Genomic DNA, 70,665 nt, shown 5'->3' on the forward strand with positions numbered 1-70,665 from the left:
CCCCATCCGTTGGCACATGGAGCACAGAAGTAGAGGTGGCACGTACTCTTAAACTTTTTCAGCCTGGGACCCAAATTAGAAATGTTTTTCCTGGGACCCAAGCTTAGGAAAATACGCAACTATATGTACACTACTGTTCAAACGTTTGGGGCCACTTAGAAATGTCCTTGTTTTTGAAAGAAAAGCAAAAAAAATTGTCCATTAAAATAAAAATGGCACTTTAAGTTAGCTAATCCAAGTTTATAATTTTAAAATGCTAATTGATCATTAGAAAACCCTTTTGCAATTATGTTAGCACAGCTGAATAGTGTTGTCCTGATTAAAGAAGCAATACAACTGGCCTTCTTTAGACTAGTTGATTATCTGGAGCATCAGCATTTGTGGTTTCGATTACAGGCTCAAAATGGCCAGAAACAAAGAACTTCCTTCTGAAACTCATCAGTCTATTCTTGTTCTGAGAAATGAAGGCTATTCCATGCGAGAAATTGCCAAGAAAACAAAGATCTCGTACAACGCTGTGTACTACTCCCTTCACAGAACAGCACAAACTGGCCCTAACTAGAATAGAAAGAGGCATGGGAGGCCCCGGTGCACAACTGAGCAAGAGGACAAGTACATTAGAGTGTCTAGTTTGAGAAACAGACACCTCACAAGTCCTCAACTGGCAGCTTCATTAAATAGTACCCACAAAACACCAGCCTCAACGTCAACAGTGAAGAGGCGACTCCGGGATGCTGGCCTTAGTTAGTATGATAAAAATGTGAAAAGTTAACCTAGGGTCCATACAAATAATATAGTTTACCACCATCTTCACTGGTCTGACAAAATACAGGTGGGGAAAAAAACAATTAAGAAGAGAATGTATTTTTACTTTAATCTGGTTTTAGATCTGCAAAGGTGTAGGGAAGAAATAAACAGATTAAGTCTAAATTAGATATTAATAAACAAATGAAACAACTGACTATGAAAACATAATTTAATAAGTATTCCAAGTACAGGAAAGAACATGACAGGTATGTGTTTAAAAATGTTTTTTAAAAATGTAACTATTGAAAGAGGTGTGCATGTGCGTGTAAAAATACAAAAATGTATGTGTAGCCTGTAATCTGTAAGAGAACAACAAGAGCATGTATTTTTGGCACAACTGCAGACAGATACAGGGACTTCTCATAAAGCCTATGAGGGGAACTTCAGACATGGCCATAAAGAGAGAGGGCAGGGCACTGGAGATCTGAGGTACAGAGAGGAGTGGAGGAGAGGTGTGTGTGTCTGAAAAAAGTGAATGTGTAGCCACATTACAAGTTAACAGACATTTCACCTTAAGTCTTGTAAAAGAACAAGAGCATCTGAATTCTCCGGTGTGTCAGTTTCAATTCAGTCAATTTTCATGCAATCTATGTACAACTAATAATGAATGCTATCCTAAGTATTGAGAAACGATTTACTTTATGAATTCCATTAATTGTATACTAAAAAAGCCTACAAACAAGGACATAGTAAGTGGAATAAGCACAGTTGGAAAATCTCAATTGAGGACAGTTGGAAAACCTCAGTTGCATTTCCTTGATTCCTTGCGTCCCCTCTCCTCACCTCCCACTCAAAACCCATTGGAGGAGAAGGTCAAGCAGACAACTCTCCTCTTCCTGTCCTTCCTGTGAGCTGGTCGGCTAAATTGACTCCATCTCGGGAAGGGAAAAGAAAAACAACACATACAAGCATTACATAATATAACACCATAAAAGCTGAGATTTATGTTAACTACATACTGCTTGTATGGTGTAGTTGGTGGCATAAATATTGGAACAGTGCAGTAAAGTTGGTCATTCTTGCTGTTTATTCATGGAATTTGTATTTCAGATCAAAAGATGAATATGACAGGCAAATATTTAGACAGCAAACTATTGTTTTAGTATATTTTCTAACCCAGAAACAACAGCTATACATTTCCCTCATATGAATACTTTGATCTGAAATACCAATTAGCCTACATGAGTATACTGTAAAAATGACCTACTTTACTTCCCTGTCGCAATACTTATGGCACTACCTGTGTTGTGGAGAAAAAAAACGTACCATTGAACTGCATCGAAAAGCAGCTGATGAATTTTAACCTTGACTGCTGCTTGTCTTTGCTGAGGCAGCCTCTTCAGGGTTGGCACCAGGCTCATGCCAAAGAGGGTCTCCTCATCCTCCTTCCTGTGAGCATCAGGTTGGGCTGCATCCCTCTCGACGGCTTGGAGGAGCCTGCTGAAATGAGTTGAGTGGATCTGGGGGCTGGTACCTCCGATGACGCCTGGTGTGACGTTGTTCCTCTTCATTTCTCCATGTTTCTCTCCCCGTTTGTCTCCACGGCCACATCCTGTTCAAGGTCCTCAGTGGTCACTTCCTTGAGGGTCATAATAATCTCAAGTAGTCCTAGATCTAGAGGTTCTTCCTCCATTTCATCATCTTCCATGGCTGCACCGGTGGTGGTCATACTTGTGGACGTTGTAGAGGATCTCGCTGCACCGGTTTGGGGTGGTGGTCTCACTTGTAAATGACGTAGAGGGTCTTGATGCACCGGTGGCGCCCACACTTGTGGATGAAGTAAAGGGTCTGGCTGTAAAATTGCCACCCGTTGCCCTAGGCACAATAAAAAGATCCAGAAAAGAAAGAATGTGAAGCTGCTGACCCTGACCTCTTCTTCTCTTTCTCTGCCCTTCTCTCTCTCTGATACCTGTCCCCGAGTCCTCTCCACTTCCTCCTACAGTCTTCTTCTACATAGACATAAACATGATAAGCCAAACCATCACCTTGCATTACTAGTTATTAGATAGCTATCATGGACATGTCACCTACTGTACAGACAGACACACACACACAGTTATCTGACCAAATTATCAGGGGTTGTATCTACCATCATTTCTATTACTATTTATCTGACATACACACCCACACACTTTCAAACATGATTATTTGGGCAAGTTATCAGGGGTAGTAACTAGCATAATTATATTACTATTTCTTTCACACACACCTCATTGGTTAGGTTAGCAAGCTAGGTTAGCTAGCTAGCTAACTAGCTACATCTAGCAAAAGCTCACTACTTAACTGACCTGGCAATCCTACTATCGTGGACACCTGTCTCCAAGCAGCATTTTTTGTGTTTATGTCCCTGTAGCTGTCAGCAGTTGTGTCAAAAAGACACGGTTTTGAGGATACTGCGAAAATGATTCTCTCCTCCATGTGTCCATCCGCATGCGACCGTCTGCAAAAGATACATGCATCAGTTTAGTTGTCTAGCTAAGCAAAATGTTATGCAGTGTTGATGCAACGCTGCATAACTTGGCCAAATCCATTCCAGTAATTAATTAAATAATTATACATTTACTCTGACACGTCGCGACCCATACTGTTGGCTGCTTTAGCTAACCGGATAACTGAGTAGTGATCCTAGCTGCACCCTATTCGGCAGGTTCCCCTCAATGTGTAACAGTACAGTTGTAGTGTCCACTTGACCGCCACTTTTTTTGCTTTTCATCCTTTTCGTTTAAATAACTTTTCCTCCTTTCAGGGAAGCCTTAACTTCTTCCATGGTCATTTCCACTGGCATCCCAGCAATTACTCCTCTCAGTTTAGACATAACATCATGAATGTGACATTTCACCCGACCCCAATATAGTGAGTATATATATTGTTTAACTATTTGCAATGATCAGGACCTTCCCATAACCCAGTGGTTTGGCATCCCTAATCACCCCAATCTTTTTCCTAATTGATTTTGTGAAATGCAACGGATGAAAGTACTTACTTGCTGGTTCTGGGAACACTACCATAACTTTATAACGTTCTACTCCAACCTCTTTGTCTAGAGTGGTCCTTTACAGGTCTACTCTCAACACTAGTCGTTGTTTCCCCAGCAGTATTCATCCCTCCATCACCCTCATTTGTAAATGGCTGATCACTACTGGTTTTATCATCATTATCATCATCAATTGCCCTAACGCTACCATCTGAACTATACGAAATGCCTACCTCAGTCACAGTACAGTTGTTCCAAATCCGCCAAAAACAAAGATACAGCTTGTTGCCGATGTCGTCCGAAAGACCATCCAGGCGTCGCTTACGGAGCGCTCTCCGACGTTATTTGTTTAATTTAGGGCAAGGAAATTGGCTTGTTCCAGTAGTAATGAGTAGAGTTGTAGTGACTTTTTGGGACTTTGAGATGCAGTATCTCTATGGCTTTGAATGCTTCAAAGTAAAAAAATAAGACAAAAATTATTTAATATATTGTTTAAATCAATAATTTCAAAAAAAGTAGAGTTGTAGTTGGGGGCAGGTAGGCTACTTGTTTCAAAAGTTAGAGAGGGCTGTGAGTTATTGTTCAGGAGAGGGACTGTAAGGGTTTTCTACAAGGACCTTGAGCATTCCCGTCAGTGGCAAACTATTGTTGGGGGAGGGGTCTATAAATGTGTCATAAATGTGAGGATTATTCCATTGACATTTTGTGTGTCTCAATCCTAAATGTCATGAGGTGTTACTCAATTTAAATGAAGGGAAGTTACATTGTGAGAAACATGATTAATCATATCACCTTTGTACATTATTTTAAAGGGTTAATGACCTTAGGTTTGAGCATCTGTGGTCTCCATTTCAGAAAATCCAAATTGACCTAAAATGTATCATTGGTGTTACTACTCTGACAAGTGGCACAATATTATCATAATGGTAAAACCTATTTAAAGTATTTAAGCTGCCATAGTAGTTGATTTAGAATGAGAAGAAGTACACAAATGCATTTCAGTAAATACAAATAGAGAAAATGGAAGTACATGTTTTCCAAACTCAATGGATTACTTTACAATAATGGATTAATTCAGTAACCAAACATTTCATTAAGTCATTCATGGTTACAGGTTCCTGTAAATCCATATATCAAGGTAGTCTATGCCCCGCCCATACATGTGCAGGTAATGTCAGGTAAAAAGGGTGAGAACAGGCAAGTCTCCTTTGACAATCGTGTGGTTGAAGAAGGATATGCTAGCACTGCTGCTGCTGCTGCACTAAAGTCATCTGGAACGGCTTTGACAGAAATCTTGGGATTATTGTTGATTTGAATATTAGATTGGCTAGATTAAATTAAGGATATAGACAAGGTGAACATTTTCAACCATGAACAGATTTCGAAAGTGGTTTCACAAACCTAAGGTAAGTGTCTTTTTATTTTATTTAACCATGCAAGTCAGTTTAGAACAAATTCTTATTTACAATGACAGCCTACAGTGGAACAGTGGGTTATCTGCCTTGTTCAGGGGCAGAACAACAGATTTTTACCTTCTCAGCTCAGGGATTCAATCCAGCAACCTTTTGGTTACTGGTCCAATGCTCTAACTACTAGGCTACCTGCCACCCATCACAATCTTTTGGCCCTATCAAATGTCTTACTCTTTTTTGGAAGATTTTATTCAAATCTAATCATTCATAACCCTTTATTATTTGAGGTATTTTAAGAAAAAAATATATTCTTGCATTTCCTAGCAGTTTCTTTGTCTTTTTTGTGAGAAACATGTTTCCCATTATTTAAAAAAATGGAGCAACAATAATCTTATAAACATTAGCATTACTATTCCATGTAGAATATCCTGTATTTGAGTCAGACATGCTAGCAGTATTTTTTTAAACTTCAAACCAGTGGGATGTCCATGTTTCCTCTGTAAACACGGGCATATAAGCTGCTGCGCAGCTAATTACAGTAAGGGCTCCTTTGTTGGTGGCTGCTGTGGCTTTGTAATAGAGACACAGCTTATCACCTCGTTCAATAGCTCTGCTTCTTGGCTTTTTTCAGCTAGCCACAAGTCATACCCCAGGGGCATTGTTCTCTCTCATTTGTTGAGCTCCTTTTGTTTGTCCAAAGTGTAGAGTCTTACAGAAAAAATATGTACTGTTACTCCCTCCTCAGTCCTTTTACCGTAAAAAATGTGATTAGTCTATTCAGTCTTTAATTTCTTAATGTTACACTATTTGTTTGCCTGAAGAAATCGGACCAACAATTGCTTGCCCAGTTCTACTGTGCTGATGAAGAGCTGAGCAAAGTGGCTGCCAAGCTCAACAGCCTGAATGGCAAGAACGAACCCCAACGCTGTGCCCTGCTGGTCAGCCAGTTCCGCTCATGCCAGGTAAAGAAAGGTTGTTTCCCAAATGGAACCCTATTCCCTATTTGGTGCACTACTTTTGACCAGAGCCCTAAAGGCCCTGGTCAAATGTAGTGCACTACTAAGGGAATAGGGTGCCATTTTGGACACTGACAAGTGAATCATCATCACTTCCTCTTATTGTAATGATAAAAGCATCAGTAGTGACCTTTAAGATAATGATTCACAAACTGTAAAATAGTATGTGCTATCTTCAATGGGATTTCAATTCCTCTTCTTGGATTTACAACAGGACAATGTGCTGAGCATCCTCAACCAGATCATGAATGAGTGTATCCCAGGCGAGAGAGCCAACCGAGACTTCTATGTCAAGTTCCCAGAGGAGATCCAACAAGAGAACCTGGAAGGCCAGCTGTGGTTTGGAGCTGAGGTACCTGCTAGCACAATCTTATCTTGACACTTCAGAAGTTCATGTTTCGGCGACAGCATAATAGAACAATTGCTGGTCATAGCGATTTTAGCTATCATCTTTGAAAAGCTGACTATGTAGAATAACACATTTATGTTATCTCCCTAGTGTTTGGCTGCTGGCTCCATCATCATGAACCAGGAGGCTGAGAGCGAGGCAATGCGTCCCCTAGCAAAGGAACTGACTCGCTGCATAGATGAAGTACGGAACATCGCCCGTGACCAGGCTCTTCGCAATCGGAACATCTATACAGAGCTACTGTGCCAGGCCTTGAGAAAATTTGACAACCTGTTTGCAGGTTTCGAGTTCAGGTGAGACGGTGAAAATTATATTTTACTCCCACAGGAAAAGTGGGTTTCATAGCGTAACACACTCACTCTATTTTTCCTTCTGTACCTCAGCTATGTTTCAGCCATGGTACCAGTCAAGTCCTTTAAACAGTATGACATCCAACAGGATGTCACTGTGCTGTTCTGTGAGACAGTGTCCAGGTGAGAATGTATACATAGTTCTCACCTATATATGCTTCCTATCAGATAATTGTTTTATTAATCTACTAATAAATGTTACTAAGTCACTTTTCCCCTCATGGATTCTGTTAGGGCACTAAAACGGGGATATATCACTCAAGACATGATCGATGACTATGAGCCTGCACTCATGTTTACAATCCCACGATTAGCTATAGTGTGGTGAGTGTTCTGAAAAAACTCTCCAATAAATACCTTTTCAATTGTCATTTTTATTGTACAGTATTTGAACAATCTACGTCACTACAAATTCTCAAACCAAATGCCATATGTCTGTCTAGTGGTCTAATGGTGTTTCCTGATGGCCCCATGAAGCTGGATGGTGAGTTGGAGGACATGTCTGAGTTATTCAGGCCCTTCCACTCTTTACTGAAGAAAATTAGGTACAGTACCTCCATTTCAAAGCCCAGTTTTAACAATAGCGTTAGTCTTGATGAGGTATTTCCAAAAATCAACATTTTGGTATATGAACAGGAATCTCCTGCGCACGCTCAAGGAAGAAGAGCTTCATTCGTTGGAACGCAACCTCTGTGTCACTCATGAAGAGGGTTTGGTTGCCCGCCGCTGTTCTTCAGCCATACCACATTCAGCCATCACTCTGGCCCAGCAACTGGAGCATACCATGCATGGGAAGCAGGGGGCAAAGTCCCAGTCAAATGTTCCTCCTCAGGCATGTGTTGTGATGGAGGAGGACAAGGAGGACAACCCTTCCCTCCTGCAAGCTGAACCTGGCCGTTTAGAGTGGGACCCAGAGATTGAGCTGTCATCCTCCATGCAGGCTGACATCACAGAGATGGAGCTGCTCAGCATGATGTTCTACCAGGCGGGAGATGAGATGTCCAGCTTTCTGTCCCCAACATCTAGCCAGACTTCATCTCCTTACCCCCAGAGGAGGGGGGCTGCCAGCCTCACCCCCAGCCCCATGGCCTCTCCTCTCAGGCTCCGCAGGGCTGGGAGCAGAGTGTCGTCTGGTGGTTGGTCATCTGGTGGGTCAAGTGTAGACAAAGAGGAGAGTGTCTTCTACATGGATGACTTGGACGGGACACAGAAGCAAGGCTATTCCCTTCCTAACTCCCCATATCTGAATATGAGGCGGAACATGTCTTGCCCTTCTTCACAGTGGACCAGCTTGTCCAGGAAGTGTGCGGAGGCAGCCCTCCAGCGCAGCAAGAACTGGCCCAGCAGTAGCAGGCTCTCGAACCCAGACCCTGGGGCTCTCTCTGTCCCCCCCATCTACCTGAATGGGGAGGGGTTGAGCCAGAATGTGAGCCAGGATGTTTTAGAGATGGCAGAGCTGATTGTACTGAGGATGAAGGGGATGAAACTCTCTGCAACTGTGATCAATCCCCCATCTCCCAACCTGTCTACCTGGACTGAAAAGGTGAAAGAGGAAAAAGATGACGATGAAGATGACGACGAAGAGGATTCACAGCTGCAGTCTCTGAATGAAGGGGCCACATACTGCCAGATCAGCCCCTGTATCTGCCTCCAGTGCCCCAGTCTGCATATATTCCCACCAGACCATGACACCTATGGCTGCCTGACTCCCCAAACCCAAGGTCCCCCCTTATCTGCTGTTAGAAGCCCAGCTCTGAGCCCCAGGGGACAGGGGAATGAGAGGAGCCATGTGCTGGGCCCACGGTTCTCTTCACTACGGGCCAAGGGTCAACAGAGAGATGGTGTTCCAGCATCTGTTGCCTGCCCCAGCCTGACCCAGTGGAGAACCAATGGAGATGGGAAGGCTGAACAGAGAGTGGTAGAGGCAGAGCCAGAGGAATACACCCTGTCTCAGTTCAGGTAAGTGCTAACCTCATACTTGCTCTAGTTTGAATGACGTAACCCAAAAGTTGATAAATTATACTACTATTACACTACTATAAACCAGCAGATTATACTATTTTCTCTAGTGGCACTTTATAAATGACTGAATTTTTATAATACATGACAATAACAGTTTTAGCCTAGTTTTCAATCACTGAGCAGAACCTAATGTTCCCTATGTCCCTTACTTCTCTCAGCTATCAACCCAGCAGTAATAACACAGAGGGGTTTGAGCATCCTGACATCCAGTTGGCCTGCCACAATATCCGATCCCGTTTCAATAGCAGCGGTGACCTCCTTCACCGTCTGTTTGTGTGCATCTCAGGTACAGTAGGTCCTCATTGTCTTTCGCTTTGTCAATATTGTAAAACATTTGCTATTTTTTTCTCCTTTAGATCCTCGTTATTAGCCACAAATGTTTTATTTTTCACAAAAAAAAACAAGTTTGACAGGCCCACTACGCAAAAAATTAGCGATGAGCTATTAGTGCTTTTTGAGGTCGTTTTGGTTTCGGTTCAATAATTTAAAAAATTATCACGGTTTTCAATGCACAATGCATTATGTGGGTTGAATGCTGTAACAACACTGAATAAAACAATTAATAAAAGTCCCATGATGGTAGTGACTGTCCATTTATTAACCATAATGTATTCACATTACTTTACTTTCATAAAATATTTCAGTTGTTGTGTATATTACATTTATTTTATTTGATGACTTTATTATTTCATTCCAAGTCATCATCTTTATAGAGCTTCTACCTATGCTGTCTAACAACTCCCTACTACATCGCACAGTTTGGGCTTGATCTGATTTATCTCTAGAGAAACTGCGCATCGGGCAGAAAAAAACTGAACGAAATGGCATTCAAATAATTTAACCAATATTTCGGTTAATCGCTCAGCACTACTAAAAATGGACCAGCCCATCTGTCAATTGCCCGAAATGCCAGATGGCCAGTCTGCCCCTGTATTATGTCATACAGTATCTGGATATGCCTATCCCTCTGTTTGACATAGCTCTTACATCATAAGACTGAGGGGACAAGTGATCTTAGTCTCTGATAATGTATCAACTCTAACCAGGTGTTGCAGACCAGCTACAAAGCAACTACTCTAGTGACCTAAGAACCATATTGAAGACACTCTTCCAGATAATGACGACTAAGACAGTTCTTGCAGAAGAAGACAAGCAAAGGAAAGGTACTACAGTGCTTGGGCATATAATGTGACATAACCATGACACGAGAGATTCTACACTGCAAAAAGTTCAATCTAAGCATGCTTAAATATCTTATATTGAGTGATAACTCACTTTAAAAAAAAATCTTACCAAGCTAAATTATCTAACATCATTGGCAGAAATGTTTTCTTATTTTAATCTAAAAGGGCTTTTCTCTTATTTTAAGAAATGTTACCTTAATCATATTATTTGCAGTGTCCGTAGACCACAGGTTGGTGAAACATATGTTGTGGACAGGCTCGTGGTAATGGCTGGAGCAGAATAGGTGGAATGGTATCAAATACATCCAACAGATAGGTTCCATGTGTTTAATGTCATTCCATTTGCGCCGTTCCAGCCATTATTATGAGCTGTCCTCCCCTCAGCAGCCTTCTGTGACGTAGATGCATCCAAAATCTCTCGACTCCCAGTTCAATATGGTCTGTGTCCTGTCTCACCAGCATCCTTAGGCCTGAGTAACAAGGCTCTGGAAGACTGTGCCTTGTGTATGGAGTGGCTGTCCTCCTCCCCATCGATGGAGCAAGATGTCCAATGTGAAGGTGATGTCTCCTTTTGGTCTTGTCATTTTAACTGTCCCTATTATAATTTTCTAACCATACATCAACAACCTCAATCACATGTAGCGCTCCCAAACTGGGTTCCTGATGAGGCCTGTAGTGTCTGCACAGCATGTAACGCCCCCTTCACCTTAATACGCAAGAAGCACCACTGCAGGAGCTGTGGCAAGGTACCTGTAAATACCCAGACAAGGGTACCATATAATCACCACTCAACAGTCACTTCCAGCCATACAAACATAGTCACACACAGACTTGTGAATAATTTTGAAATGTATGTCGTCTCAGATCTTCTGTTCTCGCTGCTCTGCCCGCTCAGCGCCTCTACCGCGGTACGGCCAGGTCAAGGCTGTGAGGGTATGCACCCACTGCTACATGTTTCACGTCACGCCATTCTGCCCCTGGAACAGCAACTGACTCAACCCTGGCCCTTATTATTCTATCAATCCAACTGTTTAAGGTAGTTTACTAGCTTATCAATTAAATAGGCATTCACAATGTGGTACCTGTTTGTGTCTTTTAGATGTTGAAACATTTTGATACTCTTACTATTACACATGTGGAGGACCTTCAATCATTTGTATTGAATAATATTTTATATTGAGTGTTTTTCTTTCTACATCATCACAATTGGGCACTGATATGAGTGAAACCTCTCAGAATGTTTATTACTTTAAGACGAGACAGATATTTTATTCTGCTTCAATCCTTGAGTTGTAGCCACACCATCTGATTTCACACACATATACAAGAACAAGGGTGCTTTCTCACACTACTTAGGAGTGGTTGACAATGTCAAACTGAGTGAGAGGGATCATTAGATAACAATACCATTTCATTCAGCGAGCAGTGCTTTCTTTAACCACAAGTTCACGAAGATACAATATAACTGTTGTGTTGCACAATATCCACTATTTTGAATTGTTAGGCAGCTGGGCACATACAGCTTAACTTTCTTCCGTCCTACTTTTACATTGTCAGCAACCTGGTTGGACAATTCATTGTACTCAAAAAACACATCAAGCATCTCCACTAGAAGATCCATCAGACAGAATTACCATTAAAAGTAACAGTGAGCAATTAGCCCTCTCAGATTAATTTTCTTCCCCCAAAAACAACTATTTCAATCATGAATAACATCTGAAAGTTAAGAGCTGTAAAAAAAGAAAAAGCACATTCAAAGACTTCCAAGCATTTCAAACAGAACTGATTTTGTCAACTCAAGCAGGACAGAACAAGCCCTCCCCCCAGTGTCCCCAATGTAAAGGTTCAGACAGTCAAGGGAGACTTGACACAGAACGGCTGACTGAAAAAACAACCACCCCATTACAAAAGCCCTTGGTACAACAGCAGTGCAAACCATTAGCTTTCTTTAACTAAACCACTTATAGGACTACCCTCGAGGACACAAGACACATCACAGTAGCCTCTTAAAATAACATATTTCAAATTTGCTCACAAAATATCTGTATTGTATACGAGAGGATCTTGTCATCCAAGCCAGCTAGTGGCATGCTTATTTTTTGTTTAGATCGAGGACACAGGAGCGTTTCCCAAGGCAGAGGAAGTGTGGTCAGTGGCAGGGACATCCAGCCTGGCCTCACAGCAAGCTGTTTGCAGACCAAGCCTTCATTACTCCACAATGCAGTCCCACTGACCTGAGCAACTGCTTCAGAGACCTGGGATGGAAAAACAGAGCAGGCTGTTAACGAACACTTGCCCCAGACTCCATGTCTAAGATAACACAAAGAACAATAAGATACATCGACATGCTTCAGTCTGTGGATGGCAGATGCATTTCATTACCTACTAATCTTCTTAAACGTCAGCACTACAGAGATGGAAAGGAGATCTTGTCAACTTGATTCATCTTAATGTGATTATCAAGGATTTGGAAGATCTCCTGAATGTTGGGTACGTATCCTGACTGCAGCTTGGACCAGATTGGTACATCTAAAAGGGAGTGTAGAAAAGATAGGAGACAAAGATGTTTACATATAATTTAACTGAATTTCATCATCACTGAATTAGTTGTGTACATCCATGCAAAGTGAAGACAGTGTTTTCAGTGACCCCATTCAACTCACCATTTAGTGTGATTTCAAATGCACCGGTGGACAAGAAGTGGGTCTCCAACATGTTACTGAGGAAGAATGTCATCAGGCACGAGAATATCTGGAAGACAAACAAGTGTGTTTAGTCAAAATCTATTGAAGTTGAAACCGTAAAACCTCACCTTATTTTCTTGAGTCCACGTCCATGCTCTGGGAGTCTCCAGTCCAAGCATAGCAAAGGGATTTTGTCCACTGACAACCAGGGCAATGGCAAGAAGTTTGAAGTAGGAAAATACATTTCCGAGATATCTGGTGGAGGGCAAAAACAGTGGTGATCAGAACACCAAATAAACACCAAAATAAATATGTTGGCTACATGGCAATGACGTGCCATCTTACTTGTTGATGGTTGTGGGAGGGTAATTTTCCCCTTCTATGCGGATGTCCGGGTACAACTGGCTGATAGACCGGGAGTACTCCTGGAACACCTTGTTATACCCTCAGGAGATGCTGTAACACAGAAACTGGTTAGAAATTTGTGTATTTGACATAAATTAGGTACCTTTGACGTTATATTTAGGGGCTCCCGAGTGGTGCAGCGGTCTAAGGCACTGCATCTCAGCGCTTGAGGCATCAATACAGACAACCTGGTTCGATTCCAGGCTGTATCACAACCGGCCGTGTTTGGGAGGCCCAGGGCAGTGCACAATTGGCCCAGGTTTGGCCGGTGTAGGCCGTCATTGTAAATAACAATGTTCTTAACTGATTTGCCTAGTTAAATAAAGGTTACATTAAACAAATAAAAATAATACTGTGCCACCAAATTCCAGACTACCAGCCTGCATATAGTTAGTTCAGGTAATATGGCTGTTCTTTCATTCTATATTAAGAGCCAAAAAGGCTGTATATAGCGAGGAGGATTAGCGAGCAAGCTCAGCTAAGAACTTACTAGCTAACTAGCTAGTAGCTAGCATCAAACAATGTCCCCAAACGATCAAATGGCTAGTTAGCGTAAGTTAGTTAACATTGACTAGCTAACTGCACCTGCTACCTAACGTTAGCTAGAAAAATAGCGACATAAGAGAAAAAACGAGAATCTTACCAAAACTGGAATTTCAGCACTGGCCCAGTGTAGAGGGCCTGCTTGCTGAGCCTCTGTGGGTCGGCATCCCGCAAACGATCAGCCCCCATATTCAGGCTGTCAGAGGCCTGCGCTGGGTGTTGAGTCATCATGGACCTCCCGACGTAAATGTCTTTTACAGTGACAACTGTGAACAGCAGAAGCGCCGTCAAAATACCCGTTTGGCTATATTCTGCCATTTGAAACGGGGTTTAGGGGACCAACGCCCCGCTTTACAGCCAAGTCTATCGACTGGCAAACTACTGTACACCTGACAGTTTTCTTCTGACTCGTTTCCACTGGCAAGCGGCTACAAACTGGCTAGCTCGATTAGCAGCAGCTTCACCCTCTTCCTGTAGTCTGTGCACCACATCTCTGATATGCTGCCCCCTGCCGGAGTGGATGCAGCAATATTTGTATGAATACGTTATACTGTATCTCTAATTTTATGGATACACTACAGTGCCTTCAGAAAGTATTCATACCCCTTGACTTATTCCAAATGTTGTTGTGTTACAGCCTGAATTCGACATGGATTAAATCGTATTTGTTTCTCAACCATTCGCACACAATACCCCATAATGTCTAAGTGAAAACATGCTTTTAGAAAAGTTAGCAAATGTATTGAAAATGAAATACAAAAATATATAATTTACATAAGTATTCACACCCCTGATGTTAGAATCACTTATGGCAGCGATTACAACTGTGCGTCTTTCTGGGTAAGTCTCTTAAGAGTTATGTACACCTGGATGTACAATATTTGCCCATTATTATTTTCAAAATTCTTCAAGCTCTGTCAAATTGGTTGTTGATCATTGCTTGACAACCATTTTCAAGTCTTGCTATAGATTTTTGAGCAGATTTAAGTCAAAACTGTAACTCGGCCACTGAGGAACATTCACTGTCTTCTTGGTAAGAAAGATCCAGCATAGATTTGGCCTTGTGTTTTAGGTTATTGTCCTGCTGAAAGGTGAATTCATCTCCCAGTGTCTGTTGGAAAGCAGACTGAACCATGTTTTCCTCTGTTTATTTTTTATCCTGAAAAACTCCCCAGTCCTTAACGATTCCAAGCATATCCATAAAATGATGCAGCCACCACTATGCTTGAAAATATATAGAGTGGTACTCAGTAATGTGTTGTATTGGATTTGCCCCAAACATAACACGTTATATTCAGGACAAGAAATTAATTGCTTTACCAAAAATAATTCTGTATTACTTTAGTGCCTTAGTGCCTTGTTGCAAACAGGATGCATGTTTTGTAATATTTTTTATTCTGTACAGGCTTACTTCTTGTCACACTGTCAATTAGGTTAGTATAGTGGAGTAACTACAATGTTGTTGATCCGTCCTCAGTTTTTTCCAATCCCACCCATTAAACTCTGTAAATGTTTTAAAGTCACCATTGGCCTCATTGTGAAATCCCTGAGCGTTGTCCTTCCTCTCCAGCAAACAGAGTTAGGAAGGACACCTGTATCTTTGTAGTGACTGGGTGTATTGATACACCATCCAAAGTGTAATTAATAACTTCACCATGCTCAAAGGGATATTCAATGTCTGCTTTTTTATTTGTACCATCTAGGTGCCCTTCTATGTGAGGCATTGGAAAACCTCCCTGGTCTTTGTGGATGCATCTGTATTTAAAATTCACTGCTCGACTGAGGGACCTTACAGATAATTGTATGTGTGGGGTACAGAGATGAGGTAGTCATTCAAGAATCATGTTAAACACTAGTATTGCACACAGAGTGAGTCCATGTAACTTATTATGTGACTTGTTAAGCACATTTTTTCTCCTGAACTAATTTAAGCTTGGCATAACAAAGGGGGATGAATACTTATTGACTCAACATATTTAAGCTTTTCAATTTTAATTAATTTGTAAAAAATTTACTTTGGCATTATGGGGTATTGTGTCTAGGCCAGTGACAAACAAATCTGAATTTAATTAATTTTAAATTCAGTCTGTAACACAACAGAAGGTGGAAAAAGTAAAGGGGTGTGAACACTTTCTGAAGGCACTGTAGCTTTGTATGCAGCTATCATCACTGATGATGTTGGGGAGGTACTTTTGGAAGGTGCTGAATCTCAGTATGCAGCTATCATCATTGATGATGGGTGGGGTTATATCTTGCCTGTTTGGCCCTGTTCGGGGATATCGTCGGACAGTGTCTCCCGACCCCTCTTGTCTCAGCCTCCAGTATTTATGCTGCAATAGTTTATGTGTTGGGGGGCTAGGGTCAGTCTGTTATATCTAGAGTATTTCTCCTGTCTTATCCGGTGTCCTGTGTGAATTTAAGTATGCTCCCTCTAATTTTCTCTTTCTCTCTTTCTCTTTCTCGCTCTCTTTCCCTAGGACCATGCCTCAGGACTACCTGACCTGATGACTCCTTGCTGTCCCCAGTCCACCTGGTCGTGCTGCTGCTCCAGTTTCAACTGTTCTGCCTGTGGCTATGGAACCCTGATCTGTTCACCGGACGTGTTACCTTGTCCCGGACCTGCTATTTTGGACTCTCTCTCTACCATACCTGCTGTCTCTAACTCTGAATGATCGGCTATGAAAAGCCAACTGACATTTACTTCTGAGGTGCTGACCTGTTGCACCCTCTACAACCACTGTGATTATTATTGTCTGACCCTGCTGGTTATCTATGAACGTTTGAACATCTTGGCCATGTACTGTTATAATCTTCACCCGGCACAGGCAGAAGAGGACTGGCCACCTCTCAGAGCCTGGTTCCTCTCTAGGTTTCTTCCTAGGTTCTGGCCTTTTCTAGGGAGTTTTTCCTAGCCATCGTGCTTCTACATCTGCATTGCTTGCTGTTTGTGGGTTTAGGCTGGGTTTCTGTACAGCACTTTGTGACATCGGCTGATGTAAAAAGGGCTTTATAAATACATTTGATTGATGATGTTGGGAAGATACTTTCGGAAGGTGCTGTAGCTCAGTATGCAGCTATCATCATTGATGATGTTGGGGAGATACTTTTGGAAGGTGCTGTAGCTCTGTATGCAGCTATCATCATTGATGATGTTGGGGAGATACTTTTGGAAGGTGCTGTAGCTCTGTATGCAGCTATCATCATTGATGATGTTGGGGCGATACTTTTGGAAGGTGCTGTATCTCTGTATGCAGCTATCATCATTGATGATGTTGGGAGATACTTTTCAAACAAACAGTAAGTAGGAAAATTGAACATGTCATTATTTTAATAAAGTAAATAAAGTAAATTCTTACTGAAGGTTTCACATAATATCAAATCAAATCTTATTTGTCACATGCGCCGAATACAACAGTTGTACCGTGAAATGCTTACTTACGAGCCCTTTCCCAACATCACAGAGTTAAAAAGTAAGAACATTTGCACAAAAAAAAGAAGGAAATAGTAACACAATAAAATAACAATAACGAGGCGATATACAAGGAGTACCGGTACTGGGTCTATTTGTAGGGGTATGAGGTAGTTGGGGTGATTGAGGTAATATGTACAGTTGAAGTCGTAAATTTATATACACTTAGGCTGGAGTCATTAAAACTCGTTTTTCAACCACTCCACAAATGTCTTGTTAACAAACTATAGTTTTGGCAAGTCGGTTAAGACATCTACTTTGTGCATGCCACAAGTAATTTTTCCAACAATTGTTTACAGACAGATTATTTCACTTATAATTCACTGTATCACAATTCCAGTGGGTCAGAAGTTTACATACACTAAGTTGACCCTGCCTTTAAACAGCTTGGAAAATTCCAGAAAATGATGTCATGGCTTTAGAAGCTTCTGATAGCCTAATTGACATAATTTGAGTAAATTGGAGGTGTACCTGTGGATGTATTTCAAGGCTTACCTTCAAACTCAAGGCCTCTTTGCTTTAAATATTGGGAAAATCAAAAGAAATCAGGAAGGAGACGCGTTCTGTCTCCTAGAGATGAATGTACTTTGGTGCAAAAAGTGCAAATCAATCCCAGAACAACAGCAAAGGACCTTGGGAAGATGCTGGAGGAAACAGGTGCAAAAGTAACTATATCCACAGTAAAACGAGTCCTATATCGACATAACCTGAAAGGCCGCTCAGCAAGGAAGAAGCCACTGCTCCAAAACCTCCATTAAAAAGCCAGACTACGGTTTGCAACTGCACATAGGGACAAAGATTGTACTTTTTGGAGAAATGTCCTCTGGTCTGATGAAACAAAAATAGAACTGTTTGGCCATAATGACCATCGTTATGTTTGGAGGAAAAAGGGGGACGCTTGCAACCCGAAGAACACCATCCCAACTGTGAAGCATGTTGGTGGCAGCATCATGTTGTGGGTGTGCTTTGCTGGGAGGGACTGGTGCACTTCACAAAATAGACGACATCATGAGGAATGAAAATTATGTGGATATATTGAAGCAACATCTCAAGACATCAGTCAGGAAGTTAAAGCTTACACAGTTACACCAGCTCTGTCAGGAGGAATGAGCCAAAATTTACCCGACTTATTGTGGGAAGCTTGTGGAAGGCTACCTGAAACGTTTGACCCAAGTTAAACAGTTTAAAGGCAATGCCACTAAATACTAATTGAGTATATGAAAAATTCAGACCCACTGGGAATGTGATGAAAGAAATAAAAGCTGAAATAAATCCTTCTCTCAACTATTATTCTGACATTTCCTATTCTTAAAATAAAGTGTTGATCCTAACTGACCTCAGACAGGGAATTTTTACTAGGATTAAATGTCGGGAATTGTGAAAAACTGAGTTTAATTGTATTTAGCTAAGGTGTATGTAAACTTCTGACTTCAACTGTACATGTAGGTTGGGGTAAAAGTGACTAGGCAATCAGGATAGATAATAAACAGTAGCAGCAGCATATGTGAAGAGTGTGAAAGAGTGTGATAGTGTGTGTGAGTGTGTGTTTGGCGTCAATATGCATGCATGTGTGTGTGTTTTGTGTGTGTGTGTGTGTGTATGTGGTGTGTATTGGAGTGTCAGTGTAGTGTGTGTGAGTGTGGGGGTAGAGTCCAGTGAGTGTGCAAGAGAGTCAGTTCAAAAATATTCTGAGTAGCCATTTGATTAATTGTTCAGCAGTCTTATGGCTTGGGGATAGAAGCTGATCAGAAGCCTTTTGGACCTAGACTTGGCGCTCCGGTATTGCTTGCCGTGCGGTAGCAGAGAGAACAGTCTATGACTTGGGTGGCTAGAGTCATGTACAATCTTCAGGGCCTTCCTCTGACACTGCTTGGTATAGAGGTCCTGGATGGCAGGGAGCTCGGCCCCAGTGACGTACTTGGCTGTATGCACTACCATTTGTAGCGCCTTGGACTCGGATGCCAAGCAGTTACCATAAGAAGCGGTGATGCAGCCATTCAAGATGCTCTCAATGGTGCAGATGTAGAACATTTTGAGGGTCCATGCCAAATATTTTCAGTCTCCTGAGGGGGAAGAGGCATTGTCGTGCCCTCTTCATGACTGTGTTGGTGTGTTTGGACCATAATAGGTCTTTAGTGATGTGAACACAGAGGAACTTGAACCTCTCAACCCGCTCCACTTCAGCCCCGTCAATGTGAATGGGGGCGTGCTCGGCCCTCCGTTTCCTGTAGTCTACAATCAGCTCCTTTATCTTGCTGACATTGAGGGAGAGGTTGTTGTCTTATCACTTGTCTTGTTTCATCGTCGTCGGTGATCGGGCCTACCACCGTTGTGTTGTCAGCAAACTTAATGACGGTGTTGGAGTCGTGCGCGACCACGCAGTCGTGGGTGAACAGAGACTACAGTAGGGGACTAATATGGAGCACTGAGATACTTAAAACAGGCTTAGTGTCTCACTGTCTTATGAGCAGATCCAATAAATATCACAAAACATCCAATAAACAATTGAGATATTATGAAGTGTGTCAAATTTGACTCTTCGGCTAAGTAATATGAAATGTTATTTTCATGAAAGTCAGACTGCGACTACCAATTTCTGCAACATCTAGTGGAGAATCTTTGCACTACATTTTTTTAATAACCTTGAAAATTGTGTCAAGTGAAAGATCCTCACCTCAAAATGTTATCTTTAGTAGTATGTGCTTTGTGATCACCAGCTGCAAAATGCAATAAAGGACACATGATATTTGTTGAATATTTAATTTTGAGGCAAAGACAGGAAACGGTCACAAATTGCATGTTTTGATGACGATCAGAAATATGATGATGATCAATGGAGAGAAAACAGAAAGCAGAAATAGCAGACCTGATGCCAGAGAAACCCCTGGTGGGGTGGGGGGGGGGTATTGGGCTAACTAGCATCGTTGCCTGTCCATCCTCTGCATTATGGTTATGACAATTCAATGTGAAGGATTATTAGCGGATATTTCTTAAAATATAGTTAAAAAACACAAACAATATACTGAACAAACGTAAAACGATTTCAGCACATATACAGTACGTCAGTGTGAAGCCCAAATAGTCTTCATGAAAGTCCCTTTGTGAGATTGTGACAATCATGTTACACACAAGTATATTGCATGAAACAATAATACTGACAGCAGACATGTACAGACATGTACAACTCAAATACAAAATAAATAAACATACTTTACAAACACCACTGGATGATCTCTCTTGACTTAAGGCCATTATTACAGAATGTGATAATGATAACATATCAAAGAAAGAGAGTAAAACAAGAGAGGGTCAGACAGACAGACAGCAAAACACTATTATCATTTTTAAGAAGAAATTGAAATAACTGCAGGCACATTCTTTCAAGAAATGTTAACATTAGAACAGTATCTTTGCCTTACATTGTTTATGTTAAATTGTTCAATTCAAGTCACAGCAGTATTAAAAGGAGATAAGGAATAATTGCAGAGTGGAGGAGCCTCAACAAGGGCAGTTACTCTTATTAACATCTGTCTCTTGTGAGAGCCTAACCCTTCCATCCTCCCTCTCAACATCCCTGTACAGCAGGGACTTCTGGGCTTTCAGCCGACATGCCAGGCACATGAAAATGGAGTCCACATTTTGGCTCTCCTTGGGGTCCTTCGCCGAGGTCTCAAACAGTAGCATGTTGTGGGCGTCTGCAAACTTGAGGGCAGTGTTGGAGGGTACTTGGATATGACTAACCAGGTCACACTTGTTACCCACCAGTACCCGAGGCACAGTGGGTGAGACACGGTGCCCGTTGCACTCTTGGATCCACGTCTTCAGGTTCTGGAATGAGGCCATCTTGGTGACGTCGTAAACGAAAACGACAGCATGCACATTGCGGTAGTAGTGTTCTACCATGCTCTTCCTGAAGCGCTCCTGTCCTGCAGTGTCCCACACCTGCACCTGTTGAGGAGTAATAACACATCCAGTGGTCAGAGAGGAATCGTGTGTATTGGTCAGAGAGAAATGGGAAAACATCTCTAGATAATGCATCACAGTAAACACGCACACCTTTGGCTGACGTATCGAATTGCATAGGGAATATGTAGTTGGTAGAGTGTTTGCACATTGGGAAGATGTCGCCAAGACATCAGAATATAATGTTGACGCCTGGCCAACATATAAAAGATGTAGAACTGTAGAATTTAGAATGTAGGTATTCTACACACATCTGAAAGACATCTTGCCAATGAGCAAACAATGTCTAAACACCATCTTCCTGATGTATCCTGTATATATCGTGCCTATGATGGACAGACATATGTGTGTTATCTGGGATTACGAGGGTTGAGACATAATCAGAATAAATACTACACTGGAAAATACTACCTAGGAAAATGCGCATTATGTTTGGAGGACCATTGCGTTGTTTGGAGGACCATCGCGTTATGTTTGGAGGACCATCGCGTTATGTTTGGAGGACCATCGTGTTATGTTTGGAGGACCATTGCGTTATGTTTGGAGGACCATCGCGTTATGTTTGGAGGACCATCGCGTTATGTTTGGAGGACCATTGCGTTATGTTTGGAGGACCATTGCGTTATGTTTGGAGGACCATTGCGTCATGTTTGGAGGACCATTGCGTTATGTTTGGAGGACCATTGCGTTATGTTTGGAGGACCATCGCATTATGTTTGGAGGACCATCGCGTTATGTTTGGAGGACCATTGCATTAAGTTTAGAGGACCATTGTGTTATGTTTGGAGGACCATTGCATTAAGTTTAGAGGACCATCGCATTATGTTTGGAGGACCATCGCGTTATGTTTGGAGGACCATTGCATTAAGTTTAGAGGACCATTGTGTTATGTTTGGAGGACCATTGCATTAAGTTTAGAGGACCATTGCATTAAGTTTAGAGGACCATTGTGTTATGTTTGGAGGACCATTGCATTAAGTTTAGAGGACCATTGTGTTATGTTTGGAGGACCATTGCATTAAGTTTAGAGGACCATTGCGTTATGTTTGGAGGACCATTGCATTATTGTTACGTTCCCCAGTGTCAGTGTTGTTGTGGGTTTGTATGTGTTTGTTTCAGGATGGCTTCCTGGATTACAAGCAGCTGATTGGTCGGCCCCATTGCAGATCTGACCCTGCCCTCTCATCAGGGGATACAGCTGTCTGCAATTACCGACTCCTTCTGCAGCTTTAAAAGCCAGTGTTCCTTTGTTAAGAGGGAGAGCTTCTTTGTATGTGCTGTGTTGGTTGTTGGTCTGGTAAATTTGTTGTAAAGTATTTTGTAGCAGGTCCTGCAGAGGTATGTGTTTGCTATAGTACCTAGTGTTTTTGGTTTATTCAAATTGTTCACGGAGTTTGGTGACTTATTCTGTTTAATTTGTTCCCAGGAAAGCACCATGGGAGTGTTTAGGCAAGAGGCCTGCGGGCATACATATACCCGTAGTATGTACTCTGTCTATGCACACTAGGTAAGACCTGAGTGGCCCACCCTCTGTATTTTGGTTAGCGTGCCAGGTGGCGTTGAGAGTGGGTAGGCAGGTAAGATAGGAGAGGGGACTTTAACTTTAAATGTCTTTGCTTTGGTTCTGTCCAGCCCCTTTTTGCCACTTTACCATGTGAAGAGAATAAATTCCCTGTAAACGGTAATATTCTCTGCCTCTGTCATCCTTACCCGCACCTACAGTCACATACCTCTTTCACTCCACGGGGAGTTGAGTGTAGCAGGGTGTTGCGTACACCTCTTGGAGGAAGGAACGCAACAATTATGTTTGGAGAACCATTGCGTTATGCGGCCTGTGGGCATGAACCGTTCCCAAAAGGGCTGACTATTATGATAAAAGCATCAATGTGGAATTATTCTAAGAGATTAAACCCACTGGTCACACCCGTCATTTCAACGTGGACAACTGGGTAATATCTGGTTGAGATGATGACAGATGAAATTACAACCTACTCACTCAAAGACAGACAAAAGTTAGTTGAATTCCCAATGTGTTATCACTATGCTTTCAACCATCTAAAAGCACATCCAAATTACAATTGAACAACAAAGTCAAATTTTTGGTTTAGTTGTCATCTAAATGTTTTATCACTGGGATTCAACCATATAAAAGCAAAGTTGAAATAGGAATACAATGACTGACATGTTTATTTATATATCTTTGTCATCATTGCCCTTCATCTAATAGCACAGCCACATGACCTGTACTGCTGTTGATTACATTAAAAGTATGTACCCTATGCATAGTATAAGTGATCAATGCTGTTTGAGGTGCTTTATTATAGCAGCTGTGACGATCTCCACAGACCTGCGACCTTTGCATGCTATCTTGAACATGAACACGTTCTATGATTACATAAGAGGACATTATAGTTACAGTAACCTCAATGTGGTCACAGATGTGTTACTCTTTAGGCCATTAACTGTATAATAAAAGTAATTTTGAATTGTGTTCTGTTGACCAGGCAACCAAATATCAACATTTAAAGGAGATCTACTGCTTGGATAGTTCCATCTGAGCCACTGACTTAATCCCATTTAACTTTTATTTTTGGTTGAGTTGGAGATGTGAATCCAACATATTTTTTTAATCTATTGCAAAAGTGATATTGAATTGTGTTTCGTTATCAACAAAACCAAATATCAACATTTAAACAAGATATACCTACTGGCTTCAGTTCCAGTTTGTGGTATGATTGTGAAACAGAGATTGTCTGGTGAGTGGCTGAATGAGTCAGAAATGTTGTTGTAGCTTAGTTGTGAATGTCTGCTTGTGAGAAATGTTGTTGTAGCTTAGTTGTGAATGTCTGCTTGAGAGAAATGTTGTTGTAGCTTAGCTGTGAATGTCTGCTTGAGAGAAATGTTGTTGTAGCTTAGTTGTGAATGTCTGCTTGAGAGAAATGTTGTTGTAGCTTAGCTGTGAATGTCTGCTTGAGAGAAATGTTGTTGTAGCTTAGTTGTGTATGTCTGCTTGAGAGAAATGTTGTTGTAGCTTAGCTGTGAATGTCTGCTTGAGAGAAATGTTGTTGTAGCTTAGTTGTGTATGTCTGCTTGAGAGAAATGTTGTTGTAGCTTAGTTGTGAATGTCTGCTTGAGAGAAATGTTGTTGTAGCTTAGCTGTGAATGTCTGCTTGAGAGAAATGTTGTTGTAGCTTAGCTGTGAATGTCTGCTTGAGAGAAATGCTGCCCTCCAGAGTGTTGTTCTGTCCCTATCCCAGTCTGTTGTCCCCACATGCTTCAAGATGTCCACCATTGTTCCTGTACCCAAGAAAGCAAAGATAACTGAACTAAATTACTATCGCTCCGCAGCACTCACTTCTGTCATCATGAAGTGCTTTGAGAGACTAGTCAAGGATCATATCACCTCTACCTTACCTGACACCCTAGACCCACTTCAATTTTCTTACCGCCCCAATAGATCCACAGATGATGCAATCGCCGTTACACTGTCCTATCCCATCTGGACAAAAGGAATACCTATGTAAGAATGCTGTTCATTGACTACAACTACAACCCCGCCCTGTGCAACTGGGTCCTGGACTTTCTGACGGGCCTCCCCCAGGTGGTGAAGGTAGGAAACAACACCTCTACTTCGCTGATCCTCAACACTGGGGCCCCACAAGGATGCGTGCTCATTTCCCTCCTGTACTCCCTGTTCACCCATGACTGCGTGGCCACGCACTCCTCCAACTCAAGTTTACAGACGACACAACAGTAGTAGGCCTGATTACCAACAATGACGAGACAGCCTACAGGGAGGAGGTGATGCCAAAAAGATCATCAAGGACAACAACCACCCGAGGCACTGCCTGTTTACCCCGCTATCATCCAGAAGGCGAGGTCAGTACAGGTGCATCAAAGCTGGGACCGAGAGACTGAAAAACAGTTTCTATCTCAAGGCCATCAGACTGTTAAATAGCCATCACTAGCACATTAGAGGCTGCTGCCCAATACAGAGACTTGAAATCACTGGCCACTTTAATAATGTTGATATATTTTGCATTACTCATCTCATATGTATACTATATTCTGTCCTATTCTACTGTATCTTAGTCTATGATTTGATTTAGTCCTATTGTTTAACTTACATTGTTGATTGAGACGGAGATCAGAAAACCAACATATTAATTACTAACCTGTAGATTAAATTTGAAATCAACCAGAGCTTGAAACCCTAGGCCTATTGTATGGTTTATTTTTAGTTGAATTCTGGGTTGAATTGTAACAATAGCTGTTGATGACTTTACAAATGCTATATAGGCCTAAATAGTATCATTAATGATATTGATTCATCAAGTATGGTTACTGTTAAACCTACTATTTGAAATTACTTTGATAACAACAGTGAATCTATTTAATTTTTCAGTGGAGGATTCTCAATAATTATTCTCACAATAGCACATTGCTAAGAGTCTGTGACAAATATGAAAGCTGAGCACGACTGGCCTTGTTTAAAACTGTGGATGCCCAGCCAATAGTTTTTTATCTCATAGTTGATATAACATTGAAGATTTGCCTATGTTTAAAATTGATTCCCATCATGACATAATCCTGGGGTTGAAATTTCACCTTCAAAACAACAGTTTAAGTTGATGATATGTTGATGAATTTTTGCAAATCCAATGTGTTTTAAACAGATTCCATGTCACAATATGTTGGCAAATGACATTGAAACAACGCTGATTCAACCAGTTTGTGCCCTGTGGGAAGGCACTATATTTTGAAGACTGTATTAGTGCATGTCTTCCATTTCTGAATAAAATAAATAAAATAACTGATACTTGAACAAAGATGCTCTTATTGCTTATGTTTTCATACTGAGGAAATGTTTTTATTTTGAGGGTGAATCTCAATGAGAAGTCATGATGAAGAGATAATATTGTAAAAACCTCACAATATCTATGTCACTGTCTGTTGCTAGATACACTGGGATTGGGTCATCATGTTTGGGGCGGGGGCATTCAGAGGTTGTACTACACTGACATTTTGTGTTTTTATATACACCGAATAAAAGTATAAACGCTACATGTAAAGTGTTGGTCCCATGTTTCATTTTTTCATGAGCTGAAATAAAAATATCCCAGACATTTTCCATACGCACAAAAAGCTTATTTCTCTCAAATTTTGTGCACAAATTTGTTTACATCCCTGTTAGTGAGCGTTTCTCCTTGCCAAGATAATCCATCCACCTGACAGGTGTGGTATATCAATAAAATAATTAAACAGCATGATCATTACACAGGTGCACCTTGTGCCGGGGGCAATATAAGGTCACTCTAAAATGTGCAGTTTTGTCACACAACACAATGCCACAGATGTCTCAAGTTTTGAGGGAGCGTGCAATTGGCATGCTGACTGCAGGGATGTCCACCTGAGCTGTTGCCAGAGAATGTAATGTTAATTTCTCTAACATAAGCCGCCTCTAATGTAATTTTTTGTTGTTGAAAATTTGGCAGTATGTCCAACAGGTCTCACAACCTAAGACCAGGTGTATGGAGTCAATGTGGGCAAGGAGTTTGCTGATGTCAACGTTGTGAACAAAGTGCCCCATGGTGGAGGTGGGGTTATGGTATGGGCTGGCTTAAACTACAGACAACAAACACAATTGCATTTTATCGATGGTAATGTGAATGCACAAAATCCGTGACGAGATCCTGAGGCCCATTGTGAGGCCCTTTTTTTAAAGGTGACCAACATATGCATATCTGTATTCCCAGTCATGTGAAATCCATAGATTAGAGCCTAATTAATTAATTTAAATTGACTGATTTTCTCATGAACTGTAACTCAATGAAATATTTTAAATTGTTGCATGTTGCGTTTATATTTTTGTTCAGTATAGTTACTAGGCCTTAGTGGCACATGCAGAGAAAACGGTTGGTGAACTGGGGATATGATGGTGATGGTGATCTGAAATTAAACGGTAAATTCCGTAATTCGAAAACCATGCCAACATTGCTGAAAGATCTATTAATTAAAAGAAAGATTCAACCTAACAGGCCATTAAATATAAATTGATGGACTCGGGAGAGAAATAATTCTCTACTCGGTTTATTGACATGTCATGCATAGATTTATAACGGTTAAAGCCGAACACATTGTCAATTGACCCAAATAAATAAATAAAAACGTCCCTGTCTCGACCAGATGCTAAATTAGGCTATTACCTTTATTTTTTCGCCCTCTATTTCCACTGCTTTCTCCCTGAAATCCACACCGATTGTCGCCTCAGTCTTCTCGGGAAAGCTTCCCCCAGTGAAGCGGAAGGTTAAGCAGGTCTTCCCTACATTTGAATCCCCGATTACAATTATTTTAAATATTCGAGTCTGAACACTTGAATCTAAGGACGTGCTGAGATCCACAGATGATGTGAAATTTGTATTTCTTGAGTTTCTCGAACCGGTACCTCCCTCATTTTCAAAAGATTCATTTGCCATTACGCTAAGATGATGTACACAGTTGTGCACTGGTCTCGCGGATGGGGGAAGGTGAGGCATTCAGGCACGGCAACAACAGCGACCCACTCCCTCACAAGCAGCTTCATTGAAGAAGGCAAAATGCAATTATTGCAATGTTCCCCTATTTACAAATAGTGTAAATATGCATAGAAAATAGTTTCTAGTCAGTAAACACAATGGTAATGTTTAATGTGATTTATAGCCTATATCAAAGAGGAAATGAATAAGCCTACAGTAGGCTAATATTTAACAATCTTTAGATTGTCAACACAAATCTGTCAATATTGTTTATTCCTCTGCCATAGACATTTTTACATGTATTCAAATGTAACCTACAAATGTCTTTCACTCAGGTTTGATTTCACACTTGAAAAATCATGTGATCCATCCACCTGATCAGATGCCATCATCCAAAATGGCGCAAATGTATTGGCCTCTAACCTGTTGTCCAGATAAGACAAGTGTCTGCTGTATAATGGAGCTTGTAAGGTGAAAATCAATACTGAGAGGTTTCACGTAAGTGAGTGCACCAGTGATGCATGTTTTCCACATTGCACTGGATATCCTAGGCCTGTTATAATTAAATATTTAGGTCTAGTCATTAAGTAAAATTTCCCAAATATGTATTAACAATGTATTAAATAAATTCATAGCTGGTAGAATTAGTTGCTGGGTCTCCATTTTGATTAGCTCTGTAGAACAATTAGAACATTTGTATCACACAAAGCTTCCTTTTACGCCCTCTATGAAAGGCTCATTTGTTCCAAATGGTTTGCATAAAATCTGAAAGCATGCCTCAGAATGGGATTCGCACAATCAGTGAGGGCGTACAAACAGATAGATTCCTGTGTAAGTGATTCACTTTTATTTTTTCTATTGTCAGAAGTAACACTAGGCACCTGCAAGCTGTATCTTGGTAAAAAAGGCATATAGATAAACCAACAATGTGAGTTCAGTCAACACAGTATACTTAGATATTTACATACAGGAATATTTATAAATTCAAAGAAAAGAGAGCATTCCCTAAGTCACATCTGTCAAGTTTTTATATGCTTATATTTCTGCCAACAATTATAGCAGACCTTTTTCTCCTTTCCTTGTAAGTGATATTAGAGTTCACACTATTTTACCTCTTATAATATGCACATTAATGGTAAGGTTACATAATTACACTGTACATATGGTATTCTAGAGGATTAGGTTTTACATTCAAGTGTAATTGTCAGATTAGATTAGGCACTTCTGTTTGGTTGTGGCTCAGATCACCTGAAGATATGTTGCTTTGAAGTCACTTCCTAGAGCATTTTTTGCATTGCATTTGTAAATCCCTGAGTTCATAAGCACTGGGTCTTGTATGACCAAGCTGCCCTCAACTGTCATGTGAATTCCTCCCTGTGCCGTGAAACGGTTGTTGGGAACAAGTGTGGTTCTTCCAGGTAGAGTCCATGTTATTTCAGGCTTTGGTATGCCTGCAGCGATGCAGCTAAGTGTTACTGATGAACCTCTGTGGACTCTAGTGATGGAAGGGGGTGCGTTTGTGATACTTGGAGGATACACCATAACTGCAACTGGGTATGACAACGCAGATGACCCAAATGTGTTGGTGGCCTTGCAGACGTAGGTTCCCCTGTCAAATGTGGCGACCTCTTTGAGTTGAAGCGTGCCGTTTGATAAAAATGTAATTCTCCCAATAACCTGGGGCTTGTCCAGGACCAGGCCGTTTGGTAGGGTCCATGTGATTGAGGCCTGTGGCCAGCCATCCACAGAGCACGGCAGGTTGAGAATTTGGCCAAACGTGATCTTCATGATCCCTGTTGTGCCTCGAATCACAGGCTTTCTTCCTGGTTCTAGAGCGTATCGCTTCTCTGCAGTCCCAGCCACGTTTTTCGCCAGACAACGGTAAACCCCTTTGTCAGCTGTCACTGGCTGGGCGATGCGCAACGTCCCGTTTCCTCTATAGTGAGTGAAGTGTTGATGTCTAGTGCCTGGCATCAGCGCTGTGCCATTTGGCAGGATCCAAACAAACTCTGGGTTTGGCTTACCGCGGGCAGGACACTCCAGAGTGACATCACTTCCATCTTGTTTTATTGGTAAAATCTCAATGTTCGGCATGGCGAAGCTTGGCTTCTCTGCTATGGATGCCACTTCAAGCTCAATTGCCAGGCTTGCTTCTCCCAAGTGATTTTTGGCCAAACACACATACTGACCCTCGTCTGTCTTCCTCACTCCACGTAGCTCTAGACTCCCATTCTTGTGGACTTGAAAGCGTCCTCCCAGGTAAGGTGTTGGCAGAGAGAGGCCGTAGGGTGCGGCCCAGGAAACGCGTGGCTCAGGCTTGCCCTCCGCTCTGCAGTCGAGCAGTGTTGTCTGATAAGATACTGCCAACACTTTCATACTGCTTCTTCCAGCTTGTTCATTGATGTGTGGCTCTCTTGGTTCTACTTGTATCTTAATGTTCTTGATGTCATCCCCAGCAGAACTCCTTGCCACACAAGCATACTTCCCTTGGTCGGCCAAAGTCACCTTCTTTATCACCAAAGTCCCATCATCTAAGATTTGGTATTTGGTTGAAGAGGATGTGATGACATCATTGCTTGGGGAGAGCCACACAATGGTTGGTGGAGGCTCCCCAGTCGCCTGACACGTCATATAGGCAGACTCTCCTAGTCGGGCCGTGAGCAACAACTGAGCCTTGGATGTGATTCGGGGAAAGTCAGGGCCTACTTTGATGCTCACCTTCATCTCATCCTCCCCCAGTTCATTCTTAGCATGGCATGTATAGTCCCCCTCATCCTTCTTTCCCATCTGCTGCAGCAACAGTGTTCCATTCCCAAAGATGACATAGCGGCGAGAACGGGTGCCGCTGTCGTCCGACTGTAGGGCGTTGTTGATCATGGTTCCATCAGGGAGGCTCCAGGACACCTCTGGGTCAGGGAGGCCTGAGGCAACACAGTCCACCTGGAAGTTCTCCCCGGAGGTCACCCTCTTCTGAGCTGTGGCCAGATGTTCGATCTTAGGTGGCATCATGAGCACCTGCACCTGGAACAGCTCCATGTCCTCACCGTTGGGCCTCTGGAACATACACAGGTAGCTACCTCCGTCTTTTTCAGTCAGCTGCAGGATCCGTAAGGTCCCATTGGAAAACACGGTGACAGGTCTCTCAGGGCTGATTATGAAAGAAATAGACACACAATATTAGTGTTTATAACAAGGGTTGGAACCGGTTCAGAGTACAGAACCGAAAACCAGAAAATAACAATTACTTGAAGAACAGAACCCGAACCGAAAACAAAAGTGATCTATACTGTTCCGGAACATAACTGTTATTTTAGAAGCATGGGAACCAGTTAATAACATTATTTTATGTTACTGACAATTTTTTCCAGTCCCACAAAAATCACAACAAAGTGCTTCAAGGCAAGCTTCTCCATCCTCTCTCCTAACCATAAACATTTCTGTTGCATCTCACACCATACACTGTGACTGGCAGCACAGTGTGTGTTTGTCTTTCATTATGATTAAACCATGCTGTTATGACAAAATGCAATTTGCTCTTAATGACTTCACTATACAGATTAAACCACTTAACCACTACACAGCAAACTCCTCTAATCCTCCCTGATTGGTGTAGTAATTTAAATTTGAGCAAAATCTGTATGTAAAAAAAAAAATATATATATATATATTTTACATTTAGCTCAACATTAAATTACTTCACCAATCAGGGAGGATAGAGGAGTTTGCTGTGTAGTGGGTAAGTGGTTTAATCTGTATAGTGAAGTCATTAAGAGCAAATTGCATTTTGTCATAACAGCATGGTTTAATCATAATGAAAGACAAACACACACTGTGCTGCCAGTCACAGTGTAGGGTGTGAGATGCAACAGAAATGTTTATGTTTATATATATATATATGTAAGAGGTTTGAAAAGGAACAAAAAGGAATGATATGAACCGGTACTTTTTTGGGGGTTCTAACCGGTTCAGAACTTTATTTTGCTGCTCAGAACAGTGGAACATAACAAAAAAAAATTATGGTTCTGTTCAGAACGAAACAATTAGAAAATAATTTTGGTTCCAACCCCTGGTTTTTAATCACAAATATAATATGATTTTAGTGACATTTTAAAATGTATTATGTTGTAAGATACATTCTAATCAAATTATGTGCAATAATTTACACCATTTAGTTACACTGGATTTTCAATTATAGTGTAATTACATAATGTAACTGCACAATAGATACTTTGTATTTGTACAATGGTGCTTCTCCCATTTCCTGCTTCTCTTGTCTTACTGAATTCTGTGCCACTAGTGTTCCACTGTTTGGGAACCATGTTGAGCAGGAATTAAATTGGGTGTACTCGACAGACGCCCTGCAAATTGACCGTAAGGATGTTTTTACACTGAAATAAAGGTTATTTTTTAAAGGTTCTTCCTCAACTCTTAAGGTTCCTTGGAGAACTCTTGCCCGATAAAGAACCTTTGAGTTCAGTGTGGGGTTCTTGACGTGGCATCTAAAATTCTAAAAGGTTATTTAGATGGAAGCATGTCCATTTAATAGCACACAGCAAATTGGCCAGTGTTAACTAGTGTTGATATTTCAGTGTAACATTTCCAGTATTGATTCAAGAGTTAAATTAACAATCAGTGATGTAAAAGAACCCCCGTGTTGGTGTTAATAACCAGAGTTGAACCAAAACCACGCCTATCATTACCATATTTCCCAGCATGCTCTATAGCAGGTTGATTTTTGGTTTATATCTATGTTTTTGCATGTTTCTTGATTGTATGTTTTTTCATGTACAATATTATGCTGCTCAAATATAAATAACATAATTTTTCTAAACTAATCAAATCTGTTACTTGGACTTATTGCACCCGTTATTAAAATGTTTGTTCCAGTTTAGATGTTGGCTATCCCCACTCTGGGTGACTTCCAATAGGAATTACACATCACTTTGCAAGCCAGAATAATGTGACTGGTATGCCTGATATGGCCTGTACACTATGAAAGGCCATTGTATTAGAGTGAAACGGACATACAAATTTGGCTTTATGAAATTATTATTATTAGGTATTGTATTGTCTTAAATCATTGAATTTTAATGATAACTCATTCCCTTAGGATCTCACTTGGTGAAGGCCATAGGCCTGAAAATGAAAGAATGCAGCAACCATTTCTCTTTCACTATCAAGCACAGTCATGGGTGGTACTGGTAACTAAAATTCACTCAAAAAGCACCCTGGGAAATATGAAAATAATGCTCAACACCTTATTTGCATAAAATAAGGTGCTGAGTGTGTGTAATTCTTCAAAGAACCATCCCATTTAAGGTTCTTCAGAGAACCTAAAATGGTTCCCCTATGGCATTGCTCTGAAGAACCTTGTTTTTATTTTTTAAGAATGTAGTCTCTGACAGTGGGACCCATCAGGGTTTCTGACCCTGAGATCACAGGCAGGTTGACCTTGGTCAGGCTCCAGCAGATAGCTTGTTTTGAATTACACTAATTGTGTTTGAAAAAAATAATTGCATTTGATTAAACCTCCCTGAAATTGAGGGCTGTAATAGAGTTGAGAAGTTCTTTATAAGGTCACTGAAGGGAAAGCGATTAGAATGATAGTACAGAATCTCAACCGATAAAACGAATGGAAATAAGGACTTCTAAAGGTCTTGTGAAATAATTTAGCTTAATGAATAATTATAGCTATTCTTCAGATCTCTGATACCTAATCAATATCAGCACAGTGTATTATTTTTATAGGAAAACTCCTATATAGGTTTGATTACTAGCATGGTGGAGTTACCTGTAGCGATGTTCCAGCAATGTTTTGGACGGTAGCTGCCACAGAGTGCCACGGGGAGAGCCAGTGGACTCTGGACAGTGCAGGTATACAGTGGAGCCATACATGGCTGTGACTCTGTGCTGTTGGGAGGGGTGGTGTGACAGTCGCAGGCTGGGGACCTCCTGCCTGGTCTTCAGGTACAGAACTCTCCTGGCCGCGCCCACTGCGTTGGTCACAGAGCACTCATACCTCCCAGAGTCTTCCGGAGAGATGTTCTTGATGTACAGCGTCCCATTGGGGAAGACAAACAGTCTCCTGCCGAGGAACTGAGAGGGTTTGACATGTACCCCTGCAGGGAGGGTCCACTTTAGCACGGGCGCAGGCTCTCCCTTGGCAGTGCAGTGGACGTACACACTTCTCCCTTCCTGGATGACAATGCTCTCCGAGGCCTCCTCGTTGATGGTGGGCGGTAGCGCTGCCACGTGGATGTGAAAAGTCACTGTGTCAGCCCCGGCCGCATTGCTAGCAATACACCTATAGTCGCCTTTACTGGAGAAGTTAGCTGATTGGATCCTCAGGGTGCCGTTAGCCAGCAGAGAGGCTGACCTGTCAAAAGCTCCCACATCACGCACAAAGGTCCTGTCTGGAAGAATCCAGGAGATCTGAGCCTGGGGCTTGCCAGAGGCTACACAGTCTAAGCTTATAGCCTTCCCCAAATACACTGGGACCTCTCTGGAGTGGGGACCTATGATTTTGGGAGGCTGGGTCAGCACAGCCAGGGTAATGACCATTCGGTCCGAGCCAAATGTGTTCTGTGCTGTGCAGAGGTACTGGCCTCTGTCCTGTAGCTGAACGTTTTTAATCACAAAGGTGCCGTTCTTTACAACTTCAAATCTCTGTCCGTGTTTTGTGTTGGCTTGGACGGTTGCACCTGTTGTTGAAAGGAGAGAGAAGCACATCATTGGTACTCTGGATTAGGCTTGCGTCCTAATGTTAATGCAGTGAATTATTTTGGAGTTTTTGTCAAGGGTCTCTCTGTCAAATATTACAGCATGAGTTGAGCACACTTAGGTGGTGCCATTTTGTTAATATATTTTATAAATGTCTTTATTTTATTTTTATTTCACCTTTATTTTACCAGGTAGGCTAGTTGAGAACAAGTTCTCATTTACAACTGCGACCTGGCCAAGATGAAGCAAAGCAGTGCGACACAAACAACAACACAGAGTTACAGATGGAATAAACAAACATACAGTCAATAATACAATAGAAAAAGTCTACATACAGTGTGTGCAAATGAGGTAGGATAAGGGAGGAAAGGCAATAAATAGGTCATAGTGGCGAAATAATTACAATATAGCAATTAAACACTGGAGTGATAGATGTGCAGAAGATGAGTGTGCAAGTAGAGATACTGGGGTGCAAAGGAGCAAAATAAATAAAATAAATAACAGTATGGGGATGGGGTAGTTGGATGGGCTATTTACAGATGGGCTATGTACAGGTGCAGTGATCCTTGAGCTGCTCTGACAGCTGGTGCTTAAAGTTAGTGAGGGAGATTTGAGTCTCCAGCTTCAGTGATTTTTGCAGTTCGTTCGAGGAATTGGCTTTGGGGGTGACCAGTGAAATATACCTGCTAGAGCGTGCGCTACGGGTGGGTGCTGCTATGGTGACCAATGTGCTGAGATAAGGCGGGGCTTTAACTAGCAAAGACTTATAGATGACCTGGAGCCAGTGACTAATATGAAGCGAGGGCCAGCCAACGAAAGCATACAGGTTGCAGTGGTGGGTAGTATATGGGGCTTTGGTGACAAAACTGATGTCACTGTGATAGACTGCATCCAATTTTCTGAGTAGAATGTTGGAGGCTATTTTGTAAATGACATTGCCGAAGTCGAGGATCGGTAGGATAGTCCGTTTTACGAGGGTATGTTTGGCAGCATGAGTGAAGGATGCTTTGTTGCGAAATAGGAAGCCAATTCTACATTTAATTTTGGATTGGAGATGCTTAATGTGAGTCTGGAAGGAGAGTTTACAGTCTAACCAGACACCTAGGTATTTGTAGTTGTCCACATATTCTAAGTCAGAACCGTCCAGAGTAGTGATGCTGGACAGGCGGGCAGGTGTGGGTAGCGATCTGTTGAAGAGCATGCATTTAGTTTTTACTTGCATTTAAGAGCAGTTGGAGGCCACGGAAGGAGAGTTGTATGGCATTGAAGCTCGTCTGGAGGTTAGTTAACACAGTGTCCAAAGAGGGGCCAGAAGAATACAGAATAGTGTCGTCTGCGTAGAGGTGGATCAGAGAATCACCAGCAGCAAGAGCGACATCATTGATGATGAAGAGAGTCGGCCCGAGGATTGAACCCTGTGGCACCCCCATAGAAACTGCCAGAGGTCCGGACAACAGGCCCGCCGATTTGACACACTGAACTCTGTCTGAGAAGTAATTGGTGAACCAGGCGAGGCAGTCATTTGAGAAACCACGGCTGTTGAGTTTGCCGATAAGAATGTGGTGATTGACCGAGTCGAAAGCCTTGGCCAGCTCGATGAATACAGCTGCACAGTATTGTCTCTTATCGATGGCGGTTATGATATCGTTTAGGACCTTGAGCGTGGCTGAGGTGCACCCATGACTAGCTCGGAAACCAGATTGCATAGCGGAGAAGGTACGGTGGGATTCGAAATGGTCGGTGATCTGTTTGTTAACTTGGCTTTGGAAGACCTTAGAAAGGCAGGGTAGGATAGATATAGGTCTGTAGGTCTGTCTAATCCTTTGCAGCCTCAATTAGCCTATGCATATATTATTTCTGCTACTCCTTGAATGTTAACAAGCTTGTAAAATATAGTATTTCTGTTGGATATTATTCTTTACGATGGTAAGCTCACAAGAGCCTGAAGTCAAAATATTTATGCCATGCATTACAGAGAAACTATAATGTAATTCACCGCAGAGAGGCAATAATTGTTTCTACCCTACAAAGTCTTTCACAATAAAAGTGTTTAAATACCTGTGGAGACTTTAGTCCAGGAGAGCGCTGGCTGTGGGTCTCCTGATGCTTCACAGGGCAGCAGCACATCACCCTCAGCCAGGGCAGACACACTGACTGTGTTCACAGAGCTGATCCTAGGCTTCACCCCACTACCCATCAGGTTGGGGAATGGCAGGGCCGTGCTCAGCCTCTTCGGGCCCCAGTGGCTGTAGTGCCAGCGGCTGCCGTACAGGACACTGGCTGTGGAGTAGGGCCTGTTGGTGGGCACGGGGAGGGAGGTGGTGGGCGGCACAGGCCAGTAGTTGTATGATGGAGTGGGAGGCTGGTAGTGAGGTCTAGGTGTAGGGTGACTGATCTTGGGCTTAGTTGTCACTCTCTTCCCTAGCTGTAAAATACGGTCCAGCTGAGCCTGTCTGTATCTGTTTCTGAGCTTGGAGAGCATTAAGAGGTCCTGCTGTCGGGTCCTGCTGGCCTGGCCTGGGCCCCTGTGGGGCGGGTGGGAGGTCAGTGAGGCTGCCATGCCACTGCCCGGTGAAGCAGAGATGAACGCTGTGGGCCTGACAGTCTCAGCTGTGATTTCTGGTCGATTGGTGACCCCAACGCCCCGGCCCCCTGGGTGGGGGAAAAGCATGGGCCTCTCCGTAAAGGCAGGATGTGGCCCTGAACCATGACCTGAGGGCCACACTGGGAAGCGGCTATAAGGCCAATAGGGGGTGGGAGCGCGGGGTGGAGGGGTGGTTTGAACTCTCATTTGGACGTTCTGTTGGTAGATCCAGGGGTGGATGGGGAGACTGGGACTGTCAGGTTTCATTTGAGAGTGATCCTCCTCCTTTTTATATGAGTTTCTGTGTGTGTTCCTCAGAATGTCCTCCCGAGCAGCACTGCCTTTTGCAACGGTTCTCAAATGTGTTTGTGTCTTATCTTGTGATTTTTTAGGAGTTGGATTTAGAAAATGTACTTTTGTTAAAGGGGTTTCTGGCTTTGCAGCTCCTTTATCTGAAACGTCAAATTTAGTCAGGACGGGTGTTGCCATAGCAACCGTATCATGTGACAAATTAGGTTTTAAATGAATGTCATAATTAATATGAGTGGGCTTTGTTGTTGTTGTTATCTTTGGGGATGTTTGCCTGTTTTGGGTAGTCTGTCTAATAACATCCTGTTTATTTAAGTTCTCCCATGTCCTCTCCTGTCGAGGCACCTCAGTTGGGGGAGGTAGATTTTCTGCTGAGGTGATTGTCTCTGGTGCAGGCACATGCTCCCTGTTTGATGGGTTAACTATACTAGGGTCTTTCACCTCTGGTGTTAATGATTTTATGTCAATGCTATCTGATTTGTCTGTAGCAGTGTTGGGCTTAATGATCGGGTCAACAGGCTCATTGTCATCATGTGTTGAAATAGTGGGTATGTGTTCTGTAATATTGTCCTCCATTTTAGAATTGTCGTTTTGCGATGCAGTAGATTCTTGTTTTTCCACTGTTGTTGCGGGTTGAGGGAGTGTCGTCTGTGGTTTGTGTGATGAGGGGAGGGAGGGTTTCTGAGGTCGAACCCGTCTCTGTGGGGGTCTGCCCCGTCTGTAAGGGGGTCTTCGTCTGTTTGTCCAAACAGGATTGTTCTTCTGGTTCACTCTCTCTCTCTCCCTCCCCACATGCTTGTCTTCGAGCTGCATTGGTTGTGTGACGGATTGAGGAGCTTCTGTAACAGACAGGTTTATGACTGAGTCTGAATCTGGGTTTGGACCTCCTCTACCTCTACCACGGTCCACAAGTAATGCTTTCCCTCTTGGGGCCTGTGTCACATGTTTTCTAGGAGGAGGACGTAAAGGTTCAGGTTGCTTTTCGGAAAAGTCCAATTCACCTTCTGTTTCTGTGTGGTGACTTGTTTTAGAATGGCTCTTGGTGGGCTTTTTAGTTGTGGTTGTTCTGGTAGTTGAAGGAGGAGCAGTAGTAGTAGTTGTTGTTGTAGTCGTAGTTGTTGTAGTTTTTCTCGTGGTAGTGGTAGTAGGAGTAGTAGTGGGTTTAGGAGTAGTCATAGTGGTAGTAGTAGTGGGTTTAGGAGTAGCAGTGGTAGTAGTGGATTTAGGAGTAGTAGCAGTGGTAGTAGTGGGTTTAGGAGTAGTAGTAGTGGTAGTAGTAGTGGGTTTAGGAGTAGTAGTAGTAGTAGTAGTAGTGGGTTTAGGAGTAGTAGTAGTAGTAGTAGTGGGTTTAGGAGTAGTAGTGGTAGTAGTAGAAGTAGTGGGTTTAGGAGTAGTAGTGGTAGTAGTAGTAGTGGGTTTAGGAGTATTAGTGGTAGTAGTAGTAGTGGGTTTAGGAGTAGTAGTGGTAGTAGTAGTAGTGGGTTTAGTAGTAGTAGTGGTAGTAGTAGTAGTGGGTTTAGGAGTAGTAGTGGTGGTTTTGGCTGTCATTGTCGTTGCTGTTTTTGTTGTTGGTGTAGTTGGTGGTGGTCTTGTAGGCGGTAGTGTCGGAGGTTTAGCGTTAGCTTTGGCTAGGATCTCAGCCCAGCGGTTGGGGTCGAGCTCCTTGACAGACTTATTAGGTTTCCTCTTGTTATCCTTGATCCTCTTCCCTTTCATACCAGGGCGTAAAAACCCTCCAGGGTACCTCTGTTGTCCACCCACCCTCTTAGGAGACTGTGTAGCATGGGGGCCTTTTATCTCCTGGAATCCTGACCCCTCACCTTCATCCTCCTTACTCCCAAACAAAGGTGATTCTCCTCTGGCTGTTTCAACACCAGGTGATTCTTTCTCAAACTCTTCTTTTGCATCCGAGTCTTTCTCCCCTGTGACGACCACGAGATGAGCCAACATGTCTACTCCATAGAGGTTAGCAGCCAAACAGCTGTACTCCCCAGCGTCCTCATGAGTTGTCTTTTTGATCACCAGGGATCCATTTTGATTGACGTAGACCCTCCCCTTCGGTTGCGACGGTTGTAGGATCTGATTTTTAGGGAGGTACCAGCGTGTCTCGCTAGGCTGTGCTGAGTTCACATAGCAGGGGAGTGAGAGGGACTCCCCGCTCTCCACTTCCATCTTCTTCCCATTTAGAGTGTTCGGACTGAGCAGGCGTTCTTTCACTGTCAACCTCACAGGCACCATGTCCACATCAGTCTCTGTGCGGACTAGACAGTGATACAGCCCAGAGTCAGACACACTAGCATTTCCAATGACCAGTCTGCCTCCCTCAGACACCAGCCGGAAATTAGATTCTTCCAGGATAGATAGATCTGGGAGCATCCACTCCACAGACTGTGACCCTGAACTGATAACTGTACACCCCAGACTGACCTCAGAGCCCTCCAGCACAGATTGAACTCTCCCAGGGCTTCCTCTCTGTATTAGGGCCCAGGAGGAAGTCACATCCTCCTGCTCTCCCCTACCACTGATGTGCTTGGAGATGAACGTGGTAAAGTCCAGCACCAGTTTTTTCGTGGTGGTTTGCCGTCTGTTCAGCTGCAGGGTGACCCTTGGTTGGAGGAGCCACGTCGGTTCAGCCATTAAGTGTCCTTTGAGATCTGTAAAGTAAGGGGATTCCTCGTTGTGTCCCTGGGAGTACTGAAACGTGACTCTGCTGGTGTTCTCCCTCCTCATTCCCCTCTCCAAGAGGGCAGGGCTCTCGTAGTAGTAGGCCACCAGCCTCCAGAGGTTCTGCAGAGCGTCCCGGTCGATCTCACACTCCAGCAGGCTGACCAGGCTCACGTTGACCGCCACCTCCCCGGACGTCCGCAGGTTCTCCCATGTCATGGAGGAGCTCTCGCTGGGCCGCCGGACATCGCAGGCCACGTGTGCTTTGTTCCCGTGGTTGTCGGTCAGGACGAAGGTGAGGTGGCCCAGGGGACGTTCCAGGTCCCTGGTGTAGGGCAGGTCGGGCTCTGAGTCCGCGTCGTCCCAGCCGGGGCTGTCCCACTGCTTCAGATGGGACACCAGAGAGGGCCGCTCACAGGCCAGCTGGCCAGCAGACAGTCCCAGGACCTGGCTGCCATTTAAGGACTGAGGTGAGGAGCAGACAGCACAGCTCTCACCAGAGGCAGCGTCCCGCTCCTTCTTACACTTAATCACTCCTGACAGAGAGAGACAGAGAGAGACAGAGAGAGACAGAGAGAGACAGAGAGAGACAGAGAGACAGACAGACAGACAGACAGACAGACAGACAGACAGACAGACAGACAGACAGACAGACAGACAGACAGACAGACAGACAGACAGACAGACAGACAGACAGACAGACAGACAGACAGACAGACAGACAGACAGACAGACAGAAGGAGAGAAGGAGAGAAGGAGAGACAGACAGACAGACAGAAAAAGATAGAGCGTGAGAGAGAAAGATAGAGAGAGAGAGACAGACAGACATAGAGAGAGAGAGAAAGAAAGAAAGAAAGAGAGCGGGGGTGTCAGAATTGTCATTTTTCAGTTTGTTTACCTTAAAGTTGGTTCAGAGAAAGTTACAGATTACTGCACGCTAATTAGAGCATTGTTTAATGATCGAGTCATGCAACTATTTATAAATATTAGCAGTCCAACTGGGTCAGAGGAAACAGCACATAAACACTCACATTGATGTATTATACACATGGGCCCAATCATTGTTGTGAAGTGAATGACAAATATTTAAGTGTTGGAGTGTATGGCAGACACTGGAGAAATATACAGCACAAACAACTAAAGAGAGAGGGAGAGGGAGAGATGGGAGAGAGAGATAGGGCAGAGAGACAGAAAGAGAAAGAGAGAGAGACAGGAGAGAGAGAGGGCAGAGAGACAGAAAGAGAGAGAGGGCAAAGACAGACAGAGAGAGACAGATAGATGGGAGAGAGAGAGAGAGAGAGGTCAGAGAGACAAAGAGATAGATAGAGACTGGAGAGAGAGGGAAATAGAGAGAGAGAGAGAGAGAGAGAGGGGAGAGAGAGAGAGAGAAAGAGAGAGAGAGAGGCCTCACCCTCATGTTTGTTGTTCCACTCTAGCAGCCACTGGAGATGGCAGTCACAGGTCCAAGGGTTGCCATGCAGGGAGAGCAGCTCCAGTTTGCTGAGGGGCATCAGGGTCCCAGGCTGGAGGTAGTGCAGCTGGTTGTCCGACAGGTGGAGGTGACGCAGCCCAGAGCTCCAGAAGTTCCCCAGGAGAGAGAGGGTGATGAAGCTGTGTGGGTGGAGGTCCCTCAGCTTGTTGCCCTCTAGCTGTAGGAGTTTTAATGATGTTAGCCCACTGAAGGTGTACGGCTCGATGAAGTCTATGTTGTTGCGGTCCAGGTGGAGTCGCACCAGGCTGACCAAGCCCTCAAACATACCAGGGGTGATGGCCTCCAGCTTGTTGTAGCTCAGCTTCAGAATCTGTCAAGAAAGAGAAATTGGTTAAAAAAAATTAACATTTAAATGTTTTACAATATGATTGCCTGTAGACAAGTGACTGAATATTTAATAGTGAGACACAATCCCCTGACTGTTATGCATCTATGTAGGTTATCTTTCTGGTCTTGAATGAGACGACAGACTCCCCTGGTGCCAGCCTGTCTGTCGGGGAAACTCACCTGCAGAGAGCGCAGGCTGTAAAACGCTCCTGGAGACACGGTCGTGATATCATTCCCATGGAGCATAAGCATCTCCAGCTGGCGGAGTTGTGTGAACTCTGACCCCCCCACTGCCTGGAGGCTGTTATAGCTACACAGAGAGACATAGAGAGGGAGGGACAACATGAGAATGTTGCAGGAGCTGCCTGCCTGTGTGAAATATAAACAAGTAAAGAGCCAATCATCCTGAGAAATCCTCAAAGACATGGAACAGATCAAGCAATCCTTTGGCAGGGAAAGTTGCTTAAAATATGTTACACCAGTGTGAGCCATTCCAACCCCCCACATGTACCGTATATTGTTGGGTGCAAGTACAGGGCGTTCTTTAAAAACGGTTCAATTCCCATAACCCAGAGCACCACATAGTTTCTTGTAAATAGGCTACCATGTTATACTGGGCTGTCAAATAAAGTGTAACCAGAACATGTTGGCCTATTATATTGGATATTATTAAGATAGAGGACCCGACAGTCTGCTTACACTGAACAAAAATAGAAACACAACATAAAGTGTTGGTCCCATCTTTCATGAGCTGAAATAATAAATATTTCTCACAAATTTTGGGCAGAAATTTGTTTACATCCCTGTTAGTGAGTATTTCTCCATTGCCAAGATAATCCATCCACCTGACAAGTGTGGCATATCAAGAAGCTGATTGAACAGCATGATCATTAAAAGGGTACCTGCTGTCTCGACCTCTGAATGCTCGGCTATGAAAAGCCACCTGACATTTATTCCTGAGGTACTGACCTGTTTGTTGCACCCTCTACAACCACTGTGATTATTATTTGACACTGCTAGTCATCTACGAACGTTTGAACATCTTGAAGAACAATCTGGCCTTAATGGCCATGTACTCTTATAATCCCCACCCGGCACAGCCAGAAGAGGACTGGCCACCCTGCAGAGCCTGGTTCATCTCTAGGTTTCTGCCTTTCTAGGGAGTTTTTCCTAGCCACGGTGCTTCTACATATGCATTGCGGTCCACGAAAGTAAGTCCACAAAGTGAACAATTTCTTCATGGAGGTCAATGAGAGAGTTTTGACTTTTGTTAACATATTGTTAATTTGCTACGTGAGGCGTATTTGATAGAATAGAAGTTTCATCATGGTTAGGCTGTTATGTTTTTATTTAAATAGGCAAGTTGGTTAAGAACAAATTCTTATTTACAATGACGGCTTACCCGGGCTAAACCCAGACAATTCTGGGCCAATTGTGCACCACCCTATGTGCCTCCCAATCACAGCCAGATGTGATGCAGCCTGGATTCAAACCAGGTACTGCAGTGACACCTCTTGCACTGAGATGCAGTGTCTTAGACCACTAAACCACTCGGGAGCAATGGCTATGAACGTGTTGATATAAGTGGACTCACGTGACATTTCGGCAACTTAAAAAAAACAACTTTATATTGGAGTTGTGCCTGTTGTCAGAGATAGAGGACTCATCATGGATATTATCTGTTTTAGCATGGACACTGCCATTGGGGGCTTCCTCCATTTTAAAGTAGTCACCTGGGTGGGGATTCATCTGAGTTGGGAGCAAACAGCCAATGAAGAAGAAGGAAAATGGACTACATTAACATGGAGATAGACTCAGTAGCGCTGCCAATGCTGTCACAGACACTATAATGTTCACACGCATATTGCCTAAAATGGTCCCACCTGATTTTGCCGCCTCCCTGCCGCCTTCCATCTTTCAGGACATGTATTACCATTGTTAGAGCGGTCACTTGACTGTCTTGACAATATAATAGACAATCTTTGGGAAGGTATACACTTGTTTCCCTGTGGACCGGTTTGTACATTAAACATTCTCCATTCAGGCTACAAAGGCGCAGATATCCTCATTAACTCTATTTAATGGCGTGCTCTCTGGACAGACGAGTCAAACGTATAACTTTTGGCCTCAATTAGAAATGTTATGTTTTTTTCGAAAACCAAACACTGCGTTCAAACAGAAGAACCTCATCCCAACCGTCAAGAATGGTGGTGGGAGTGTGATAGTTTGGGGATGCTTTGCTGCCTCAGGACCTGGACCTATCATTGACACAACCATGAATTCTGCATTATATCAGAAGATTCTAGAGGAGAATGTCAGGCTATCCGTTCTTGTGCTGAAGCTGAACCGAAAGTTAGTCATGCAGCAAGACAATGTTCCTAAACTTACACACAGATCTACAAAAGAATGGCTGCAGAAGAAGAAATTCCGCATTTTAGAATGGCCTAGACAAAGTCCGTACCTAAACCCCATGGGAATGTTGTGGCAGGACCTGACACCAGCTGTCCATACAAGGAAACCAGAACATGACATTTTGCAAACACTCCAGAGCATGACATTTTGACATCACATGACTATAGCTCACAACCTTGTCACACTCCAGAACATTACATTTTGACATTGTCACATGACTATAGCTCACAACCTCGTCACACTCCAGAACATTACATTTTGACATCACATGACTATAGCTCACAACCTTGTCACACTCCAGAACATTACATTTTGACATCACATAATGATAGCTTACAACCTCGTCACACTCATTAAATAGAACATTTATACAGTATTTGGAATACAGGAGCAGTCTTACCCCAGGTTAACCCTCTCTGTGTCCTTGGGCAGGTTACGTGGGGCAGAGGTGAGGTGGCGGAAGGTGCAGTGTACCTCCTTGATGCCGGGGCAGCTGCAGCCCCTGGGGCATGGGGCACACAGGGCCAGCGGGGAGAGGAGCAGCACCAGCAACAACAGCACTGCCCTCAGTCTCAGCCAGGGAGCCAGGACAGTGACACCCTCAGCAGCCATGGCAGGTCTCTCACGCCATCATCCGACCTAGGACAACATGAAGACACAGGAGGGGAGTTTAGTGTGCTTCAGCAGTTTCACTTTGTAAACGGTATAGCTATTGTTATTGTGATTGAACATTTGCAAACTCTAGAATTCCTGTAATAGTGCAAATAAATCAAAATCTTCTTCAGTGGTAGTACAACATGCTAACATTACAAAAGCACAAAGGGCTGGAGATGTATTCAACTGTTGAAAGTAGGCCTAGCTACAGTGTTTGGTTGTATTCATTGCTGCATCTCTTGCTTTCGTAACGTTGTCCTTCACTCTTAGAAAAAAGAGTTCCAAAAGGGTTCTTTGGCTGTCCCCATAGGAACATCCTTTTTGGTTCCAGCCAGGTAGAATGGAACCCAAAAAGGTTCTACTTGAAACCAAAAGGGTTTTACTTGCAACCAAAAAGGTGTCTTCAAAGGGTTCTCCTATCGAGACATCCGAAGAACCCTTTAACGTTAAGAGTTTAAGAATTATGGGAATGAGTTTTAGAATATTGTTTTAGATGTTTCATATCCAAATGCATAGAGCTGCTGCTGAATTCATAGGGGAAAAAACCCATAAGATTCTTCCTTAGAAAATGCAAAGCATTAAATATTTATTGCATGCCTGTGCTAGCAGGCCTACGCATTCGAGAGCTCAATTACAAAATCCCCCTTCAAAAGGTTGATGACAAGTACAGTACCTCCCAAACTGCAAAATATTCACCTTGAGGGCAAATAAAACAAGCTACAGTTTCTTGTGTTGTTGGTGCATTGCCTTGTGCGGACCTTGGTGGTTAGAGGCTAAGCTGTTTGTCATGCCGTGTGTGCAGAGGGTCTATGAGGGAGCCATGATTTATCATGTCTGTCGTTGGTATGATAATGACCCATGATGAGTGTGCCAATTTTGGACAGTTTCCTCCCTCCCTCCCTCCCCTCTTCCTGTCCCACCACCTTTGCTGACTCCAGCTGCATGTTGAAATACCCATCTGAGTGAGAATATAACATACTGACAGCCCAGGCCAGGCCAGCCCAGCCCAGGCCAGCCCAACCCAGCCCAGCCCAGCCTAAAGGGACCCTATAAGAGAGTGAAAATACACTCTGTCTGAGGATGACAGGAGTTAGTGTACGAGTAATACGACCATAATATAGTCTACAATCTGACTCCATTATCATGTGAATGCTGTTGGTCCATAAGCGTATCCGATGGGTCTAGTCAAGGGAGCTAGCCTTGCATCACCACTCTGAATACTGTACACTGAGTTTACAAAACACCTGCTCTTTGACATAGACAGACCAGACAGACACCTGCTCTATGACATAGACAGACCAGGTGAATCCAGTAGAAAGCTAAGTGGATTCACCCTTATTGATGTCACTTTTTAAATCCACTTCAATTAGTGTAGATGAAGGGAAGGAGACAGGTTAAAGAAGGGTTTTTAAGTCTTGAGACAATTGAGACATTAATTTTGTATGTGTGCCATTCAGAGGGTGAATTGGCAAGACAAAAGATTTAAGTGCCTTTGAATGGGGTATGGTAGTAGATGCCAGGTGCACTGGTTTTGTGTCAAGAACTGCAACGCTGCTGGGTTATTCACGCTCAACAGTTTTCCGTGTGTATCAAGAATGGTCCACCACCCAAAGGTCATCCAGCAAACTTGACACAACTGTGGGAAGCATTGGAGTCAACATGGGCCAGCATCCCTGTGGAACGCTTTCGACACCTTGTAGAGTCCATGCCTCGACAAATTAAGGCTGTTCTGTGAAGACGGTGAGGTACAACTCAATATTAGGAAGGTATTCCTAATGTTTTATACACTCAGTAAGATACATGTGTCCAAGATAACCGTTATGCAATTATTAAGAAGCTGAGAGACAAAGAGCGATTAATGTCAGCATTAAATGAATGAGTTAACCTTGGCTCAGTTAAGAGGCCAAGCATATCTGCTATGTGTAGTGTGAATAATGTTTATCATTAGACCATACATAAAATAATAATTCACAGAATAATACTCAGACATATGAGGACTACCTTTCATATTCATTTAAAAGTAATCAGATTTATTACAGTTATGCAATAAGAATACACTTATCAAATGGTTCCTACCAGAAGTCTTCGATGTCAAAAGATACTAAATATCTAAAACTCTAAACGTATAAAAACCCACTGTAGTGTAATGGAACGCTACACCAGGAGGTTTACAATGACTCCATGAACAAAGTTTCCACCAGTCTTTTGTTCTCTGTGGGAATGTCCGGCGCTGGAGAAAGCCACGGATAAGGTATGTTTGACTCTTGTGATAGATGTCATATGGTCAGCCATCCAGGCATTGCCATAAATCATGATGGAGTCATCACGCTGGGCCTTGGCGCCTGCAAGTCGCTAGACGCATCTTCATCACTGGACTTCATCATCATCACTCTATTTTTAGACTACAACCCAAAACACGTCTCACACAAATCACTGATGACAGGAGTGAAAATAGAGAGAGGTTTGTGGTTACAGCAGTCTATGCTACATGTTTGCTAGTTGTAAAAGTTTGTTAGCTGTGCTTTTATATCATTGTCAGTAGGTGATCATGCAGGCTTTGCTGGGTATAAACCGTATTGTGTGAAAATGTACAAATGTATACCACAGTACTGAAAACACCCTCCAATCTTTGGTGCACACCTGATGACATGTCACGTACCACCAAAAGTTCATAACAAGTAACTGCCAGTCAGTTGGTCCTTACATTGATGGGTTTAACACAACCCACAGCTATACACTAGAGAGGAGTTTCTCTCCAGTCTTAAATCACCTGGCAGAGCTGAGGCACCACATGCCTGTAATGTATAATATATCTAATTCAGATCAAAATCACATGTGCTGTCTGGGAGTCAAAATAACACATATATGACACCCATATGTTTCCCATATATGACGTAATGTATGCTATGAAGAACCTTCACACTTTTTATTGAGATTTCAAGCAAATTGAAGATGCCATTTTAAATATTCCGTTTTAGGGATATAATAAAATGAATCTCTCGGACTGTAAAATGTTGGACTAAAGCCCCTTTTCCACATGTCTGTCTTTACTCTGAATTGTGATTAAGCGCTTCACTATGAATTGCGGTAATGTATATCCTAACCACAGGTCAATCAGTCCAAAATGACAGGAACCATATAAAAATAACATTAATGTATGTCTTGATTTAAGTGTTGAATTAGTTTCCAACTAGAATTTACTGTTTCTTATAGGTAAATGCTGTGTGTTTAAATAGCCTATATGTTGACAAATCAAAGATTCTTCAGGCAATTGCTCTTTTGATAACGTATGGTAAATTAATTCAATCAGACTTGGCGTCAGTTGATTATTCACCTAAGAAAGGAATTTTGTGCATCAGCAATAACTTCTTGCACCAACAACAATGTGATCTTTACTATGTGGCGATATTCTTCAACTCTTGTCAAATACTGTATGTTGCTTACCTGGAAATTCCTCCAAGAAAAAGTTGGTTGACAGCAGTGTTCACAGTAGCCAGGACAATAAGACACCAGTTCGGTAGAGGAGTGAGGTATCCAGTCTGTGTTTAGTCTTGTTGTGACGCTCTGAGGTAAACCAAGCAGCACTAGGTCTGTGTTAGGAGTGATGGAGGAGAGTTGGGTCTGTTTTAGAGCGGTGGGACCCTAGCTGCGCCTGCACTGGTCCACCCAGCCACACACATCTGGATTAGAGCTTAACTCTGACCCACTCCTCTCTTCCTGAGAGCCTGGCTATACAGGGGAGGAATGCTGTGCTCTGGCTCTGCCTTTGCTTCTCTCTCCTCCACCCCCTCTATTCTCTCTCTCTCTCTCTCTCCACCCTCCCCTCTCTTATTCTAACACTGTGATTATTTCTATCCTGTTGGCTTGTCTGGTTGGTTTTTACATAGAATATCATGAATGTAAAGATGATACATTTATAGTGTTTTGCATATTTTCAGATTATTTGAACAGGTTGGTATCAGATATATTCAGATGAATACCCCCAAAGATAATCGCATTGAAAGCAATGTTGTCAAATACTTTTGTGAATTTTCCAAATTGTGAGGTTGCAATATACGATATGCAACCCCCCCACCCGAATATACACTCCCCACCCTCCCCACTCCAATATACACCCCCCCCCCCCCCCCCCACCCATCCATCTCCCCATTGTAAATGTGAGTCAGACAGATATTATTGTCAGATTGGGCTCTGACATTCCTGTCCCCCTTCTTCCTTTCACCTCCTAAACGTATCTTCTTCCCCATGTCTGTGATGACAGGCTTTGCAGTTTGCACCCATCATCCATCCACAGTACCCCCCCCAACCATCCATCCCCAGTCCCTCACACCATCCGTCCACAGTACCCCCCCCCCCCCCACCATCCATCCACAGTAGCCCCCCACCCCATCATCCATCCATAGTACCCCCCCCTAACAGATTCTGTTCTGTTTTTTTTCTGTATTCTGCTGTTGTTTCATTTTCTGTGTTTGCCCAGCAGTGTCGGGACAGGATGTGTCTGCTCATCATCATGCTGACCATGTCTCTCAGCTGCATCTGGCAAATTAATTTGGCTCTCTCCACCTTTTACTGTTTCTCAGCGATAGTCAGACCTTGGAAAATGTTGTAAAGTGAAGAAATAGCAAAGCAGCCAATCACTCTGAATTTGCTAAATAGATTACATACACAGGCCAATACCTTGTAGCTACAGTACATGTAGCAGAGGAAATAAGACATCTGAACCATGGAAGCTGGCACAACAGCCTCAATCACTCCTAACCAAAAGAGAGACAGTCAGGGTACGTCCATTTCTAGACTGAACGTTATTTTGGTATTAGTGTATCATTAATTCATCCTCCTTTTCTCTACCAACACAGATAAAGCCATGCCTGCCCTCTGCTTGCGGTACTGTGAGGGTTGACAGGGGAACAATGCTATGAAAGAGATCATGCACAGGAGAGGTCTCACCTTACATGAGTGGGCTCGTCTTGCATTCCCAGAACATTGCTGTCAGTACGCTGTCTAACTGATATGCAGACAACCCACCATGTGCTCCGATATTAATGCATGCACTCTCTGTGTCATCTGTACAATGGACTTAACACGTGTAAAACAACATGCTAGGGACAATTTGGGACTAAATAACTAACTCTCTCTCTCTCACTCACCCACCCACTCACTCACTCCTCCAGGGACAGAGTTCCTTTAGATCTCTTAGGTCATTACCCCAGCTAGCCCAGAGCTAAGTGGCAGCAGCATACCAAATCAGGCCCCTCAGCTCTGCTCTTCATCAACTGGGCTTGGCTGTCCTTTTGAGCGTGTAACTGCTATGTAATGCTGTGGTGGTGCTGTCCTGGACCAGGTCCATTTGAAGATCAAAGTATCATTGGGTGTTTGATCCAACTTTACTTGTATGTAAAGGGATCAGGTCTTGTTTTGCCTGCTTACCTAAAATCGATGGCAGATAGAACTACTACACCAGAAACCAACTTGCTCTACCAACTTGCTCCGATAAGAGCTGGAGCAGTTCACCGCAGGCCTACATCATTAAAAAGGCATTATCAACCATGAACATTCAATTGAGCATTATGCACTCACACAATGAGACCACTCAATAATGGCTATGGTCTATGCGCACCCTGAAAGCACATTCTTAAGATTCCACTCCATCCTGGGATGGCATGATCATGCATTCCACATCTCAATTCATAAAGATGCCAATGATATTTACTTGCAGTTTCACAGTGAGCCAGCCCATCATTCTAATGATCTAAAAAAAAATCAGGAGTGGAAATACTCTCCTCCATTTGCCAGGGTTGAACAGAACCCAGCAGTGTGATGCATGATAACCTTTTCACTTTGGGCTACAGTGCTACCACATCTCCAGCAGAGCTGAGTCGAGCATTTAATTACCAAATTAGGCTCAGGATGATTGGACTTCCTGTGATACAAATGGAGAGTTTCACCAATCACATACTAAGGGGGGTCTCCTAAATCACAATGAAACATACAGTTCATTATCGATGCCGTGCTCTGTCTCTCTCTCACCTCTCACCTTGTCCCTACTCTGTCCATCTCAGCCCCTGGCTGCCTGCTCTCTCTCTCTCTCTCTCTCTCTCTCTCTCTCTCTCTCTCTCTCTCTCTCTCTCTCTCTCTCTCTCTCTCTCTCTCTCTCTCTCTCTCTCTCTGTGTAACTCTCCCTTTCTCTCTGTCTCTGTCTGTCTGTCTCCCCCATGTAATCCGTGACCTCCTTTGACAGCCACAAATCAAGTGGTCAACAGCTCAGTGGACAGGAAGTTAAAAGTTCACGGGACATGGTTATCACAACTTCTATTGAATGTGTTTGGCTTGTAATCTTCTCCCTGTGAAGTCAATAAGAGTTTATTCTTCTGTAAACCTGTGTGCCGTGCCAGTTTATTCTTCTGGAAGCCTGTGTGGGCCGTGCCAGTTTATTCTTCAGGAAGCCTGTGTGGGCCGTGCCAGTTTATTCTTCTGGAAGCCTGTGTGGGCCGTGCCAGTTTATTCTTCTGGAAGCCTGTGTGGGCCGTGCCAGTTTATTCTTCTGGAAGCCTGTGTGGGCCGTGCCAGTTTATTCTTCAGGAAGCCTGTGTGGGCCGTGCCAGTTTATTCTTCAGGAAGCCTGTGTGTGCCGTGCCAGTTTATTCTTCTGGAAGCCTGTGTGGGCCGTGCCAGTTTATTCTTCTGGAAGCCTGTGTGGGCCGTGCCAGTTTATTCTTCTGGAAGCCTGTGTGGGCCGTGCCAGTTTATTCTTCAGGAAGCCTGTGTGGGCCGTGCCAGTTTATTCTTCAGGAAGCCTGTGTGGGCCGTGCCAGTTTATTCTTCTGGAAGCCTGTGTGGGCCGTGCCAGTTTATTCTTCAGGAAGCCTGTGTGGGCCGTGCCAGTTTATTCTTCTGGAAGCCTGTGTGGGCCGTGCCAGTTTATTCTTCAGGAAGCCTGTGTGTGCCGTGCCAGTTTATTCTTCTGGAAGCCTGTGTGGGCCGTGCCAGTTTATTCTTCTGGAAGCCTGTGTGGGCCGTGCCAGTTTATTCTTCAGGAAGCCTGTGTGGGCCGTGCCAGTTTATTCTTCAGGAAGCCTGTGTGTGCCGTGCCAGTTTATTCTTCTGGAAGCCTGTGTGGGCCGTGCCAGTTTATTCTTCAGGAAGCCTGTGTGTGCCATGCCAGTTTATTCTTCTGGAAGCCTGTGTGGGCCGTGCCAGTTTATTCTTCTGGAAGCCTGTGTGTGCCGTGCCAGTTTATTCTTCATGGAAGCCTGTGTGGGCCGTGCCAGTTTATTCTTCAGGAAGCCTGTGTGGGCCGTGCCAGTTTATTCTTCTGGAAGCCTGTGTGGGCCGTGCCAGTTTATTCTTCTGGAAGCCTGTGTGGGCCGTGCCAGTTTATTCTTCTGGAAGCCTGTGTGGGCCGTGCCAGTTTATTCTTCAGGAAGCCTGTGTGGGCCGTGCCAGTTTATTCTTCAGGAAGCCTGTGTGTGCCGTGCCAGTTTATTCTTCTGGAAGCCTGTGTGGGCCGTGCCAGTTTATTCTTCAGGAAGCCTGTGTGTGCCATGCCAGTTTATTCTTCTGGAAGCCTGTGTGGGCCGTGCCAGTTTATTCTTCTGGAAGCCTGTGTGTGCCGTGCCAGTTTATTCTTCTGGAAGCCTGTGTGGGCCGTGCCAGTTTATTCTTCTGGAAGCCTGTGTGGGCCGTGCCAGTTTATTCTTCAGGAAGCCTGTGTGGGCCGTGCCAGTTTATTCTTCAGGAAGCCTGTGTGGGCCGTGCCAGTTTATTCTTCAGGAAGCCTGTGTGGGCCGTGCCAGTTTATTCTTCTGGAAGCCTGTGTGTGCCGTGCCAGTTTATTCTTCAGGAAGCCTGTGTGGGCCGTGCCAGTTTATTCTTCAGGAAGCCTGTGTGGGCCGTGCCAGTTTATTCTTCTGGAAGCCTGTGTGGGCCGTGCCAGTTTATTCTTCTGGAAGCCTGTGTGGGCCGTGCCAGTTTAATCTTCTGGAAGCCTGTGTGTGCCGTGCCAGTTTATTCTTCAGGAAGCCTGTGTGGGCCGTGCCAGTTTATTCTTCAGGAAGCCTGTGTGGGCCGTGCCAGTTTATTCTTCAGGAAGCCTGTGTGGGCCGTGCCAGTTTATTCTTCAGGAAGCCTGTGTGGGCCGTGCCAGTTTATTCTTCAGGGAGCCTGTGTGGGCCGTGCCAGTTTATTCTTCAGGAAGCCCGTGTGGGCCGTGCCAGTTTATTCTTCTGGAAGCCTGTGTGGGCCGTGCCAGTTTATTCTTCTGGAAGCCTGTGTGGGCCGTGCCAGTTTATTCTTCTGGAAGCCTGTGTGGGCCGTGCCAGTTTATTCTTCTGGAAGCCCGTGTGGGCCGTGCCAGTTTATTCTTCTGGAAGCCCGTGTGGGCCGTGCCAGTTTATTCTTCTGGAAGCCTGTGTGGGCCGTGCCAGTTTATTCTTCTGGAAGCCTGTGTGGGCCGTGCCAGTTTATTCTTCTGGAAGCCTGTGTGGGCCGTGCCAGTTTATTCTTCTGGAAGCCTGTGTGTCACGACTCCGACCGAGGCAGGCTCTCCTTCCCGTTCGGGTGGCGCTCAGCGGTCGTCGTCACCGGCCTATTAGCTGCCACTGATCCTTTTCTCCCCCTCCTTATGTGTTTATTGGTTACACCTGTTTTGTATTTGTTTGTAATCAGTCAGCCGGCCCGCCTGTTTCTTTGTGCGGGATTGTTAGTTGGTAAGCGTGGTGTTTGTGTCGAACTACGTGTTTACGTGTTTACTGGACTGTTTTCGTTCCCCCCGTGTCTGGGGTAGTTTTATGAGAGCACCCAGTGTATTAGAAGGGTGGCCTAAGTTTCACAGTGTTCATTAAAAGAACATTTGTTATTGCACCCTCTGTTTCCTGCGCTTGACTTCGCACTCCGACACCCAGTCCTTACAGAATCCCGCACCTGTAGAAATGGAGTCAGCAGGAGCAGCGGCCAACCCTCTCCCATCGATGGAGGAACGGGTGCTCCATCATACCACCGTTCTCCACCGTATCGGATCGGCGATGGATTCAATGATGGAGCGAATGGACCGATGGGAGAGGAGTGGTCTCCTCTCTCCACCTTCGGCTCTTCCAGCCCAGGACTCTCCATCCCCCGGCTCCAGCGCTCTCCGTCTGACACTCCTGAGGGATTATGATGGAGTGGCGGCGGGGTGCCAGGGGTTCTTACTCCAACTGGAACTGTACCTTGCCACCGTAAGACCCACTCCCTCGGGAGCGGAGAGGGTGAGTGTCCTCGTCTCCTGCCTCACGGGTCGTGCTCTTGAGTGGGCGAACGCAGTCTGGAATGGCCCAGACTCAGCGAAGGAGCACTACCCAGAGTTTACCCGCCGTTTTCGTGCCGTGTTTGACCACCCTCCAGAGGGCCGAGCGGCGGGAGAACGACTATTCCATCTCAGGCAGGAGAAGACGAGCGCCCAGGATTACGCGCTGGAGTTCCGGACCCTGGCTGCAGGATCTGGGTGGAACGACAGGGCCCTTATTGACCACTACCGGTGTAGCTCCCGCAGGGAGCTAGCATGTCGGGACACCGCTCTTTCCCTGGATGAGCTGATTGACATGTCCATCCGACTGGACAATCTGCTGGCTGCCCGCGGGTGTTCTGAGAGGGTCCTGTACGTTCCACCACCCAGCACCTCCGCTCCCATTCCGATGGAGTTGGGAGGGGCCGTGCCGAGGGGTACCGGAGGAGGAGGCTCCCCCTGCACCAGCTGTGGTCGGAGAGGACACACGGCCGATCGGTGCTGGGGGGGTCCGTCTGGGAGTCGAGATGGCAGGCGGAACGCTTCTCGATCACCCCAGGTGAGTCAGCACCAAACTCACCCAGAACCCCCTGTTGGTCACATGTTTGTCTTAATTTTTTTCCTTAAATATTTTCCCTCTTCCCAGCATAGGGCGCTAGTCGATTCAGGCGCAGCTGGGAACTTTATGGATCGCGGACTCGCTCTTAAGTTAGGTGTTCCGCTTGTGCCGATAGATTCTCCCTTTCCCGTGCACTCCCTAGATAGCCGGCCATTAGGGTCAGGGGTGGTCAGGGAGACCACGGTTCCCCTGGACATGGTGACGCAGGGGAATCATAAGGAGCGTATCAGTCTTTATATCATTGATTCGCCTGCGTTTCCAGTGGTGCTAGGGATTCGCTGGCTGGCCCGGCACAATCCAAAAATTTCGTGGAGACAGGGGGTTCTCCAGGGGTGGTCAAAGGAGTGTTCTGGAAGGTGTTTGGGAGTTTCCATCAGTGCCACGTTGGTGGAAAGTCCAGACCAGGGTCCCACGGTGTGCATTCCCCCCGAGTATGCCGATTTGGCAATCGCTTTCAGTAAAACGAAAGCGACTAAATTACCACCTCATCGACCGGGAAGTGATTGTGCGATAGATCTCCAGGTAAACGCTGCGCTTCCCAAGAGTCACGTGTACCCATTGTCCCAAGAGGAGACGGTGGCTATGGAGACATATGTCACTGAGTCTCTGGGACAGGGGTACATTCGGTCCTCCATCTCACCCGTCTCCTCGAGTTTCTTTTTTGTGAAGAAAAAGGAGGGAGGTTTGCGTCCGTGTATTGATTATAGAGGTCTAAATGCCATCACCGTGGGGTTTAGTTACCCACTACCTCTCATTGCTACGGCAATGGAATCATTTCACGGAGCGCAGTTCTTCACAAAATTGGATCTCAGGAGCGCGTATAGTCTGGTGCGTATTCGGAAAGGAGACGAGTGGAAAACCGCATTTAGTACCACATCGGGCCATTATGAGTACTGCGTCATGCCGTATGGGTTAAAGAATGCTCCAGCCGTTTTCCAATCTTTTGTAGACGACATTCTCAGGGACCTGCACGGGCAGGGAGTGGTTGTTTATATCGATGACATTCTGATCTACTCAGCCACTCACGCCGCGCATGTGTCTCTGGTACGCAAGGTGCTTGGTAGACTGCTGGAGCATGACCTATATGTCAAGGCTGAGAAGTGTGTGTTCTCCAAACAAGCCGTCTCTTTTCTGGGTTATCGCATTTCCACCTCGGGGGTGGTGGTGGAGGGTGACCGCATTAAGGCCGTGCGTAATTGGCCGACTCCGACCACGGTAAAAGAGGTGCAGCGGTTTTTGGGTTTGCCAACTACTACCGGAGGTTTATCCGGGGTTTTGGCCAGGTAGCAGCTCCCATTACCTCACTGCTGAATGGGGGTCCGGTGCGGTTGCAGTGGTCAGCAAAAGCGGACGGAGCTTTCAACAGGTTGAAGGCGCTGTTCACGGATGCGCCCGTGTTGGCGCATCCGGACCCCTCTCTAGCATTCATAGTGGAGGTGGACGCGTCCGAGGCTGGGGTAGGTGCCGTGCTATCACAGCGCTCTGGTACGCCACCAAAACTCCACCCCTGCGCTTTCTTCTCGAAGAAGCTCAGCCCAGCGGAGCGTAACTATGATGTGGGGGGGACCGGGAGTTGTTAGCAGTGGTCAGTGCTCTGAAGGTGTGGAGACACTGGCTTGAGGGGGCTAAGCACCCTTTTCTCATCTGGACCGACCACCAGAATCTGGAGTATATTCGGGCAGCTAGGAGACTGAACCCACGTCAGGCAAGGTGGGCCATGTTCTTTACCCGATTCCGGTTTACATTATCGTATAAACCGGGCTCCCAGAACGTAAAGGCGGATGCACTGTCCCGTTTTTACGAAATGGACGATCGGTCCACCGAACCTACTCCCATCCTTCCCGCCTCAAGGCTGATAGCACCAGTGGTGTGGGAGGTGGACTCGGACATCGAGCGGGCGTTACGGGCGGAACCCGCTCCTCCTCAGTGTCCGGTGGGTCGGAAGTACGTGCCGCTTGGTGTTCGGGACAAATTGATTCGGTGGGCTCACGTTCTACCCTCCTCGGGTCACCCTGGGGTGACGAGGACAGTGGGGAGCCTTCGGGGGAGGTATTGGTGTCCTACCTTGGCTAGGGATGTTAGGGTTTATGTTTCCTCCTGTTCGGTATGCGCCCAGAGTAAGGCTCCTAGGCACCTTCCTAGAGGGAAGTTACAACCCCTCCCCGTTCCACAACGGCCTTGGTCGCATCTGTCCGTAGATTTTCTGACCGATCTTCCCCCGTCTCAGGGGAACACTACGGTACTGGTGATTGTGGATCGGTTCTCTAAGTCCTGCCGTCTCCTCCCGTTGCCCGGTATCCCTACAGCCCTGCAGACTGCGGAGGCATTATTCACCCACGTCTTCCGGCACTACGGGGTGCCGGAGGACATCGTTTCTGATCGGGGCCCCCAGTTCACGTCCCGAGTATGGAGGGCGTTCATGGAGCGTTTGGGGGTCTCGGTCAGCCTGACCTCCGGTTATCACCCCGAGAGTAATGGGCAGGTGGAGAGAGTGAACCAGGAGGTGGGAGGTTTCTGCGGTCGTATTGCCAGGACCGGCCAGGGGAGTGGGCGAGATACATCCCCTGGGCCGAAATGGCCCAGAACTCACTACGCCACTCCTCTACTAACGTGTCCCCCTTTCAGTGTGTATTGGGGTACCAGCCGGTCCTGGCACCATGGCATCCGAGCCAGACCGAGGCTCCTGCGGTGGAGGAATGGGTGCAGCGCTCCAAGGAGACATGGAGGGCCGTCCAGGAATCCCTCCAACAAGCTAGTGGACGGCAGAAGAGGAGTGCTGACCGCCCCCGTGTTTGTACCGGGGGACAGGGTCTGGCTCTCGAACCGAAACCTGCCCCTCCGCTTGCCCTGCTGGAAGCTGGGTCCGCAGTGTGTAGGGCCCTTCAAAGTCCTGAGGAGAATAAACGAGGTGTGTTATCGATTACAACTCCCTTCCTATTATCGTATTAACCCCTCGTTTCATGTGTCTCTCCTCAGGCCGGTGGTAGCTGGTCCCCTGCAGGACGGTGAGGTGCCGGAGGTCCCTCCTCCCCCTCTGGACATCGAGGGGTCCCCGGCGTACACGATACGGGCCATTCTGGACTCGAGACGCCGGGTGAGGGGCCTGCAGTACCTCGTGGACTGGGAGGGGTACGGTCCGGAGGAGAGGTGCTGGGTACCGGTGGGGGACATTTTGGATCCGTCTATGCTGAGGGATTTCCATCGCCTCCATCCGGATCGCCCTGCACCTCGTCCTCCGGGTCGACCTCGAGGCCGGTGTCGGCGCGCTGCGGAAGCCACGCGTCAGAGGGGGGATACTGTCACGGCTCCGACCGAGGCAGGCTCTCCTTCCCGTTCGGGTGGCGCTCGGCGGTCGTCGTCACCGGCCTATTAGCTGCCACTGATCCTTTTCTCCCCCTCCTTATGTGTTTATTGGTTACATCTGTTTTGTATTTGTTTGTAATTAGTTGGGCTTATCAGTCAGCCGGCCCGCCTGTTTCTTTGTTTTTGAAAATCTTGGCTCTCTCTAATTTTCTCCTTCTCTCTTTCTTTCTCTCGGAGGACCTGGGCCCTAGGACCATGCGTCGGGACTGCCGGCCGTGGTGACTCCTTGCTGTCCCCAGTCCGCCTGGCCTTGCTGCTATTCCAGTTTCAGCTGTTCTGCCTGCGGTTATGGAACCGCCACCTGTCCCAGACCTGTTGTTTTTCAACTCTTAATGATCGGCTATGAAAAGCCAACTGAAAATTATTCATGATTATTATTTGACCATGCTTGTCACTTATGAACATTTTTGAACATCTTGGCATAGTTCTGTTATAATCTCCACCCGGCACAGCCAGAAGAGGACTGGCCACCCCTCATAGCCTGGTTCCTCTCTAGGTTTCTTCCTAGGTTTTGGCCTTTCTAGGGAGTTTTTCCTAGCCACCGTGCTTCTACACCTGCATTACTAGCTGTTTGGGGTTTTAGGCTGGGTTTCTGTACAGCACTTCGAGATATTAGCTGATGTACGAAGGGCTATATAAAAAATAAAATAAAATAAATTGATTGATTTGTGCGGGATTGTTAGTTGGTAAGCGTGGTGTTTGTGTCGAACTACGTGTTTACGTGTTTACTGGACTGTTTTCGTTCCCCCCGTGTCTGGGGTAGTTTTATGAGAGCACCCAGTGTATTAGAAGGGTGGCCTAAGTTTCACAGTGTTCATTAAAAGAACATTTGTTATTGCACCCTCTGTTTCCTGCGCTTGACTTCGCACTCCGACACCCAGTCCTTACACTGTGTGTGCCGTGCCAGTTTATTCTTCAGGAAGCCTGTGTGGGCCGTGCCAGTTTATTCTTCTGGAAGCCTGTGTGGGCCGTGCCAGTTTATTCTTCAGGAAGCCTGTGTGGGCCGTGCCAGTTTATTCTTCTGGAAGCCTGTGTGGGCCGTGCCAGTTTATTCTTCAGGAAGCCTGTGTGGGCCGTGCCAGTTTATTCTTCTGGAAGCCTGTGTGTGCCATGCCAGTTTATTCTTCTGGAAGCCTGTGTGTGCCATGCCAGTTTATTCTTCTGGAAGCCTGTGTGTGCCATGCCAGTTTATTCTTCTGGAAGCCTGTGTGGGCCATGCCAGTTTATTCTTCTGGAAGCCTGTGTGGGCCGTGCCAGTTTATTCTTCTGGAAGCCTGTGTGGGCCGTGCCAGTTTATTCTTCTGGAAGCCTGTGTGGGCCGTGCCAGTTTATTCTTCTGGAAGCCTGTGTGGGCCGTGCCAGTTTATTCTTCAGGAAGCCTGTGTGGGCCGTGCCAGTTTATTCTTCTGGAAGCCTGTGTGGGCCGTGCCAGTTTATTCTTCTGTAAACCTGTGTGGGCCGTGCCAGTTTATTCTTCAGGAAGTCTGTGTGCCGTGCCAGTTTATTCTTCAGGAAGTCTGTGTGCCGTGCCAGTTTATTCTTCAGGAAGTCTGTGTGCCGTGCCAGTTTATTCTTCTGTAAGCTTGTAGGCTGTGCCAGTTTATTCTTCTGTAAACCTGTATGGGCCGTGCCAGTTTATTCTTCTGTAAGCCTGTGTGGGCCGTGTTAGTTTGTTCACCTCTTCTTCTATAGAGTTTTGGGGCGTATCCAGGTTTCCTGGGGAATAATCTCATCTCTGACTGGATTGTATTTGTCTCAGTAATTGATCTACCCAAGATCTTGGCATTGACACTCATTTATAATGCTTAACCCTTTCACAGGTCACTGCTCTTTGTGACATTCTGACTTCATGGTGGGATGATTTATCTGAATAACACCTAACCCTTCTGGGACACCATACCTTCCTTTCTTTCCTCCAGTGTCAATGGAGAAAGCCAGGTAGAGAAGCACTGAGTCACTGAGAAATGTCTCCTTATCAATTAGAAAAGAGTTAGGCCTATGGCCATTTGTTATTAATGTACCTCGTTGAGACAATGAATATCCATTGTGAATCTGTCCAACAGTGTCCTCATCAAATGACCCATCCCTCCATGTATTTCACACTTCGTTTGTTCTCACCCATATTGCCCCCAATTCCAATAACGTGGCGCATCAAGTCTGTCCTTCAGGAATGGACCAATGGAAATCTCTCCTAACCGAGACCAGCTGCAGACAGACAGGATGGAGCAGGGCCAAGAAGAAGGTTATCCCTGGGTAGATAAGTCCTCAATGCTCTGTCACCCCTCCCTCCTCTGCAGAGCTGTAAATCTCTCTATAGTCAGACCAGACCAGACCAGGGCAGGATAGGACAGGCTACACCGTGCCTGCCCTGTGCGTGTGTGCAGCCCTGGCAGCTGGACTGTAGGGGAGCAGTCAAACACACTCATGGCGGTCAAGTCAGCCAAGTTCACTTCCATAGCAGGAGTTTTATTGGAACAGGACTATCCATTATCAACGCGACTTGACATATTATCCATCATGATTTAGGCTCCAATTGTTTTATAGAGATGGAGCACGATTAGGGAGACAGCAGATGTCTTTGGTAGTGATATTACCACTGAACAATGCACAACAACAAAACCTTTCTTGGTTACACGTTGTGCATTTAATAAGAACGGGCTCCCGAGTGGCGCAGTGGTCTAAGGCACTCCATCTCAGTGCAAGAGGCGACACTACAGTCCCTGATTCAAATCCAGGCTGAATCACATCTGGCTGTGATCAGGAGTCCCATCGGTTGGTGCACAATTGGCCTAGATAGGCCGTCATTTTAAGTACAAATTTGTTCTTAACTGACTTGCCTAGATAAATAAAAAATGCAATAATAATATGGCATTTTGTGTGTGTGAGAGCGTGAAAGAGGGCAAAGCAGGATGTCTTTCATTTCCCGGCTGTGGGTGCCAACCCTCTCTCTCCGCCCCCTTTCCCCGCCTAGGGTAGCTGAGGGCCAGCCAGCAGGTGGTGCCGTGGCATCTCCAGTACCTCATCACTCCCAGATGAAGGTAGTAAAGGGATTTGGCAGATCCACTTCTTAATAACGCTCACCTGCTGAGAGGCCCTCTCTGGGAGGCTTATCATCAGCGATGGCAGATAGAAAGGATGCCTTTCAGGGGCCCAGGGTTATCATATCTCTCCCCTCTCTCTTCTCTCTCTTTATGTCTCTCCCTTTCTTTCTCTCCCTTTCCCTCTCCCTCTATCACTCCCTTTCCTGCACTGTGCGGGCCAGGTTGTGCAGAGGGAGAGAAAAGGGGTCTGTAACATCTCATCAAAAAACAGATATATGATAGTTGATGCCAAAAACATTGTTTTGTATTTTTTATTGTTACCGTTGCCACAATATGTTGTTCACAGCATATAGAAAGTATACTATTGTCTGACTTCACCTTTAATATGGCATGTATTGGTAACATATGTAAAGGAAAATATATTTAAAAAAATAAAACAATATTTTATAAACAGTACCAGTCAACAGTTTGGGCACACCTACTCATTCCAGGGTTTTTCTTTATTTTAGCTATTTTCTACGTTGTAGAATAATAGTGAAGACATCAAATCTATGAATTAACACATATGGAATCATGTAGTAACCATAAAAGTGTTAAACAAATCAAAATATATTTTATATTTGAGATTCTTCAAAGTAGCCACCCTTTAGGGCTATCTTCTGTATACCACCAATACCTTGTCACAACACAGCTGATTGGCTCAAACGCATTAAAAAGGAAAGAAATTCCACAATTTAACTTTCAACAGGGCATACCTGTTAATTGAAATGCATTCCAGGTGATTTTGATTTGTTTAACACTTTTATGGTTACTACATGAGTCCATATGTGTTATTTCATAGTTTTGATGTCTTCACTATTATTCTACAATGTAGAAAATAGTAGCAATGAAGAAAAACCCTGGAATGAGTAGGTGTGTCCAAACTTTTGACTGGTACTGTATATATATTTACAAAAAATGTATATATATATGGTGGATTGGAAATGATGCAGACAATTACATTGATGGAAGCCACAATCTATCTGCAATATTTAAGCAGATCTACCGCCTATTTTAAAAAATTACATTAAAAATACATATGTCCCGTTCCCTGTAACAATACATAATAAATATCCTACTAAGACATTATTGAATTATTGAAAAAAGTAACAGCAACTAGACTATTCATTATATCATGGATTCTTCCACGGAAGAGGCAGAATTATATCATATGTATCTATGTGAGTGGGGTGATATGTGCACTTCACAGAGACCTAATAATTAATACAACATGCAGCTTATGGTACAAAGCTTCCGGCAAATGCTTTGGATGCATTGCCAATTTTCCGTCCATGCCGCACATGTAATCATGATACACTACAACAAATGGGCCGCAAAGCATCAAATCGAAGACTCTTGAATGAAAAGCATTGACCTATTATGACAAGTTGCTGAAAGGGCTGGCATGTGGGTGAATCTCTACCGGTCGGGACTCAAAACAAGCCTTGTCTCATTAGAACAGGAGAACAGATGTGTATAGGAGACATGGAATCTCATTTCCACTGTATCTCTTTACGCCCTCGAGGAGAAGCCAACACTCCGCCAATCAGAATTGCAGTCTGAGCAGTAGGCTCCACATCAGATGTGTGGAAATGCCTTTCCTCATTACTTCTGCATCCCTGTAGTTTCTCTACCATTCTGTAGTATGGCATCTCAGCCATTATGTGAATGGAAATCAAGTTGAAGCAAACAGGTATGAGTCAGAGCATCCCAGACCCTCTAACAGCACATGTTTAAAACATAGCACACAGCAAGACTAAGACTTGGCGACTGGCCATTGTTTCAGTAGTTCAATTATTTTTGGCTAAGGGAGAGATAACAGTTATATGGGACAGGTGTGTTCAGATTTCAGTTGGAGATAATGGGATCCGAGAGGAGGGGTATTGTACAGTATATCTCGCCTGCTAAGCAATGTAACATTCACAAGTGGTTTGACCAGATTCTGGGGGAAATCTCTGCAATATAATATGCTGAGAAAACAGTGATGAAATACAATTTTTATATCCTTTTCCATTATTTTATCCAAAAGGCTGTGGATACCCCTCTGAAGTTATTTTGTGTAGTGTTGCTGCAGTCAAGCATCCCCTACTGTTGGCTGGGGGTGTTACGGGAGACTAAGGCATTGTCACGCTTTGCTGCTGATTGATGGTGTGGTGTGTGTGTTTGTGTTTGTGTGGTGTTCTTGTTTTGCAGTCATGTTACAGTTGGGTTGGCGTGTTCTATGGTTTTCTCCATCATAAACTTGACTTCCATTCACGTGTTTTTCCTCAGTGCGTGTCATTAGCCTCAACTCACCTAGGAAGCTAATATAGTTTTTGTTCAGTGCATGTCATTAGCTTCAACTCACATAGGACGCTAATTTAGTTTTTCCTCAGCGCGTGTCATTAGCCTCAACTCACCTAGGAAGCTAATTTAGTTTTTCCTCAGCGCGTGTCATTAGCCTCAACTCACCTAGGAAGCTAATTTAGTTTTTCCTCAATGCATGTCATTAGCTTCAACTCACCTAGGAAGCTAATTTAGTTTTTCCTCAATGCATGTCATTAGCTTCAACTCACCTAGGAAGCTAATTTAGTTTTTCCTCAATGCATGTCATTAGCTTCAACTCACCTAGGAAACTAATTTAGTTTTTCCTCAGTGCGTTCCATTAGCCTCAACTCACCTAGGAAGCTAATTTTGTTTTTCCTCAGTGCGTGCCATTACCCTCAACTCACCTAAGAAGCTAATTTAGATTTTCCTCAGTGAGTGTCATTAGCTTTAACTCACCTAGGAAGCTAATTTAGTTTTTCCTCAGTGCGTGTCATTAGCCTCAACTCACCTAGGAAGCTAATTTAGTGTATTTTGGTCTCGGTTGCTGCTCTCCCAACTGCCTGAGGAAGACCAACAGTGTGATGAGGAAACCATCTGCTTCACGTCTTTCCTCTCCCCAGAGTCCACATGTTGGGAGATGATGTGGCCTCGTTTGTGATTAAACTGCCGTAGCATGGAAAATGTTCACTGGCTTTCTTCCTGGCACATCGCTTGCTACGTGAACACAGGCATCTGTCTTTCAACCATCATGTTTTCATGGACTAAATCAGTCACAGTTTTTGATTTGTGAATTTATAATTTGAGCTCAGGGGTTGGATGAGCTCTCCATTGAACCAAAACACAGGTTGCTTCTTTAACCTCCATAGCTCCATGATGATCCACCCTGGGAAGCCGTGTAGTTTCTGTGGTTGGAACAAAGCTGTGAATATTCAGTATGGTGGACTGGGTAGAGCCACTGATCTGATCTGAACTGATCTGACATTGCAGTTTACTCAATTCAATATTGAATATCTGTGTTGTTTCCTTCCTGTAACATATGCCCAGATATCCACAGTCACAGCCCCCCTTTGGCAAACTTCACCATCAGGCCCGTATGGAGCTACACAGCTCCGACTTCCTTGGGTTTGATGTAAAGACAATGTATGCTTTGATCAGCCATGTTCCATCGCTATAGCATCTCCTTCTGTGTTGAGTGTAAGAGCAAACGGGAGGAGACAGCTGCTTGACTGTACATAACTTTGCCCCGGGCCAGAACACGCCCACCAGATGAGTTGGAAATTCTTATACATGTCCATAAATATGCAAATGGGAAAACAAGACTCAAAGACTTCATACTTCATCATCAATTATCATGATATATATTTTTTTTTACGCTGTAGTACTATGTCAGAGAAGATTGGAGTCGGAGCGAGGTGTAGAGGGATATTATATGCACACATTTGACACAATTATAGGATACTAGCATACAATAGTTCCATTATACTGAATCCAAATTACACTGCATAACAGTAACCTGTAATGACCTCCCTTCAGCAGAAAATTGTGCATTGTATAGAATCGCTGCCATTTGGCTCAGAGGCAAGCGAGTGCCGGTGCACGCACATTCCAACACAAAACATCCAACAAGCCGTCTCATGTATAAAGCAGAGGTGGGGTAACATCACTCATCATCTCAACTCCTAATAAGTAACAACCTAGAGTCATTGGAGTAAAGGAAAGCAAAGCCTGAGAGACATCATTCCCTCTGCTCTCGTTTGCTGCTGCGGACTGCAGGATGCTTGACAAACTGATAGTATCCAGCTGCACAACCTAGGTCTTATCAGAGGGCTTTTCTTAGGGAGGATCAGTGTCTGTCTGTGGTTGGAGGGCTGGGCCTCCTGACTCCCTCCCTTGATAGGTTAACAATGCTTGACTGCCAGGCATGAATCCAAAAGGCATCCAGAGGATCGTATTGGCTGAGTTGATCATGCAGAAGGAGCATGCATGGAGACTTAGCTAGTCTGGCTCCTTTCTCAGACTTTTCAGCCGAGGATTCACATGTTATGGCTGTCACAGGAGTTCACACACTCAGTTACACACGCATGCAGACAGAGTGTTTGGGCCATAGAGATATACTGTACTATGTTCTATATCTGTAGTTTGGGCAGTCTTTCATGCCGATTAGCCCATTGCGCTATGTATTTTTCTCAGGGAACGATTACAGTCAGTCAATATTACTGGAGACGAGATTTAATCTGTAGGATATGATCCATGTTTCCTAGCTGGGTCACCATAAGGTACACTGAACAACTGTGATACTGTCTAAATAGTACCAGGCTTCCCTTGTTATTTTTACCTGAATGAAGTGGTGCAGCTGAAAAATAAATGGCATTTTACACCCATCTCATGACTGAGCCTAGTGAGATGGAAAGTCAATGAGGAGTAGAAATCTGTCGGGCTTTTCATTGAAACTGACTGAGTGATTCTTCAATTCAAGCCCATTCACTAACAGTTCCAGTAAGGCTGACTTCCAGCCATCTTGTGTGGCGGGCGGATGACGCATTGTGCTGGTGCTCGGCGGCGCACGCTAACTTGCTAAATGAACAGCAGACATGGAAAAGCCATTGTGCCTGCCAGGGGAGGAAAGTGAGAGCTCAGCACTCAGGCTTTGAAAGTACGCTGTTTGAAATGTAGGCCACCGAAAGAATCGGCACAGCAAATTAGAAGCTCAGGTTGTCGAGCAGACACACAATAGCAGGACAGGCTCATATATCAGCTCAGTGGCTCTAGCTCATAGTAGTAGAGGGAGTAGTAGAGAGTATGGAGGGGCCAGGGTGGCCTGGTGGACGGCCAGGCAAGGTTTACAGTACCTAAGGATGAGGCCCATACAGAGACAGAGGCTCTCCTGTCTGATGGCAGGCCCAGATGTGAATGCTGAGCTGCAGGCTGCAGGGACCAGGCACGTCAGGCCAGTCCACAGACCCCCCTGGGGACCACCACGTGATTTATGGGACTCAAAACCCCACTTCCTATTCCCACTCTGCTCCTGCCCCAGAACGATCTTTATTTGTCCAGGCCGCTCTGTTTCCGTATTCAGACCCAGCCAAGTCTCCGGGAATGAAATGCCTGCCTGCAGGAGAAGTGCACCTTTAAAATACATCAGCTCCCTGTTTTAAAATGTGGCGCTTGTTGGACCTTAGGGACTGGATAATATGGGTGAAGCAGAAGAGGCTGGTGGGAGGAGATACAGCTGGATGGGCTCATTGAGCCCATCCTACTGTAGCTCCTCCCACCAGCCTCCTCTGGGGTCAAGGCCCATGGAGCATCTCTGTCAACAATGAGGATTTTTGTGGCCAGGAGTATGGGCTGGAAAGCTGGCAGCCTCATGTGCAGGATTCTATACTGTTACAGCTCAGCCTCTGCTGTAGTCAGATCAGGAAATGCCTACATGCACATTGGCAACACATGGCATGGGTTTCCTCTGTTCATTCACCTCTCCTCCAGTAGATGGTGCTCCATTCCACTCAAAATCTTTGATGTCCTCCACTAGACTGCACAAAGCTGCATAAGGACATTTCATAAAAGCCCACAATCCGAAAACATGAAGTCTATTGTTATCGTTTTCTGGGATAATGATAAATTACAGGAAACGCTATGTTATATTTTTTATATATTGCTATGTTTTATGATGTCATGATATCATCCTCATTAAAGAACATGGAAGATAAAATTTGAGGCCTTGTGTCTTTCAGACAAGGCCCGAATTCCCCCCCCCCTCCCCTCCTCCACACACACATGCAGTCTTGTACAGCTAACCATGTGGGGACACACAATTCAGTCCCATTCAAAATCCTATTTTCCCTAACTCCTAAACCTAGCCTGTACTCTTACCGTAACCCTTACATTAACCCTAACCCTAACCCTAGCCCAAAAACATAACCCTAACCTTAATCCAAAAACCTAACCTTAACCCTAACCCAGCTCCTAACCCTAACCCTAACTCCTAACCCTAACCCTTAACGGAATTCTAACCCTAACATTAATTCTAACTTTAACCCTAAACCCCCTAGAAATAGCATTTGACCTTGTGGGGACCAACAAAATGTCCCCAGTTGGTCAAATTTTTGTTAGAATTAGTGTTCGGGTTAGAATTCCGTTAAGGGTTAGGGTTAGGAGCTAGGGTTAGTTTTAGGGTTATGGTTAGGAGCTAGGTGTCACGTTCGTCGTAGTGAGGAGACCAAGGCGCAGCGTGATGTGCATACATACTTCTTTTAATAAAGAAATAACACTGAACAAACTAAACAAAATAACGTGAACGCTATATACAACGAGTGCAGACAAGCAACTTCACATAGACAATACCCCACAAAACCAAAATGGAAAATGACAACCTAAATAGGATCCCCAATCAGAGACAACGATAAACAGCTGCCTCTGATTGGGAACCAATTCAGGCCACCATAGACCTACATTTACCTAGACAATACCAAAACCCCATAGATATACAAAAAACCCTAGACAAGTCAAAACACACATACCACCCTCGTCACACCCTGACCTAACAAAAATAATAAAGAAAACAAAGATAACTAAGGTCAGGGCGTGACACTAGGTTTAGAGTTAGGGTCCCTAAACCCCCTAGAAACAGCATTTGACCTTGTGGGGACTAACAAAATGTCCCCAGTTGGTCAAAATTTTGTTTGTTTTCTATTCTTGTGGGGAGATCTGGTCCCCACAAGAATAGTTAATAGTCCACACACACGCGCACGCACGCACGCACGCACGCACGCACGCACGCACGCACACACACACACACACACACACACACACACACACACACACACACACACACACACACACACAAAATCATCTTATCTTTTCCTGTCTTCTCAGTACCATACTCTCCCTATCTGCTGTAAATCCCAGCAACGGGGAGTGTGTGGCAGAGATGATTGAAGGTATGATTGTGTTTGGTTAGGGACGAGCTCAGGTGATGCCATATCCAGTGAGTGTATTGCTCCGTGGGCAGGTTCATAAGGACCACAGTTATTTGTGTTTGCCCTGGGATCTATATGAAATCCATGTCTGTGTGTGGTGTTCTAGTCAAGCCCAGCTGGGCCTCTCTGTGCTGGGCCTGCCTCCACTGGGCTCTCCCTGGGTGGGTTGGGGGGTTGGATTTGCCTGGGAGTATCAGCACATGGCTCTCACCCTCTCAACTGACAGCTGCCAACACTGCAGTCTGTCTTCCCTGGCGAGTGTCTGACTCTGAACCTCCCACGTCACAAACTTAAGCCCCGTTGGCACGTGTTTCCTCCATAAACTCCCCCCCGCAGCTCACTGCTATCCTGTGCTAGAGGTGACTTCTCTGAGTGGGTTTGGGTATGTACTGAATCAGATATTATATTAGGGTCTATACTGGATCAGATATTATATTAGGGTCTATACTGGATCAGATATTATATTAGGGTCTATACTGGATCAGATATTATATTAGGGTTTATACTGGATCAGATATTATATTAGGGTCTATACTGGATCAGATATTATATTAGGGTCTATATTGGATCAGATATTATATTAGGGTCTATACTGGATCAGATATTATATTAGGGTCTATACTGGATCAGATATTATATTAGGGTTTATACTGGATCAGATATTATATTAGGGTCTATACTGGATCAGATATTATATTAGGGTCTATATTGGATCAGATATTATATTAGGGTCTATACTGGATCAGATATTATATTAGGGTCTATACTGGATCAGATATTATATTAGGGTCTATACTGGATCAGATATTTCCTCCCTCATGATCTGTTTTGTTTTACTAATCTTGTTCTGGTTTATCCCTGCTTAACAGAAAGTCAGGATTTCAGTGGCGGTGTGGCTGAGTTATGCGTGGTCTCTGGCTCAGTCTGGTGCCAGGACCTGTTAGCAGACAGAGGAGCAGGGGAGGTTTGTGTCTGAAGGGGAGAGTTGTATGTCCCCCCTGCCTCTACATCGTAAGGAACACAGCTGTTTACAAAACATTTGGAAAGCAAAAACACACTCCAACATGAAAGAGCTCCCATTTTCCGTTCGGACTAATACATCTGTGACCCTCTGAGCCCTCAAAGCTGGGGCAACACAATTATCCCTAGGACGTGATTCTCATCTAAGAATTACCACTGTTTTTCTCACCTTTTGGGATTTTTCCTGGCGGCATGCATACATTATTGCAGTGCTTGTGCTGGGCAAACCTCTTATGGTGTAATTATATTAAATTGCGTTGTCATGCAGAGGTATAACACGGTTGCAGTCACTTTTAAGATTGAAAAGGAAATGCGCATATTATAAAAACGTTCACCGTCAATCGCGAAACCTCCAAAGAAAAAACAACAATCCACATTTAAATGTTCTATTACATTAAACTTTCAGGTCAGCCACATTATTTTCACTTGACTGCTCCCTTGTCCTTCACATTACTTACACAGAGTCAATAATGTCGCTCCCAAAGGAAAACGGGCTCATTTTAATTTCCTGGTTAGTTGGCGTTCTTGTCTCCTTCAGTAGGTGTCGTTGTGGCTCTCTGTTCAACTCATGTCGCCCAGGCAACGGGGGCACTGCTGTGCACAAGGTTCTCATCCCCTTACCTTTCCAGACTACAGCAGCAACAATAGATGCGGTTTTGAAACTCCCCTTAATCTGACTAATCCCCTTCCACTGAGTGGAGACCTCTCCCCTGTCTTTGGACCAGTGGTTGTTATTAAACTGTGCTATGCCCCTGAGGCTCCTATAGCCCTGAACCGGGCATATCAGGCTGGGTGCTGGTCGGTGGGGGGAGGGGGAGGGGGGGCTTCCTGACACCCCACAGTCATCATAGATCTACATTCACCCCATTGTGGAAGATGTGCTATCATTTAAAACCAGAGGGGGATTCCAATAACCGCTGCCAAACCAAATCATTACACGCTTCTGCGGCTTTCTGTTACTGTGCTATTAACTCTCATTATGAACACAATGGTAGCTACCCACAACGCCGCTCAGGAGTGGAGGGAACAGGCCCCGTCTTCTGGCTGCTGTAAACTGTGAGAAGATGGTTGTTCCTGGCTGATACTGAGATGGAAGGAGGCAAACATTGGGTGTCGTGACCCTTGT

The 70,665-nt window shown here is 44.5% G+C and overlaps 5 protein-coding genes across 5 annotated transcripts; 1 reads left to right on the forward strand and 4 right to left on the reverse strand.

The window, feature by feature from the left end:
- The first annotated feature begins 5,151 nt into the window (after nt 1–5,151).
- Nucleotides 5,152–11,196, forward strand: LOC120062159 (lateral signaling target protein 2 homolog). The gene is made up of 13 exons (XM_039011966.1): nt 5,152–5,187; nt 6,015–6,155; nt 6,424–6,561; nt 6,709–6,911; nt 7,002–7,091; nt 7,203–7,292; nt 7,412–7,513; nt 7,605–8,927; nt 9,149–9,276; nt 10,037–10,153; nt 10,634–10,726; nt 10,817–10,920; nt 11,039–11,196. The coding sequence occupies exons 1-13, from the start codon at nt 5,152–5,154 to the stop codon at nt 11,165–11,167; spliced, it is 2,694 nt and encodes an 897-aa protein (XP_038867894.1). The 3' UTR covers nt 11,168–11,196.
- Nucleotides 11,197–11,393: 197 nt separating this feature from the next.
- selenot2 (selenoprotein T, 2) lies at nt 11,394–14,261 on the reverse strand. The gene is made up of 6 exons (XM_039012508.1): nt 13,907–14,261; nt 13,204–13,314; nt 12,987–13,113; nt 12,838–12,925; nt 12,557–12,703; nt 11,394–12,429 (listed from the first exon to the last, which is right to left on the reverse strand). Exons 1-5 carry the CDS (start codon nt 14,122–14,124, stop codon nt 12,582–12,584), a joined length of 666 nt encoding a protein of 221 aa, XP_038868436.1. The 5' UTR covers nt 14,125–14,261; the 3' UTR covers nt 11,394–12,429; nt 12,557–12,581.
- A 6,512-nt stretch (nt 14,262–20,773) lies between these two features.
- rab33a (RAB33A, member RAS oncogene family) lies at nt 20,774–28,469 on the reverse strand. Its single transcript, XM_039012511.1, has 2 exons — nt 27,445–28,469; nt 20,774–21,223 (listed from the first exon to the last, which is right to left on the reverse strand). The coding sequence occupies exons 1-2, from the start codon at nt 27,772–27,774 to the stop codon at nt 20,774–20,776; spliced, it is 780 nt and encodes a 259-aa protein (XP_038868439.1). The 5' UTR covers nt 27,775–28,469.
- Nucleotides 28,470–28,583: 114 nt separating this feature from the next.
- Nucleotides 28,584–38,504, reverse strand: si:ch211-159i8.4 (matrix-remodeling-associated protein 5). Its single transcript, XM_039012510.1, has 3 exons — nt 36,532–38,504; nt 33,545–34,454; nt 28,584–30,901 (listed from the first exon to the last, which is right to left on the reverse strand). The coding sequence occupies exons 1-3, from the start codon at nt 38,177–38,179 to the stop codon at nt 28,993–28,995; spliced, it is 4,467 nt and encodes a 1,488-aa protein (XP_038868438.1). The 5' UTR covers nt 38,180–38,504; the 3' UTR covers nt 28,584–28,992.
- Nucleotides 38,221–48,638, reverse strand: LOC120062160 (matrix-remodeling-associated protein 5-like). Its single transcript, XM_039011967.1, has 6 exons — nt 48,360–48,638; nt 44,662–44,900; nt 42,030–42,159; nt 41,442–41,832; nt 38,835–40,566; nt 38,221–38,299 (listed from the first exon to the last, which is right to left on the reverse strand). The coding sequence occupies exons 2-6, from the start codon at nt 44,871–44,873 to the stop codon at nt 38,221–38,223; spliced, it is 2,544 nt and encodes an 847-aa protein (XP_038867895.1). The 5' UTR covers nt 44,874–44,900; nt 48,360–48,638.
- Between the last annotated feature and the right edge of the window lie 22,027 nt (nt 48,639–70,665).

Source organism: Salvelinus namaycush, chromosome 17 (genome assembly GCF_016432855.1).
Source record: "Salvelinus namaycush isolate Seneca chromosome 17, SaNama_1.0, whole genome shotgun sequence".
Classification (NCBI taxonomy): Eukaryota; Metazoa; Chordata; class Actinopteri; order Salmoniformes; family Salmonidae; genus Salvelinus; species Salvelinus namaycush.

Excerpts from the sequence above, each read along its gene's own strand:
- LOC120062159 (XM_039011966.1), top strand. The coding sequence starts at position 5,152 with ATGAACAGATTTCGAAAGTGGTTTCACAAACCTAAG. Across the intron at positions 7,092-7,202 it reads TTCTGTGAGACAGTGTCCAG|GGCACTAAAACGGGGATATA; the intron begins GTGAGAATGTAT and ends GGATTCTGTTAG. Across the intron at positions 7,514-7,604 it reads TCTTTACTGAAGAAAATTAG|GAATCTCCTGCGCACGCTCA; the intron begins GTACAGTACCTC and ends GTATATGAACAG.
- rab33a (XM_039012511.1), bottom strand. The coding sequence starts at position 27,774 with ATGCCTCACCTTCCCCCATCCGCGAGACCAGTGCACAACTGTGTACAT. Across the intron at positions 21,224-27,444 it reads TAGAGGGCGAAAAAATAAAG|GTGCAGGTGTGGGACACTGC; the intron begins GTAATAGCCTAA and ends ACTCCTCAACAG.
- si:ch211-159i8.4 (XM_039012510.1), bottom strand. The coding sequence starts at position 38,179 with ATGCAGCTCGAAGACAAGCATGTGGGGAGGGAGAGAGAGAGAGTGAAC. Across the intron at positions 34,455-36,531 it reads CTGGACTAAAGTCTCCACAG|GTGCAACCGTCCAAGCCAAC; the intron begins GTATTTAAACAC and ends TTTCAACAACAG. Across the intron at positions 30,902-33,544 it reads TTGCTGGAACATCGCTACAG|CCCTGAGAGACCTGTCACCG; the intron begins GTAACTCCACCA and ends TTTCATAATCAG.
- LOC120062160 (XM_039011967.1), bottom strand. The coding sequence starts at position 44,873 with ATGGCTGCTGAGGGTGTCACTGTCCTGGCTCCCTGGCTGAGACTGAGG. Across the intron at positions 41,833-42,029 it reads ACAGCCTGCGCTCTCTGCAG|ATTCTGAAGCTGAGCTACAA; the intron begins GTGAGTTTCCCC and ends CTTTCTTGACAG. Across the intron at positions 40,567-41,441 it reads GTGGAACAACAAACATGAGG|GAGTGATTAAGTGTAAGAAG; the intron begins GTGAGGCCTCTC and ends TCTCTCTGTCAG.